The following is a 60,948-nucleotide window of genomic DNA, read 5'->3' as shown; positions in this document are numbered from 1 at the left end:
AGCCGATAGCTCGGATGACCAGAGCAGAGAAGCTCTGGAAGACCAGAGCAGAGCAGCTCGGAGGCACGTACGTCAGCGCGGCCCTACCCAACAGCCTCGACTGCCCAGCGCTGCCCTGAGGCACGCGCAACAGCATAGCCCTACGGCGCATGTCGCACCCTATCATTGTAGTGGATAAAATTCGTATAAGCCAAAACTATACGACCCAACGGGCCAGCCCGGTAAAGCGATCCATACCACGTTCATAGCATAAGGTCCAAAGTAGGCCCATATGCGGGAAATACGTAAACCCACTAGGAAAAATGCCTAAACTCAACAGTTACTTGGTGACTAGGTCAGACGAGAGTCACGGAAGATCGTTTCGTAAGAAATCGGAACCACTAGGGTTTCAAGGAGCATTCTAGCAAACCCTAACCCTAGTCGCCTCCATGCAGGCCCCGTGACCTATATATATACTAATTCACTAACGCAATCAGGCCATCAGCAATTACTCGTATTCATTCTTGCACTCACACACGGTCTCTCACTCTCGTTATCTCCCGCTCTCCCCGCTCTTCCGTTCCGCCTCCACGCTCACAACTCTCAAGGGTCCCGATCGCTTGACTAGCCGCGCTAGCCCAGACGTCCGTCGTCCCCTATTTCACATCGCTCATTGGCTATAATTCAACTTCTGGGACACCCCGATCTTCCGGATACATGACTTATTACTGTCTTCTCTTTACCATTTATTTATTTTCGTTACGTTACTTACGCTTAATACTTCTATCAGTTCACTGACTTGAGCGTCGGAGGCCCTTCCATCGACACCCCCACCGGTGCTCTTCGGAGGGCTCTAACGTTGCTTGTGGTTTCAGGTAGCTAGTGCCCGTCGATCCAGACGTGACTGACGTCACTTTCGTAATTGTCAGATTCACTCCCTACAATGCTTCTCTATGATTCTATTCTTGTAATTCTACTGGTGAGATAGAAAAAAAGAGAGGAAAGAAAAGTTTGTTCTTAAGAGCTGAGAGTTGAGATTAAGCTTGAAGCTCTTGTACTGTAACGTTCCATTCTCCGATTTGCATTAATAGAATTTGGCTGCTCTTCTCTGTAGGTGTAGGTATTAACACTGAACCACATAATCAGTAACACCCCCATCCCTTGCGAATAGGAGATGCTACCCAAAATATTCATTTATTTGATTTCTCTAATATTAATTTAAGTATAGGATATAAAGAAAAATAGGAAAAGAATTCCCTTTTTGATAATATAGTAATCTAATAAATATTACTATTAAAATTAGTAATACTTAACCAATGAGTTATTAAAATATACTATATGTGTAATAGAAAAATTATCAAAATTTTATTTCTCTTTTCCAATATAAAAAATATGTAACGGAAGCTGTAAAACTACAATAATAATCCTGCCAAAACACTATATATATATATATATATATATATATATATATATATATATATCAAAGGAAACGGAAGCTGTAAGTTATATAAACGACATTCAATAATAACTTTATCTAAGCATCATATTTATATATATAAAAAGATGGAGTACATACAAAACCATCAAGTTTAAAAGTATAATTAACGTGTTCGAGGCACAGCTCGTAACTACACATACGGTAAACAAAATATATATATATATTCGGTCACAACCGTCATCAAAATGCATGATCATAAACCAATATATATAAAGTCTCGACCCACCAAAATTGGAAGAGGCTAAGTTGGTTAGTAGCAAGATATATTTACCAAAAACAACAACATATAATACTTCATCATATAATAGAACGGGAGAATGTGGAGCTCCATGTCTGCCGTCTTGCCATCAACTCCTTAACCTGAAAAGAATCATAAATAATAGGGTATGAGTGTGCAAGCACACTCAGTGGGGTAAACACTGCAAGCAGTTATAACCAATTGTGTAATGAATCATAACATGTTGAACTCTTATATTTTTCACTTAGCTGACATCTTGTGAGACTAGTCTCGGTCCCTTGTGGACCTGACCCCTTGTGGGCCGTTCAGCTCTTTGATCCCTTGTGGATCCGACCCCTTGTGGGTCCCATTAGTTCATATGAATGACGCACGACACAACAATGATTATAACCATGTAACAACTACGCTTACAGATAAAAGTAAACCCCACCTTAAGTGATTGAATTCAAACCTCTTCAAGCTTGCTTCGGTTGTCCTCCTCGAGCCTTGGATGCACCGCTCCTAGCACTTGAAACACTTTAAACTTAGTTTCATTACAAGCACTTATTCTTGAATAAGCTCTCATTTCTTTAAACAATATTTTTAATCTCTCTTGAATATATTCTTGATAATTCTACAATACACTTGAAGCCGAAGACCATATTTGAACATTTTATGAATCTACAAATTATAAATTCATAGTTTCAATTACTAGTATAAATTATACTAATCAAACTTCATTATAATCGTATAATTTAATTATATAATATACCAAGTTTAGATCACCATAATCTTTATAATTTATTTCAATTCTTGGCTAATAATATTAAAAGCAAATGTCTTGATTATCTATTTATGTGTTCAAGGTGAAACAATCATCAAAAATCTAATTCAAATTCCCAAATAAAAAATTAAAATAAGCATAACATATTAAAACTCATATTCGACACGTATGGAGCTACATCTCGACGTCTATTCCGGCCAATTCGACCTTAGATCTCAAGAAGAAAACCTATGATTAGAACTTCTACGACATGAGCTACAAAACTCCTAAACTTATTCTCCCTCACGGCATCGATTTGACGCCGGAAGGTCGACTCAAACTCGCGCGGAAACCTTCGCGCACAGACCCGACACCCTGACTTGATTGGCTCATAACTCCCTCGTCCGGTGTCGGATTGACGATCCGAAGGTACTGTTGGAAAGCCAACGACGATAGCTTTCTAATGGTACCTATATTGATGGGGTTTGATGAAAGAAAACAGATGAAAAACGGTCTGCAAGGTACGATCCTGCTGCTGTCAAAAACAGGGGAAAATAAAACACAGCAAAACACATGCCGGCAGCCACCACGCCGCCGGAACTACTGTTCCGGTAATCCCTCCTCCTCACTCACACACAACAGACTTCATCCCACCAATATCTACTCAAGACCTTTAGCCATCGATTAAGAAGAACAAGAATGGAAGAGAAGTGCAAAACCCTTTCAAATTCAACAAGCAAAAATCGAGGAAACAAGAATTAGGAGAAATTACCTTGATGGTTGCAGTAAATCGATGAGTGGTGAAGATGGAGAGAAGAGAAAAGACGCAGGGGAGAGAAGATAGGGAAATTACCAAACCATAAGCATATCCTTATATATATACATGGATTATCTATTAAAAAATCTAACTTATACAATAAAAATCTAACACTTTATAAATATTTTAATGCTATTTGCTAATAAAATCTTAGATATTTTTATCAATAGCAATTCTAGAATATTCAAGTTTATTCATTAATATTATATGACTTATTACAAAAATCCTTAACATTTTAATATTAAATCAATTCTAGAATATTCCATTTACTTATACCCCCTTTTTTTTTATAAACAATTTACATATTAATATCTAACATATTCTAGAGTTTTCATGTATTTTATTTTACTAATCTTACTCTTTAAGATTTATTTATAAGTAATTTTAATTTTGCTAGGGCGGATCCTCGCTCTAAGTCGGACAACCTGTACAACATTTAAAATCAAATCCGTTAGTTTTAATAACGTCATAAAATATTAACTTAAACATAAACATCTCTAATATATTGTAATTAAATTATAAATAAATTAAAAAGGTTCGGGGTATTACACCCTACCACCCTTAAAAATAATTTCGTCCTCGAAATTAACCTTGCAAGTCTTTAATGTGAGGATATCGCGCTAAAAGGTCGTCTTCTTTCTCCCACGTTGCTTCTTCTGGTCCGTGCCTACTCCATTGGACTTTTACTAATGGTACTAATCTATTTCTTAAGGTATGAACCTTTCGATCTAAGATGGCAACAGGCGTTTCTTCATAGGTTAAGTCAGGAGAAATTTGGAGACTCCCACGAGAAATGATGTGGCTTGGGTCAGAAACGTATTTCCTAAGCATCGACACGTGGAATACGTTATGTACGCCTGCTAGGTCTGGGGGTAAAGCTAAGCGATAAGCTACGCCCCCTATCTTTTCAAGTATTTCAAACGGTCCTACGTATCGAGGTTGTAACTTTCCCTTTTTGCCGAATCTAATGACTCCTTTCATCGGTGCTATCTTCAAGAATACTTTGTCTCCAACCTCGAAATGCATGTCTTTTCGTTTTGCATCGGCGTAAGACTTTTGACGATCTTGGGCTATCTTGATTCTTTCTCTAATTTTTGCAATTACTCCAACTGTTCTTTCAATGATCTCGGGTCCCAAAATTCGTCTTTCTCCGACTTCATCCCAGTGAATCGGTGATCGACATCTTCTTCCATAAAGAGCTTCAAATGGCGGCATCCCGATTGTAGCTTGGTGGCTATTATTGTACGCGAACTCGACCAATGGTAAGTGTTTCTCCCAACTTCCTCCCAAGTCAAGCGCACAAGCACGAAGCATATCTTCTAAGATTTGGATAGTTCGTTCCGATTGTCCGTCCGACTGAGGATGATAGGCCGTGCTGAAATTTAACTTGGTGCCTAAGGCTGATTGAAGGCTCCTCCAAAACTTAGAAGTGAATCTTGTATCTCGATCTGACACTATTGACACTGGTACTCCATGTAGCCTTACTATCTCATCAATGTAGAGTTGCGCCAATTGATCCATGCTATAAGGTCATCTTTACAGGAAGAAAGTGGGCTGATTTCGTCAACGTATCAATAATAACCCAAATTGCATGATGGCCTTTCACTGTGCGAGGTAATCCAACCACAAAGTCCATAGCAATTTTCTCCCATTTCCACTCGGGAATCTCGAGCGGGTTTAGTAATCCAGAGGGGCGTTGGTGTTCAGCTTTTACCTGTTGGCAAGTGATACATCTTTCTACAAAGCTCCCAATGGATCTCTTCATGTTTCGCCACCAAAAGATCGTTTTCAAATCCTTGTACATCTTGGTTCCACCTGGATGCACGGAGTATGGAGTATTGTGTGCTTCCTCAAGTATCTCCCGTCTGAGCTCTTCATTATTTGGCACGCACAATCTTCCTTCGTAAACGAGTGTTCCGTCCTCTGTGACTGCGAATCCTTGGATGGTACCTTCGAGTGCTCTCGTCTTTATTTTGCACAAAAATTGATCATCTTTTTGCGCCTCTCGAATTCGATCTCTTAGCATTGGACAGGACGACAAGTGCAGCTATAACTCCTGATGTGGTGTTCGGCGGTTGCACCACTTCCAAATTAAGCATCTCGAATTCTCTAATAAGCTTCTTCTCGCTAGTAGGTAATGTGGCAAGATAACTTTTTCAACTTAACGCATCAGCAACCACGTTCGCCTTTCCAGGGTGATAGTGGATTGTGCAGTCGTAATCTTTAACTAACTCTAACCACCTTCTTTGGCGGAGGTTTAACTCCTTTTGAGTGAAGAAATATTTGAGGCTTCTTGTGGTCAGTGTAAATTTCGCACTTGCTGCCATAGAGATAATGACGCCATATTTTCAATGCGTGCACAACTGCTGCGAGCTCGAGGTCGTGAGTCGGGTACTTCTCTTCGTGAGGCTTCAACTGCCTTGATGCGTATGCCACGACCTTACCATGTTGCATCAATACACATCCGAGCCCTTGCTTTGAAGCATCCGTATAGATAACAAAGCCTTCAGCACCATCGGGTACTGTCAAAACTGGGGCTGATATTAAGCGTTGTTTAAGCTCTTGGAAACTCTTCTCGCATTGGTCACTCCATTGGAACTTTTCATTCTTCCGCGTTAGCTTTGTTAACGGACCGGCAATTCTCGAAAATCCCTCTATGAATCGCCGATAGTACCCAGCCATTCCAAGGAAGCTCCTGATCTCTTTCACGTTGGTTGGCGTCTTCCAATTACTTACTGCTTCAACTTTGGACGGATCTACTTCTATCCCTTTCGGTGTAATCACGTGTCCGAGAAAAGCTACTCGTTCCAACCAAAATTCACATTTTTGAAATTTCGCATACAACTTTTCTTTCCTCAAAGTCTCCAAGACGATCTTCAGATGCTCCGCGTGTTGCTCCTTGTCTCTCGAGTATACAAGGATGTCGTCAATAAAAATGATCACAAATTGATCAAGGTAGGAATGGAAGACGCGGTTCATTAAATCCATGAAGACGCCAGGTGCATTGGAGAGTCCGAAAGGCACGACTGTAAACTCAAAGTGGCCGTATCTCGTCCTAAACTGCGGTCTTGGAAACGTCGCTCTCTTTGATTTTGAGTTGGTGATATCCCGATCTCAAGTCGATCTTCGAGAACACGCCCGCTCCTTTCAATTGGTCGAATAAATCTTCGATTCGGGGCAACGGATATTTATTCTTAATCGTTAGCCTATTGAGTTCGCGATAATCTACGCACATTCTTAAAGTCCCGTCCTTCTTCTTCACGAATAATACTGGAGCACCCCAAGGAGATACACTCGGTCGAATGAATCCCTTGTTAAGCAATTCTTGTAGCTGAACTTTAAGTTCTTGTAATTCTTTAGGTGCCATCCTATAGGGTGCCTTCGAGATTGGAGTTGCTCCTGGTACTAAGTCGATGATGAACTCGATTTGTCGGTCTGGAGGAATCCCTGGTAACTCATCAGGAAATACATCGGCATACTCTCTTACTATAGGCACTTCAGAAACCTTACTTTCGTTGGGTAGTGTTGTGGTCATACTAACTAGGTACCCTTGACAATCTTTCTTTCTTAGCATCTTGATTGCCTTCATCGCGGTTATAATCCTTGGATGAGCTTTTGTTCGAGCACCATAAAAGATGAGCTTCGGTTCTCTAGGGCGTTGAATCTCCACCTTTCGCTCACGACATCTAATTGTTGCATTATTCTTTCCCATCCAATCCATGCCTAAGATTATATCGAAATCTCGCATTTCTAGGACGTGAAGATCGGCCTCAAGCTCTTTCCCGTTTATGTCTATCTTTATACCCTTCGCTATCTTGTCGCTCCTAATAATTTTTCCCGAAGGAATGCTAACCTCCTAGATGCGTCGCTATTATCGTAGGAGACTATACTAATCTTCGAACAAAATTTCGTAGATATGAAGGAATGGGTAGCTCCCGAATCAAATAGCACCAAAGCAGGAATATTTGAGACTTGAAGTATACCTGACATAGGTGTCTGCACCGTCCTCGGGATCGGGGTCTCCTTCATGTCATGGCAAAGACTCGGGGCTTCACTTTCTTCATAGGCTCTTGAATATTCTTTTGCGTCTCCTTCTTGTTCTTTGGACAGTTATATGACATGTGTCCTGGATCGCCGCAGGAGTAGCAGACGTTCTTCCCACGCCAACACTCGCCTATGTGGAATTTATTACACTTTGGGCATTGAGACTTCTCATTGCTTGATTTGGATGATGCAGATCCTGTTGAAGAACCACGTGTTGGTTGCCATTTCTTGTTTGTTGGAGCATTTTTCCCTTTTCCAAAATCTTCCCATTTTCTCTTTCCGAATGAGTCACGGTATTGTTGATCTTTGATCTCGAGTTGCAAGCCATTGGAGACTGCTTGAGCTCGGTCGATAACTTCTCTATAAGTTGGCAATCTCAAGGCGGATATTATTCCACAAATTTCAGGTCGTAAGCCTTGCTCGAACCGACGCGCTTTCTTCACATCCGTGTCGACTAGGTATGGTGCATATCGAGACAATTTGTTGAATTTTCTCTCATAGTCGACTAGCGTCATATTTCCTTGCTTGAGATTGAGGAACTCGGTCTCCTTTTGTGTTATGTAGGATTGAGGAAAATAGCGATCCATTATCAGCTCCTTGAAGTCCTTCCAAACCAAAGCTTGGCGTTGTTCAAGTGTCAACGTTCGAGCATGAGATTCCCACCAGTGGCTTGCTTCTTCGGCCAATTAATAGATCGCACACGAGACTTTTTGCTCTTCACTACAGCCCATAAGCTCAAATATTCGTTCGAGCTCACGAATCCATTCTTCCGTGTCTTCAGGCCCTTCGGTTCCCTTAAATCTTGGTGGACCCATCCTTCGAAACTGTTCAATAATTTCAAAATTCCTTACTCGAGGTTGTCCAGCATTCATGCCACCATCTTGTTGTTGCTGCATAAAGCCTTGGAGAGCTAGTAGAAATTGAGCAAAATCAACCCCATTGTTATTCACAGGTGGGGCTCGCTGCTCATCTTCCGGAGCGCGTCGCGGGGGCATTATCCTTTAACTAAATCAAGATGTTAAGAACCTAAAGTCAATGTCCTAACGGTTATATTTCGAGGACTAATTCTATTAGAGCATAAATCTATGTAATATAAATCAATCAAGATCATTGAGGAAACTTCTATTTCTTTATTTAAAAACTTATTCTATCAAACTTTATCATTGATGTGTCGGAAAATTCAAATCATAGCCAGTAATCGTATCAACTAAACATTAAAATCATTCTTTGTCCCTTGTGGACACACATATTCTTTCACATTATTCAAATTGATACGATCAAGCTTTCAATTTTTTTTTTCGACACGATCATTTCATACTCACTACCATAATTTTAAGCAAAATAAAATTATTTAATAAATACATATTACCTTGGAGTCGGCATAGAGCAGCAGCCACGAACCACATTCTCCACATTCTCTCCCGATTCGAAGCATGTCACAACAACTCATATATTACTAATAATTATATTTCATATGCAAGTCTACAGGAACGTAGACCTGCTCTGATACCACAATGTAACACCCCCATCCCTTGCGAATAGGAGATGCTACCCAAAATATTCATTTATTTGATTTCTCTAATATTAATTTAAGTATAGGATATAAAGAGAAATAGGAAAAGAATTCCCTTTTTGATAATATAGTAATCAAATAAATATTACTATTAAAATTAGTAATACTTAACCAATGAGTTATTAAAATATACTATATGTGTAATAGAAAAATTATCAAAATTTTATTTCTCTTTTCCAATATAAAAAATATGTAACGGAAGCTGTAAAACTACAATAATAATCCTGCCAAAACACTATATATATATATATATATATATATATTTCAAAGGAAACGGAAGATGTAAGTTATATAAACGACATTCAATAATAACTTTATCTAAGCATCATATTTATATATATAAAAAGATGGAGTACATACAAAACCATCAAGTTTAAAAGTATAATTAACGTGTTCGAGGCACAGCTCGTAACTACACATACGGTAAACAAAATATATATATATATTCGGTCACAAGCCGCCATCAAAATGCATGATCATAAACCAATATATATAAAGTCTCGACCCACCAAAATTGGAAGAGGCTAAGTTGGTTAGTAGCAAGATATATTTACCAAAAACAACAACATATAATACTTCATCATATAATAGAACGGGAGAATGTGGAGCTCCATGTCTGCCGTCTTGCCAGTCAACTCCTTAACCTGAAAAGAATCATAAATAATAGGGTATGAGTGTGCAAGCACACTCAGTGGGGTAAACACTGCAAGCAGTTATAACCAATTGTGTAATGAATCATAACATGTTGAACTCTTATATTTTTCACTTAGCTGACATCTTGTGAGACTAGTCTCGGTCCCTTGTGGACCTGACCCCTTGTGGGCCGTTCAGCTCTTTGATCCCTTGTGGATCCGACCCCTTGTGGGTCCCATTAGTTCATATGAATGACGCACAACACAACAATGATTATAACCATGTAACAACTACGCTTACAGATAAAAGTAAACCCCACCTTAAGTGATTGAATTCAAACCTCTTCAAGCTTGCTTCGGTTGTCCTCCTCGAGCCTTGGATGCGCCGCTCCTAGCACTTGAAACACTTTAAACTTAGTTTCATTACAAGCACTTATTCTTGAATAAGCTCTCATTTCTTTAAACAATATTTTTAATCTCTCTTGAATATATTCTTGATAATTCTACAATACACTTGAAGCCGAAGACCATATTTGAACATTTTATGAATCTACAAATTATAAATTCATAGTTTCAATTACTAGTATAAATTATACTAATCAAACTTCATTATAATCATATAATTTAATTATATAATATACCAAGTTTAGATCACCATAATCTTTATAATTTATTTCAATTCTTGGCTAATAATATTAAAAGCAAATGTCTTGATTACCTATTTATGTGTTCAAGGTGAAACAATCATCAAAATCTAATTCAAATTCCCAAATAAAAATTAAAATAAGCATAACATATTAAAACTCATATTCGACACATATGGAGCTACATCTCGACGTCTATTCCGGCCAATTCGACCTTAGATTTCAAGAAGAAAACCTATGATTAGAACGTCTACGACATGAGCTACAAAACCCCTAAACTTATTCTCCCTCACGGCATCGATTTGACGCCGGAAGGTCGACTCAAACTCGCGCGGAAACCTTCGCGCACAGACCCGACACCCTGACTTGATTGGCTCATAACTCTCCTCGTCCGGTGTCGGATTGACGATCCGAAGGTACCGTTGGAAAGCCAACGACGATAGCTTTCCTAATGGTACCTATATTGATGGGGTTTGATGACAGAAAACAGATGAAAAACGGTCTGCAAGGTACGATCCTGCTGCTGTCAAAAACAGGGGAAAAATAAAACACAGCAAAACACATGCCGGCAGCCACCACGCCGCCGGAACTACTGTTCCGGTAATCCCTCCTCCTCACTCACACACAACAGACTTCATCCCACCAATATCTACTCAAGACCTTTAGCCATCGATTAAGAAGAACAAGAATGGAAGAGAAGTGCAAAACCCTTTCAAATTCAACAAGCAAAAATCGAGGAAACAAGAATTAGGAGAAATTACCTTGATGGTTGCAGTAAATCGATGAGTGGTGAAGATGGAGAGAAGAGAAAAGACGCAGGGGAGAGAAGATAGGGAAATTACCAAACCATAAGCATATCCTTATATATATACATGGATTATCTATTAAAAAATCTAACTTATACAATAAAAATCTAACACTTTATAAATATTTTAATGCTATTTGCTAATAAAATCTTAGATATTTTTATCAATAGCAATTCTAGAATATTCAAGTTTATTCATTAATATTATATGACTTATTACAAAAATCCTTAACATTTTAATATTAAATCAATTCTAGAATATTCCATTTACTTATACCCCCTTTTTTTTTATAAACAATTTACATATTAATATCTAACATATTCTAGAGTTTTCATGTATTTTATTTTACTAATCTTACTCTTTAAGATTTATTTATAAGTAATTTTAATTTTGCTAGGGCGGATCCTCGCTCTAAGTCGGACAACCTGTACAACATTTTAAAATCAAATCCGTTAGTTTTAATAACGTCATAAAATATTTAACTTAAACATAAACATCTCTAATATATTGTAATTAAATTATAAATAAATTAAAAAGGTTCGGGGTATTACACCCTACCACCCTTAAAAATAATTTCGTCCTCGAAATTAACCTTGCAAGTCTTTAAAGTGAGGATATCGCGCTAAAAGGTCGTCTTCTTTCTCCCACGTTGCTTCTTCTGGTCCGTGCCTACTCCATTGGACTTTTACTAATGGTACTAATCTATTTCTTAAGGTATGAACCTTTCGATCTAAGATGGCAACAGGCGTTTCTTCATAGGTTAAGTCAGGAGAAATTTGGAGACTCCCACGAGAAATGATGTGGCTTGGGTCAGAAACGTATTTCCTAAGCATCGACACGTGGAATACGTTATGTACGCCTGCTAGGTCTGGGGGTAAAGCTAAGCGATATCTTTTCAAGTATTTCAAATGGTCCTACGTATCGAGGTTGTAACTTTCCCTTTTTGCCGAATCTAATGACTCCTTTCATCGGTGCTATCTTCAAGAATACTTTGTCTCCAACCTCGAAATGCACGTCTTTTCGTTTTGCATCGGCGTAAGACTTTTGACGATCTTGGGCTATCTTGATTCTTTCTCTAATTTTTGCAATTACTCCAACTGTTCTTTCAATGATCTCGGGTCCCAAAATTCGTCTTTCTCCGACTTCATCCCAGTGAATCGGTGATCGACATCTTCTTCCATAAAGAGCTTCAAATGGCGGCATCCCAATTGTAGCTTGGTGGCTATTATTGTACGCGAACTCGACCAATGGTAAGTGTTTCTCCCAACTTCCTCCCAAGTCAAGCGCACAAGCACGAAGCATATCTTCTAAGATTTGGATAGTTCGTTCCGATTGTCCGTCCGACTGAGGATGATAGGCCGTGCTGAAATTTAACTTGGTGCCTAAGGCTGATTGAAGGCTCCTCCAAAACTTAGAAGTGAATCTTGTATCTCGATCTGACACTATTGACACTGGTACTCCATGTAGCCTTACTATCTCATCAATGTAGAGTTGCGCCAATTGATCCATGCTATAGGTCATCTTTACAGGAAGAAAGTGGGCTGATTTCGTCAACGTATCAATAATAACCCAAATTGCATGATGGCCTTTCACTGTGCGAGGTAATCCAACCACAAAGTCCATAGCAATTTTCTCCCATTTCCACTCGGGAATCTCGAGCGGGTTTAGTAATCCAGAGGGGCGTTGGTGTTCAGCTTTTACCTGTTGGCAAGTGATACATTTTTCTACAAAGCTCCCAATGGATCTCTTCATGTTTCGCCACCAAAAGATCGTTTTCAAATCCTTGTACATCTTGGTTCCACCTGGATGCACGGAGTATGGAGTATTGTGTGCTTCCTCAAGTATCTCCCGTCTGAGCTCTTCATTATTTGGCACGCACAATCTTCCTTCGTAAACGAGTGTTCCGTCCTCTGTGACTGCGATCCTTGGATGGTACCTTCGAGTGCTCTCGTCTTTATTTTGCACAAAAATTGATCATCTTTTTGCGCCTCTCGAATTCGATCTCTTAGCATTGGACGGACGACAAGTGCAGCTATAACTCCTGATGTGGTGTTCGGCGGTTGCACCACTTCCAAATTAAGCATCTCGAATTCTCTAATAAGCTTCTTCTCGCTAGTAGGTAATGTGGCAAGATAACTTTTTCAACTTAACGCATCAGCAACCACGTTCGCCTTTCCAGGGTGATAGTGGATTGTGCAGTCGTAATCTTTAACTAACTCTAACCACCTTCTTTGGCGGAGGTTTAACTCCTTTTGAGTGAAGAAATATTTGAGGCTCTTGTGGTCAGTGTAAATTTCGCACTTGCTGCCATAGAGATAATGACGCCATATTTTCAATGCGTGCACAACTGCTGCGAGCTCGAGGTCGTGAGTCGGGTACTTCTCTTCGTGAGGCTTCAACTGCCTTGATGCGTATGCCACGACCTTACCATGTTGCATCAATACACATCCGAGCCCTTGCTTTGAAGCATCCGTATAGATAACAAAGCCTTCAGCACCATCGGGTACTGTCAAAACTGGGGCTGATATTAGGCGTTGTTTAAGCTCTTGGAAACTCTTCTCGCATTGGTCACTCCATTGGAACTTTTCATTCTTCCGCGTTAGCTTTGTTAACGGACCGGCAATTCTCGAAAATCCCTCTATGAATCGCCGATAGTACCCAGCCATTCCAAGGAAGCTCCTGATCTCTTTCACGTTGGTTGGCGTCTTCCAATTACTTACTGCTTCAACTTTGGACGGATCTACTTCTATCCCTTTCGGTGTAATCACGTGTCCGAGAAAAGCTACTCGTTCCAACCAAAATTCACATTTTTGAAATTTCGCATACAACTTTTCTTTCCTCAAAGTCTCCAAGACGATCTTCAGATGCTCCGCGTGTTGCTCCTTGTCTCTCGAGTATACAAGGATGTCGTCAATAAAAATGATCACAAATTGATCAAGGTAGGAATGGAAGACGCGGTTCATTAAATCCATGAAGACGCCAGGTGCATTGGAGAGTCCGAAAGGCACGACTGTAAACTCAAAGTGGCCGTATCTCGTCCTAAACGCGGTCTTGGAAACGTCGCTCTCTTTGATTTTGAGTTGGTGATATCCCAATCTCAAGTCGATCTTCGAGAACACGCCCGCTCCTTTCAATTGGTCGAATAAATCTTCGATTCGGGGCAACGGATATTTATTCTTAATCGTTAGCCTATTGAGTTCGCGATAATCTACGCACATTCTTAAAGTCCCGTCCTTCTTCTTCACGAATAATACTGGAGCACCCCAAGGAGATACACTCGGTCGAATGAATCCCTTGTTAAGCAATTCTTGTAGCTGAACTTTAAGTTCTTGTAATTCTTTAGGTCCCATCCTATAGGGTGCCTTCGAGATTGGAGTTGCTCCTGGTACTAAGTCGATGGTGAACTCGATTTGTCGGTCTGGAGGAATCCCTGGTAACTCATCAGGAAATACATCGGCATACTCTCTTACTATAGGCACTTCAGAAACCTTACTTTCGTTGGGTAGTGTTGTGGTCATACTAACTAGGTACCCTTGACAATCTTTCTTTCTTAGCATCTTGATTGCCTTCATCGCGGTTATAATCCTTGGATGAGCTTTTGTTCGAGCACCATAAAAGATGAGCTTCGGTTCTCTAGGGCGTTGAATCTCCACCTTTCGCTCACGACATCTAATTGTTGCATTATTCTTTCCCATCCAATCCATGCCTAAGATTATATCGAAATCTCGCATTTCTAGGACGTGAAGATCGGCCTCAAGCTCTTTCCCGTTTATGTCTATCTTTATACCCTTCGCTATCTTGTCGCTCCTAATAATTTTTCCCGAAGGAATGCTAACCTCCAGTGCGTCGCTATTATCGTAGGAGACTATACTAATCTTCGAACAAAATTTCGTAGATATGAAGGAATGGGTAGCTCCCGAATCAAATAGCACCAAAGCAGGAATATTTGAGACTTGAAGTATACCTGACATGGTGTCTGCACCGTCCTCGGGATCGGGGTCTCCTTCTGTCATGGCAAAGACTCGGGGCTTCACTTTCTTCATAGGCTCTTGAATATTCTTTTGCGTCTCCTTCTTGTTCTTTGGACAGTTATATGACATGTGTCCTGGATCGCCGCAGGAGTAGCAGACGTTCTTCCCACGCCAACACTCGCCTATGTGGAATTTATTACACTTTGGGCATTGAGACTTCTCATTGCTTGATTTGGATGATGCAGATCCTGTTGAAGAACCACGTGTTGGTTGCCATTTCTTGTTTGTTGGAGCATTTTTCCCTTTTCCAAAATCTTCCCATTTTCTATTTCCGAATGAGTCACGGTATTGTTGATCTTTGATCTCTAGTTGCAAGCCATTGGAGACTGCTTGAGCTCGGTCGATAACTTCTCTATAAGTTGGCAATCTCAAGGCGGATATTATTCCACAAATTTCAGGTCGTAAGCCTTGCTCGAACCGACGCGCTTTCTTCACATCCGTGTCGACTAGGTATGGTGCATATCGAGACAATTTGTTGAATTTTCTCTCATAGTCGACTAGCGTCATATTTCCTTGCTTGAGATTGAGGAACTCGGTCTCCTTTTGTGTTATGTAGGATTGAGGAAAATAGCGATCCATTATCAGCTCCTTGAAGTCCTTCCAAACCAAAGCTTGGCGTTGTTCAAGTGTCAACGTTCGAGCATGAGATTCCCACCAGTGGCTTGCTTCTTCGGCCAATTAATAGATCGCACACGAGACTTTTTGCTCTTCACTACAGCCCATAAGCTCAAATATTCGTTCGAGCTCACGAATCCATTCTTCCGTGTCTTCAGGCCCTTCGGTTCCCTTAAATCTTGGTGGACCCATCCTTCGAAACTGTTCAATAATTTCAAAATTCCTTACTCGAGGTTGTCCAGCATTCATGCCACCATCTTGTTGTTGCTGCATAAAGCCTTGGAGAGCTAGTAGAAATTGAGCAAAATCAACCCCATTGTTATTCACAGGTGGGGCTCGCTGCTCATCTTCCGGAGCGCGTCGCGGGGGCATTATCCTTTAACTAAATCAAGATGTTAAGAACCTAAAGTCAATGTCCTAACGGTTATATTTCGAGGACTAATTCTATTAGAGCATAAATCTATGTAATATAAATCAATCAAGATCATTGAGGAAACTTCTATTTCTTTATTTAAAAACTTATTCTATCAAACTTTATCATTGATGTGTCGGAAAATTCAAATCATAGCCAGTAATCGTATCAACTAAACATTAAAATCATTCTTTGTCCCTTGTGGACACACATATTCTTTCACATTATTCAAATTGATACGATCAAGCTTTCAATTTTTTTTTTTCGACACGATCATTTCAAACTCATACCATAATTTTAAGCAAAATAAAATTATTTAATAAATACATATTACCTTGGAGTCGGCATAGAGCAGCAGCCACGAACCACATTCTCCACATTCTCTCCCGATTCGAAGCATGTCACAACAACTCATATATTACTAATAATTATATTTCAGATGCAAGTCTACAGGAACGTAGACCTGCTCTGATACCACAATGTAACGCCCCCATCCCTTGCGAATAGGAGATGCTACCCAAAATATTCATTTATTTGATTTCTCTAATATTAATTTAAGTATAGGCTATAAAGAGAAATAGGAAAAGAATTCCCTTTTTTGATTAATATAGTAATCTAATAAATATTACTATTAAAAGTAAGTAATACTTAACCAATGAGTTATTAAAATATACTATATGTGTAATAGAAAAATTATCAAAATTTTATTTCTCTTTTCCAATATAAAAAATATGTAACGGAAGCTGTAAAACTACAATAATAATTCCTGCCAAAACACTATATATATATATATATATATATATATATATATATTCAAAGGCAACGGAAGCTGTAAGTTATATAAACGACATTCAATAATAACTTTATCTAAGCATCATATTTATATATATAAAAAGATGGAGTACATACAAAACCATCAAGTTTAAAAGTATAATTAACGTGTTCGAGGCACAGCTCGTAACTACACATACGGTAAACAAAATATATATATATATTCGGTCACAACCGTCATCAAAATGCATGATCATAAACCAATATATATAAAGTCTCGACCCACCAAAATTGGAAGAGGCTAAGTTGGTTAGTAGCAAGATATATTTACCAAAAACAACAACATATAATACTTCATCATATAATAGAACGGGAGAATGTGGAGCTCCATGTCTGCCGTCTTGCCATCAACTCCTTAACCTGAAAAGAATCATAAATAATAGGGTATGAGTGTGCAAGCACACTCAGTGGGGTAAACACTGCAAGCAGTTATAACCAATTGTGTAATGAATCATAACATGTTGAACTCTTATATTTTTCACTTAGCTGACATCTTGTGAGACTAGTCTCGGTCCCTTGTGGACCTGACCCCTTGTGGGCCGTTCAGCTCTTTGATCCCTTGTGGATCCGACCCCTTGTGGGTCCCATTAGTTCATATGAATGACGCACGACACAACAATGATTATAACCATGTAACAACTACGCTTACAGATAAAAGTAAACCCCACCTTAAGTGATTGAATTCAAACCTCTTCAAGCTTGCTTCGGTTGTCCTCCTCGAGCCTTGGATGCACCGCTCCTAGCACTTGAAACACTTTAAACTTAGTTTCATTACAAGCACTTATTCTTGAATAAGCTCTCATTTCTTTAAACAATATTTTTAATCTCTCTTGAATATATTCTTGATAATTCTACAATACACTTGAAGCCGAAGACCATATTTGAACATTTTATGAATCTACAAATTATAAATTCATAGTTTCAATTACTAGTATAAATTATACTAATCAAACTTCATTATAATCGTATAATTTAATTATATAATATACCAAGTTTAGATCACCATAATCTTTATAATTTATTTCAATTCTTGGCTAATAATATTAAAAGCAAATGTCTTGATTATCTATTTATGTGTTCAAGGTGAAACAATCATCAAAAATCTAATTCAAATTCCCAAATAAAAAATTAAAATAAGCATAACATATTAAAACTCATATTCGACACGTATGGAGCTACATCTCGACGTCTATTCCGGCCAATTCGACCTTAGATCTCAAGAAGAAAACCTATGATTAGAACTTCTACGACATGAGCTACAAAACTCCTAAACTTATTCTCCCTCACGGCATCGATTTGACGCCGGAAGGTCGACTCAAACTCGCGCGGAAACCTTCGCGCACAGACCCGACACCCTGACTTGATTGGCTCATAACTCCCTCGTCCGGTGTCGGATTGACGATCCGAAGGTACTGTTGGAAAGCCAACGACGATAGCTTTCTAATGGTACCTATATTGATGGGGTTTGATGAAAGAAAACAGATGAAAAACGGTCTGCAAGGTACGATCCTGCTGCTGTCAAAAACAGGGGAAAAATAAAACACAGCAAAACACATGCCGGCAGCCACCACGCCGCCGGAACTACTGTTCCGGTAATCCCTCCTCCTCACTCACACACAACAGACTTCATCCCACCAATATCTACTCAAGACCTTTAGCCATCGATTAAGAAGAACAAGAATGGAAGAGAAGTGCAAAACCCTTTCAAATTCAACAAGCAAAAATCGAGGAAACAAGAATTAGGAGAAATTACCTTGATGGCTGCAGTAAATCGATGAGTGGTGAAGATGGAGAGAAGAGAAAAGACGCAGGGGAGAGAAGATAGGGAAATTACCAAACCATAAGCATATCCTTATATATATACATGGATTATCTATTAAAAAATCTAACTTATACAATAAAAATCTAACACTTTATAAATATTTTAATGCTATTTGCTAATAAAATCTTAGATATTTTTATCAATAGCAATTCTAGAATATTCAAGTTTATTCATTAATATTATATGACTTATTACAAAAATCCTTAATATTTTAATATTAAATAAATTCTAGAATATTCCATTTACTTATACCCCCTTTTTTTTTATAAACAATTTACATATTAATATCTAACATATTCTAGAGTTTTCATGTATTTTATTTTACTAATCTTACTCTTTAAGATTTATTTATAAGTAATTTTAATTTTGCTAGGGCGGATCCTCGCTCTAAGTCGGACAACATGTACAACATTTTAAAATCAAATCCGTTAGTTTTAATAACGTCATAAAATATTTAACTTAAACATAAACATCTCTAATATATTGTAATTAAATTATAAATAAATTAAAAAGGTTCGGGGTATTACAATCTTGCTCGAGTTTTTTATTTTGAGTTTTATCATTCTTCAATTGTTGATTGAAATCTACAATTGGTGCCGTCTACCGGAATCGAATTCACGACGTTTCTGCTGATTCTCTGCGACGAGGATCTGAGGGCGATCTGCATTTATTTTGCAGAGGAGTTTTCTTTTGGTTCAAGAAAATGAAGTGATCAACTCAGTGAAGGATGAATCCATCCAAGTTTGAGATGGAGAAGTTTAATGGTAAAAATGATTTTTCCTTCTGGAAAATCAAGATGCATGCGATCTTGATACATCAAGGACTTCTTGAAGCCATTTCTGGAGAAGAAAAAATGAAGATGAAGGAGGAATCGAGTTCGAGCACAAAGCTGAGCAAAGAGGAGATTGATCAAAGGGCGCACAATGTGATAATTCTTTGCCTTGGCGACAAGGTTCTTCGCGAAGTTGCGAAGGAAACAACCACATCAGCAGTATGGAAGAAGCTAGAGTCATTATACATGACGAAATCCCTTGCCAACAGACTATACATGAAGCAGCATTTGTATTCCATGAAGGAAATAGCTAGAGTCAAAATGCCCATTCGAGCTAAAGAGCTTCAGAAAACTAATGAAGGAAAGAAGGAGACGTTTTCTGAAAGTCTCAACATCAAGAAGTATAAAGAAAAGGGCAAGAAGGCTAATGATGATTATCAAAAGAAAGCCAAAATAAAGGAAAATGATTATGGTACCAAGGATGATCGAAAGTGTTTTGAATGTGGAAAGCCTGGGCACTGAAAAACAACTGTTTCATTTGGAAAAAGAAGCAAAATGAATCAAAGGGTGCCACAAACACAGCTGGCAACATTCAAGAAACAGAATAAGCATAGGTGCTTAACATCATGCAAAAGGGTCCTCAAAATGGCTGGATATTGGATTCAGCCTGCACCTTCCATATGTGCCCAAAGAAGAGCTTATTCAGCCAACTGGAATTGGGAGAACAAGGGTCGGTATTGCTGGGAAATAACCAAGTATGTCATGTTAAAGGCATAGGGAGTATCAAGTTCAAATTGTATGATAGTTGTATTAGAACTATAACTGATATCAGATACATCTCTAATATTAAGAGAAATCTTATATCACTTAGTTTATTGGAGAAAAAAGGGTTGTTGTTGGGGATCTGATGATGGACAATTGCTTGTCAAGAAAGATGGAAAATTAATCATGAGAGCTCATAGAAAGCATAGCTTGTATTATCTAGATGCTGAAGTATTGGTGGGAGAATCTGATTCAGGAATTAAAAATGACTCTATGGCATGGCACACAAGGCTGGGACATATTGGAGAGAAGGGGCTAAAGGAGTTAGCAAAGAAGCAGATCATACCAGCCCCAGCAGACTTGAAATTGGATCACTGTGAGGTTTGTCAACTGGGAAAGGGAACTAAACTTCCCTATCCCAAAGGGAAGCATATATCAAAGTCTCCACTTGATTATGCTCATGTTGATTTGTGGGGTCCCTCAAGCACTGCTACTATGGAAGGGACAAAGTATTTTCTCTCCATAATAAATGACTACAGTAGAAAGGTGTGGGCATATATCTTGAAACAAAAATCAGACACTTTCACTTGTTTCAGGAATTGGTGTGTAGAAATGAAAAATCAAAAGGGAAGGAAGCTGAAATGTTTAAGAACTGACAATGGATTAGAATTTTTGTTACAAGAGTTTGATAAATATTGCAAGAAGAAGGGCATCAAGAGACATAAGAATGTTCCAGCTAACCCACAGCAAAATGGGGTAGTGGAAAGAATGAACATGACTCTCTTAGAAAGAATGAGATGCATGCTTATTAGCTCAGGATTGCTAGAAAAATTCTGGGGAGAAGCTGTCTCAACCACAACTTATTTGGTGAACAAATGTCCTTCTTCTGCAGTGGAATTTAATACTCCAAATGAGCTCTGGAGTGAGCATATTTCAGATTATTCTCTGCTGAAACCTTTTGGATGCTTAGCTTATGTTCACATCAAACAGAACAAGCTAGCTCAAAGAGCACTGAGATGCATTATGCTTGGATACCCAGTGGAGTTAAAGGGTATAGACTTTGGTGCATTGAGCCTGGAGAAAACAAGATCATAGTGAGCAGCGATGTAGTTTTCAAGGAGGATATTATGCCACTTAACAAAGAAATAGTGCTTTTGCAGAATCAGAAAGAAGCTCAAATAGAAGCAAAGGAAAAGGAGACAGGAGTTAAGGTGGAGCTCCAGGAAGATCAACAAATCTCACCAACAAGTTCACAAGAAGATGAACTGCAGATTGAAGATAATGATGAGCTAAATGACTATTTGCTTGCTAGAGATAGATAGAGAAGAGAGATAAAGCCTCCAAGCAGATTTGGGAATGCAGATATGATTGCATATGCCTTCAACATAGCAGAAGATCTTGAGTATCAAGAGCCCAACACCTATAAAGAAGTTATGAATAACAAAGATAGAGATAGTTGGGAGAAGGCTATGAAGGAAGAGCTGGATTCACTATCAAGAAATCAAACTAGGGTACTAGTTGATAGGCCCGCACATCAAAAACCTGTTGGATGTAAGTGGATCTTCAAAAGAAAGTTTGAGATGGTGAATGAACAAGAGCAGATTAGGTTTAAGGCTAGACTTGTAGCCCAATGATACATATAGAAGGAGGGGATAGATTTCAATGAAATCTTTTCTCCTGTGGTGAAGAATTGTTCCATAAGACTACTGCTATCACTAGTAACTCAGCAGGATATGTTCTTAGAGCAATTGGATGTCAAGACTGCTTTTCTGAATGGAAGCCTAAAGGAAACAATTTTTATGGAACAACTTGAAGGGCTATATTGTACCAAAGCAGGAAGGGAAAGTTTGTTTACTTAAAAGATCATTATATGGTCTAAAACAAAGTTCAAGGAAATGGTACATAAGATTTGATGAATTCATGCTGAGTTCATGATTTCAAAGGTCAAGACATGACAACTGTGTGTATTTGAAAAAGGATGGGAAGAAGACTATATATCTACTTTTATATGTAGATAACATGTTGATAGCAAGCAAGAGTATGAAGGAAATACAGATACTGAAGGAACAACTAAAATCAGTGTTTGAAATGAAGGAGTTGGGCTGTGTAAGGAGGATTATTGAGATGGATATTATTAGAAATCAGAGCAAATGAAAGTTGTGTCTTATTCAAAGTGATTATGTAATTTGAAGGTCATAAAGAAGTTCAAAATGCATGAAGCAAAGTCTCTGGTCATACCTATTTCACAGCAGATTAAGATCAATACAACTCAATGTCCAAATACTGATGCAGAGAAGAAGGAGATGTATAATGTGCCTTATTCAAATGCAGTGGGCAGTGTGATGTATACGATGATATGCACTAAGCCTGATCTTGCCTATGCTACCAGTGTGTTGAGTAGATTCATGTCTAATCCAGGAAAGACACATTGAGAAACACTTAAATGTGTTTTGAGATACATAAGATGAACTTATGAGTGTGGTTTGGTGTTTGAAAAACTACAAGATTACAAAGACAATCCACTGTTGGGCTATGTGGATGCAGATTATGCTGCAAATATTTATTGCAGGAGGAACCAAATAGGATACATTTTCACTTTATATGAAACAACTATTAGCTGGAAATCAATGCTACAATCTGTGGTGGCATTATCAACCACAGAAGCTGAGTTCATGGCCTATGACAGAGACTGTGAAAGAAGGAATTTGGCTGAGAGGTATACTTTCTGATTTTGGAATTTTTCAAAAGAAGGTTGAGATATTCTGTGACAATCAGAGTGCTTTACATCTTGCTAAACATCAAGTTTTTCATGAGCGTTCAAAACATATAGATGTGAGGTATCATTTTGTAAGGGATCTTGTGAATAAAGGTTTGGTGGAGATGTTGAAAGTTCCAACTGAGGATAATACTGCAGATGTTTTGACAAAAGCATTCACTAAAGTCAAGTTCAAACATTGTTTCAATATGGAGAATGTACTGTGAAGGCTGTATGTTTGAGAAGAGTAGTTGAGCAGCTTCTATCTATCAAGGTAGAGATTGTAATATGATGATAGTATATAAGCTGTTGAGGTCCTCTGATGAAGCTTGAGAAGATGAAGGACTAACTTGCAAATTCTGAGTTAGTTAGTTAGTAGGTTTAAAAAGCTTTTCAGCTTATAATCTCGGTCGTTCATCAAGTTCAGAGAGAGATCCAAGAAAGCTGCATATATACGCATTGTATATCTCCCAAAAGAGGATGATGCTTCTCTATGATTCTATTCTTGTAATTCTACTAGTGAGATAGAAAGAAAGAGGGGAGAGAAAAGTTTGTTCTTGAGAGCTGAGAGTTGAGATTAAGCTTGAAGCTCTTGTACTGTAATGTTCCATTCTCCGATTTGCATTAATAGAATTTGGCTGCTCTTCTCCGTGGATGTAGGTATTAACGCTGAACCACGTAAATCATCTTGCTCGAGTTTTTATTTTGAGTTTTATTATTCTTCAATTGTTGATTGAAATCTACAAAATGAATATAATATTATTATCATATAGTATATATTAAACACTAGATGAGATGAAAGTTAACATATATGTTAGCAAACTTCCCACAACAACACAAACTCTCCCAAGTACATATAGTTTACCAAACTTAATAATATGATAAAGAAAAGCATAAATAATCATTCAAAAGTGGGCATGCCATTTGATCATAATCTTAATATCTATTAGCTAATTCTTATACGATGGTGGTTTTAGTAAAATAATATTTGAATTTGATCGAATTAAGTCAAATCCTATCATGTTTTTTCTTGGTTAAATTATTCGTCCCCTTAAAACAAAAGGAAAAAAAGAATTGTAGATTTTAATTATTTGAGAGCGGCTTCGAAAGTAACCCAATAAAATTTTAATAATGCTTCATTTGGACCTTGCAATTGGACCCCACTATACTCCTTTTATTTAAAGAAAATAGTAAAAATAATACTTTATCAGTCCTCATAAACTGTATTCAATTTGCCATTTTCGTTCGTCCTTATAAAATGTATCCAGTCTATTTTAGTAAGTTTTCCACTTACAATAAGGTGAGACCCTTACTTCACTCACAACATATTCAATTACTTTATTAAAATCCGTGTCATTTACAAACTGAATATTTTTTTATAAGGACGGAGGGAGTAATAAATTTACAAAATTTTGCGCTAAATTATTTATTTACACGACTGCAAACAATACAAGAACACATAAATGTCTAGATCATCATCTCATCTTCAAATGTTTTAGATAATCTATTATACATATTTCATCACACATAATATTATGGGCACATATATCAAGCACCATAAAATATACTAATATTCAATAAGTTATAAAACCCCTGATTTTACTCATGGCACAACTGATCACCCTAGAACTCATAGCTACATTATTGATGAAATATTCTCTAATTTTCACACTCAAACAAACAAACCTCATGAGTCCAATGCTAACAACCCCATAAAAAAGCCCCCATTGCAAATTTTCTCTTATGATCAACATCTCCATTCACATGGAGCCCGTACTCGCTTAGTAAACAGTCGAGTTTCCACTCTGGCATAACTTCGTACTCCGCTCGAGTGTATCTTGGATAGTGCAACGGCATTTGAAAAGCACACCGGTCTCTCGCCATGTGCCCGTTCGGACGACGGGTACCGGTGGTGGCGCCGCCTCCAAGATTAGTAGGTGGAAGGGATTCGATCCCTCCTCTACTCATTTTATTTTCTTTCTATGTTTTAGCTATATATGTTATCACCCTTTTGGGAAAGAAGAGTGATCATTTTGGACCTATTTATAGTCCACTAACAATGTAGAGGTAGGTAGAGGAAATTAATGTAGATGTTCTTTAAATAGTTAATTAAATTTTCGATAAGAATTATAGTGTTGTCAATTTTTGTATTGGCCCTTCGTTGACCCTAAACGTCATTTTACGTGCATGAAACATAGGTTGGGAGAGGCAATTCATTTCGATCACAAATGGAAACAAATTCTAGAACTTTCCTAACAAATACAAATATACACTATATTTTAAGGTGTATTGCTTTCTCAAGTTATTATATTTCATCTTATAGTTTGTTTTAAGCTTAAAAGCATTAAATTTTACAAGTTCTTCAATTTTCCTACAATTTTGAATTTCTCCCAATGCAAGAAGGATGATTGGAAGACTTTAAAGTCCAATGAGAATTTGAAGTTTCTGTGAAAAGATCAGAAAAACTTGTCTCAAGCGTGGATGATTTTAACGATTTGAAGATTTAATTAAGATTTAATACATTTAATTAAAATTTACACGATTTTGTGGAGAATATTCATCACTTAACATGATTGAAAATTAAGTATAAAAAATTGTTTTTGTTATTGGTCAAAAAAATAGCTGGAAAATTGTAATCATCGGAATTAATAATCAAATTAGCCGTTATTAGCAGAAAGAAATGGTTAAAACTTGTTAGCTAAGATGAATTGTTCAATGCATCTGTCGCTTCGTGTGTGGAATTTTTCGATACATGTGAGGAATTTGCATACTAATTGAATTGTTCGAATGCATCGGTCATGTCATCTATATTATACTCCCTCCCTCCCACTTCAATTGACACTTTTACTTTGGACACGGAGATTAAGAATAAAGGGTTGAGTGTGTAAAGTGGGTGAGGGCCATTTGTTTAATGTGTGTAGAGAAGGTAGGGACCACATGCTATTTTTGAAAAGTGCCAATTGAAGTGGGACAAACAAAAAAGGCAAGTGTGCCAATTGAAGTGGGACGGAGGGAGTAATAGATATATATATTTCATCTGATATATGATCAATATATTGATTACTCTATTACTCAAAAGTTGGTTCCATATTATTTGAGATTAAATTGTCACAAATTAATTTTATCATAGAAGGAAAGTCGAGACTCGTATGACATAAGTAATCGTACGTGATACTGTTTCGAGACTAGATACTAGATTGTGTCTATCCAACAGAACAACTTATCATTAGATTAAGGGGGTGTATTCGTTCGGGATTTTAATAGACTACATACTTTTAAAATCTGGATGTATTCGTTTAAGACTTTTAAAAGTCTATGAAAATCTGGGTGTATTCGTTCAAGACTTTTAAAACTCTATGAAAATCTGTGTATATTTAAAAATCTATGAATTTTAACATTGGACTGATTTCCATTGATTTCATTCAAAAAATACACATGAACAAATTCGAGCTCGAACCACGAGAATTCGAAAATCTTGAAATGACAGCACTGGCTGGGATCCAGTGGCCGCGGATAGCAGGTAGAAGAAGCCAGCGGGGCTCCCAGCGGTCGCTGGAGCCCAGCGATCGCTGGGCGCTGGGTCCAGCGCTCACTTGAGCCAATGGATGCTGGGATTTTTGATTTCAAATCCGTAAAAATCACGTCAAATTCATGATAAAATCCGTCCAAAATCTGTGTAGATTCCTATTAGAATTCCAAAATACACGAAAGAATCTGTGTGAAATCCATAGACTTTTAAAATCCTTGGATTTTAAAAATCTACAAAATTCCTAAACGAATACACCCTCCTAACTAATCGTATCAACCGAACACTATCTCAAAGGTTATGTGTAAAATGATATAACGGATCAAATATCTAAATTCAAGTCTATATTTAGGAGACATAAATGTTTGAGCCATAAAATATGATTGATAAAATAATTCAATTTAATCAAATGTGTGCTTTACACGATTCGACTTGTGATGAATAACTCAAACCGCACTCTAATCATTCAATTGTGCTACTATTAGAGTTTCTTATCTCGATAGTGGGGCACATACTCAGAAATTGTGGACTAAAGGATTTTTTATTGGGCAAATTGGCAAGAATAAAAGTAATAAATAAAGATAGGTGACCCTTTGTAAATATTGTCCACAGATGTTAGTAGAATAGGAGAGGGCAATAACTATGGACAGCCAATAGAATTGGTGCAAATTATTTGATGAGAGTGCCCTTGAATGTAAGGCATATATGTGTACTTGCTTCTTTATAATTATAAGTATTCAACAAAATTAAGCACCACACAATCTGTGGAGGCCATTCATAATGCAGCAGCAATTTGCAGTGGAGTTAGTTGTACCTGGCAGTCCTCACATGGTGGCACAGCTCTTGTTGTCTGTGGTTGTGGCCGCCCCCACCGGTGGTGGCGTTTGCCGGAGAAATTACTCTCTCACACACACACACAGATTTGTATAACAACTACCAAATGTTCCAAAGTAGTATAGAACAAGATTAGGTGTGGCTGCAACACCGATATAGGCTTGGAACGAACGATCTTAAATGGTTCGACTACTTGAGTCTAGAAACCACACGACGCCTATAAAGCTGAACTCAGACAGCAAGAACTTTCACATCCATATACTCAACAAGATTTTCATATTTTCATACAACTAACTAACTAACTCACTCTTGTAAGAATCCTTTGGTGATTTTGTCTTAGTTCCATGTTTCTACACTTCGTGATTCTACATCTTCCAGCTTCCGAGGATTGGGAAAATATTCCTTGAAAAAGAATGGACTGAGGCTCACTTGAAGTTGGGCTCTAGGAAGATGTTCTTCGATCAATAGAAACTTCGTCTAGACTTTCAGGTGATGCTTTTGGCGTCAGATACATGTGCAGTGACATCATGCAGATAATGGTTCCCAAAACGAGCTGCACGCTAACAGTTAAAATACATAATATTCTAAAATGCGTTGATTATGTAAGACGAAAGTGGGGAAGCAAAAGATTTGAAGAAAATCAGAGAATGTACAACTCACCTGAAGAGTTGGCTTGAAATGGAAAATGTACATGGCCATATACACGTGTTCTTTTTCATCAAGAATTCAGTGTAAACACCAGCCAATGCAGAGACACGAGCAGATAATACATAATACATTCAGCGTGTATCCTTTGAATTGGAGATGAGAAGAGCGACTCACGAGAAGTTTCTCCACAACCTTTGACCTGTGTTAACATCACATAAAAAACTCAGATTACAAGAACCAGAATTGCATATTGGCATAGACTAGTTATATTAACATGAAACCCTACAAATTTTGCTACGAGCGAGGACAATGATCATACAACTCCCAATAACAAGAGCTTGCGTGTTACTATAATCAGGTATAGCTTTGATTATTCTACGAGTCCTCACAACCAAGCATCGCCATCCAACTCTCAAAAGTTCAACCAATGTTCATTTTAGAGAGAAGTCTTCGATCATAATATGAAAATCCGAACCACCACCACCACCTTATACCCTTAATGGAGTACATTTTTTAAGGTTCATGATGAGTCACATTTGTCATTGTTGTTCACATTAAAGTAGAAGAGTAAGTAAAATCCAGCTGGACCTGGCTTGTCGTTGTTCCAATAGCCAATAGAACGATAGCCATCCACAGCGAATTAGAAAGCTTCTTCCTCAAAAAGTCTGCTAATTGTAGAGCATAAACATCTACACAAGAGAAAGCTTATGTAATGCTCCCCATTAAATGAAGCAAAGCCTTCAGATATTCAGAGTTATAGTTACTGATAAGTGAAGGTGTCGACATACGTCAATGTAGCAAACTGCACATTGTTGTGAATGAGGTATATGACTCACGAAATTGAATACAATCGAACACTTCTCCACTCAGTTGCGAGTTTAGGAGGAGGAGACGTCTGGCATTCTCTCCACAGCATCATACTAGACACAATTAGCTGCATCCAAACAGAAACTTGATACTAGCTAATGAAATTGCAGGAATCTCATGTGATTAACATTCTTTCCTTATACAAAAACAATTTAAGCACTGAAACTCACACATAAACACAGATACCCCTTCTGTTTCAACAAAATTTTCTGATCTTCCATTTCATAAATTGCTGTTAACCTTCCTCCCACCACCACCCACCAACCAAAAGAAAACAAACATAATATTATCAAAAATCAAGACATATAGTTATGTCCTAACCCCAATTAGATTAGCTCACTCCAATGCTATACCCATCAGCATACTTTTCTTTCACTTTATCAACACGAAATATCACATATAATGAAGACAAGTTTAAAGCTAGCAGAAATAACCCTACATTTTCAAAATCAATGTATTTACCACTGCAAATTCAACCAAAACGAACATACCCACATTCCAAAATCACATTTTGGGGGCAATTATGAAACGATACTACAAGCAAATCAAGTCCGTTGGGATCAAGTATTTCAAAATTTGAGCTGTAATCGGTGAGGGAGAGTAAACCTGAGATCTTCTTCTTCTCCCCTTCACACTGTACTCAGTTTTCCCACACTGAATAATTCCTCCATTTACATCTTTTTCTTATTGTCAATGTTTTTCAAATTAGTAATTTTGATTTCGTCTCTGATACGAAATTCATAGTGATAGCGAATTGAAAGAGGAGAAAAAAAAATCAATAAAATAATTTATTGTTTTTTTTTTTTTACTTGGGGGAGTTGGGGAGGGGGAACAGTGGGGTTTAAATCTGGTACTTCACTGTTCACACACAGGAGGTCGCATCGCTTGGTGTCCCCTTGGAGATTGATAATGTATCTTATCAACACCTAATTCTAAGTTACGAGTTTTACCTAGTGTTTGAGCGTAAAAGTTGAGAGAAATAGCTGAATTGCTGAGAGAATAAGTTTGCTGTTGTATTAGTGAAGAGCATGTAGTTTACACAAGGGGAATGCATGGTGTATTTATAGAGTACAATAGAAGGGCAAAATAGTAATTTCATCTCTGAAAAATGCTCTCCGCGTGGTCAGGGGCATAGTAGTAATTTTGCCCGTAGACGGGCGATTCCTCTGCTCTGGCGCTTCCCGGGTAAAACGGTCGCTCATACCGCTGCCTATCTTGCGTGATAAGTCATTCCTCTGTCTTTGGTGATTCCTCTGACTTAGTCTATTCCTCTGGCGGAATCCATTCCTCTGGCGAAGTCCATTCCTCTAACCGTAGTGATTCCTCTGTTCTGTATATATTACTCCTCATCAGGGACATAAAAAATAATTCATTGTTAAGATAATAAAAAAATTAAGGAACTTATTAGATTTAGGGATCCTATGAAATAAAAAACAAAAATACAAAAAAATGTATAAAAACTTAATAAAATAAAATTAATTACCTAATACTAGTGATGTGTATAATAGTTTTATGTTGTTTTGACAAATAAATTCACGAATTATTTTGAACTTGTTATTTTAACATATTAATGAAGTATGGCGAATTAACCATCTTTATAATTTTTGTAATTTCGTCCCTTTGATTTTTTTTTCGGTCGCTGAAATGCTGAATTGGAGCTTACGTATATATTAGTAAAGACGACGTCGTTTTTATGAGGCCTAGACCACATCGTTTCGTATAATTTCAATTATAACGAAAATATATCTTGTATATCTGCACCCTAGTTTTCAGTTATTTAATAGTGGTGTTATATTTAGAGTGGTATTACATATATATCATGCCAAGAGTATAAGATTAGGATAATGTTTTGTTCTTTCCATCTTAACCCCAAAATACATAATACCACATGAAATCGAACTCAATGCTAAAATTATCACATTTATCTATGAGGTCATATATATTGGAAGTAATAACAAAGAACCGACTAATTATGAAATATATGATCTTGTACAACTAGTCAAGAAACAAATTTATACGTACAAATTAAATTATGATTAAACCTTCTACGACTACAACTAGGAAACCTAAGAAGCCATGCATGCTTTAGATGTCCTCTTATTTAAGAAGAGAATACACACAACACACATTATTATACTTAGATAAATTGCAATGAAATTCATCGATTGGTTTACTCTTGGGCTGATCATAGCAGTGAGCCTTGTTTTTATTGTGGCATCTATTTGTTGTTGCTATTATTTAGAGACGAGTTGTATCGAGTTCCTAATTCCAAGTGCGCCGCCGGGAAAGCAGCGGCGCAAGGCAGCCCTCGCCCATATGGTATTCGATACCTACACCGGGGAGGAAGGACTGGGCGGCGGCTGCACCATCTGTCTCTGCGAGTATGCTGCCGGCGAGCGTCGCGCAACCATCTCCGACTGCAACCACCGTTTTCACGCTCTTTGTATCGAGACGTGGTTCCAACACAAGTGCACTTGCCCTCTGTGCCGCCATGATCTTGTTTAAATCTATGCAATGGATTTATTCATTTTTATATATGTGCAATTCTTGATATTTGAAATTAAAGATTTTAGATTCGAGTTCACTGTCGCACAAATCTTTAAATTTAATTGTTTGTTGATCCAAAGAAGAAAAAGTAAAAATATGGAATATGATTGTTTTAGTGGTCAAATATATTTCAAATTGTCACTATTTTATCAATTTTATTTTGACTTTTTTCAATTCTGACCAATTATTATCTATATTATGGAAAAATCTCTATCATCCGACAAAGCTTTTAGTGTATGAAACTTGAGTATGATTGACACAAATTTGACGTACGTAGCTTGAGTTTATACGAGATAATCCTCTTAAGTTAGGTACTAAAAAAAAATAGTCGAATGATAAATTAATTTGCATAAATTTTTCGTAGTTTCAAAATCTAAAATTTGGAATAAAATTGATAATACGATGATGGTTTGAGACAATGAAATAGTTATAGCAAAAAACAGAGCTTGCAATTGAAATAACTATAATATTTTTATATTGGAGACATGGATTTCTTCTTATCGCATAAAAAAAGAAGTGATATTTTGTCCAGTACTCGAATTTTATGAATTAGATACTTTGATAGATAAATTTATCATGAGAAAATAAAAGATAAAAAAATTATGTCTTTATATATTTCATTTTTTTTTCTATAGTGAATAAATCTTTTCCTACCGTGAATAATTCTTCAATTTACATCTTTCTCTTATTGTAATTCTTTTTTAAATTAGTAATTTTGATATCGTCTCTGATAAGAAATTCATATGCGATAGCGAATTGAAAGAGAGAAAATAAAGTTATTAAAATAAGATGTGGTCTTGGTTATATCCGAGTGTACCGTACAATCAAGTTATACCTTCATTTTAACTTTGACCAGCACCCTGATTTGAACCCATATTGGTCAACCCGGTTGTACGGTACACCTGGGTGTATCCAAGATTTTGTGTTAAAAAATAATATTATAAAAATTAACGGACTTGTTATATTTAAGGATCCTATGAAATTGGGCTGAAATTTTCGTGGCCAAACCAGCCCATGGACATGGGATGGGATCAACACCATACAAAATTAAACTTATTATCTAACTAAAATCATAATAATTATCCCTTCAAAAAAAATATCATAATAATTATGTGACATATGCGAGAATAATATATGTAAGACGCAATTAGAACAATAGAAAAAAAAAATTAAAGAATTAATTTTCTAAAATAAAACAACTTTTATTGTAATTTTTAATTTTTACAAGACTTTTAAAATGCTGATATTATTACACCACTATTTAACTCTTTTTGCAATTACGAGTTTCCTATTTTTTTTCTCCATAAAATTTTGTCTAACTGTACTCCTAAAAGTTAAAACGTCGTTATAATGAGGAAAGCAATGTACAATAATTTTATTACCATGTATAACCGCAAATATTTAATAATGGTGTTATATATATAGTGGTATTAAATAGAGTTTAATTTTTTGGGACACTATTTTAAGGTAATTTACAAAATTAGGTCATTTTTTTGAACTTATATAAATAGATTAATTATTTTAAGTTCGACATATGTAACCATGTTTTGATCCAATTATGTTACTCCATTTCACACTTAAGATGGGCTCAAATCTAACTCACGAAAAAATGAACCGGACCCAATTGGTCCAATTCTGCAAACTCGAAAAAAGATTGATTTATGTTTACAAATCGCCCTAACTAAAATAATGGGACCGAAAAAAAAAATCATCCTAACCCCAAAATATATATAATACCCTAAATCGAACTCAATGCTAAAATTACGAATGAGGTCATATTGGAATTAGTTAACAAAGAATCAATTAGTCACGATTTAGGATTTTACCAAGTCGAATTAATTAAATTTGTGATTGACCTTGTGCAACTAGGAAACCTAATCCTCAACGAAAAGGATTAATCAATATAAAGCCATGCATGCTTTAGATATCTCCTCTTATTTAAGAAAAAGAACACGCACAACACACACTACTTACATAAATTGCAATGGAATTCTTCATCAAATGGTTTGCTGTAGGGGTTTTGATAGGAGCTGCAGTGTATCTCGTTTCTATTATGCTAGCTATTTGCTTTTGCTGTTTTTCAGACAGGAGTTGCATCGACATCCTATTTCCGAAGGCGGCCCCCGCTCCTATGGTGTTCGATACAGTCACCGGCAACGAAGGAGCGGACGACGGCGGCTGCGCCATCTGCCTCAGCGAGTACGCCGCCGGCGAGCGGCGCGCCACCATCTCCGAATGCAACCACCGGTTCCACGCTCTTTGTATCGAGACATGGTTCCAACACAAGTGCACTTGCCCTCTATGTCGTCACGATCTTGTTTGAATCTTGTTCTATTCAAAGTTGACTCGAATATCCGCCCTATTGATTAGAGGGGGATCGTCTTACTAATAGATTTTGTTTGAAGTTTTAAATGTACAAAATCCATTCATTCATATCGATCTCTTTCTAACGAAACATAACATTCTGGTTGAATCTTTTTTTTTTTTCTATATATAGGAGAAGTTCAAATAGAAACGATTTTTTTTGGAGTGTAATTAATTGCATAGCGAATGCAGTAATTTTACACATCAGTACAGTGTTCTTAGTTCTCATTTTAAATTATGATTTTCACTATGATCAACTCCTATATATATATACCTCGTTAGAGAATTATTTCTGTTCGTCAAAATAGGTTGTGGTACAAAAACCACAATCACACATATATAATTACACACAATGAAATAGTTATAGCTAGAAATAGAGCTTGCAATCGACATGACAATATATTTTTCTATATTCGAGACATGAATTTCTCCTAGTCACAAAAAATAAAATAAAAATAAAAATAAATAGGATTGAGATTGCGAGAAAAGTGGGCTATTCTACCTTATGCAAAACAAACCATTATAGAACCAAACATGTTGCGGAATTGTTGGGAGTCAAAAAAACCTTTGGAAAAAAAAACAGAATTCCAAGAATTTCTTTTTCCAACTCAAATCCATCCAAGAGAAAAACCAAAAAATTTCTCTTGGATCCATCTTTTCACAATTTGATATCAAAATTCCTGCATGCAAATTCATCACATCTCATGTTGATCGCATGAAATAAGATCCTCCCTTCTTGCAACAACCTCGAATCCCAATTTAATCTCATTTCTCTCAACAAAAAATGGAGCAATTCAGACAAATAGGAGAAGTTGTGGGAAGCTTGAATGCATTAATGGTTTTTCAAGACAACCTGTGGAATGAGAGGCAGTGCTCTCTACTGGTAGACATGCTGGCCTCCGGCTACACGACGATAGCGGAGATGATGAAAAATAACCTGAAATTCAAGGAGAAGAACGCGAAATGGAAGATCTTGGAGCATCCATTGAAGGAGCTCATGAAGGTGTACAAGGAAGGGGAATCCTACATCAAGATGTGCCTAGAGAGTAAGGATTTCTGGGTTAAATCCATCACATTGTACAACAACTCCGACTGCGTGGAGCTCCACATACACAACCTCCTCTACTGCCTCCCTGCAGCCGTGGAGGCCATTGAAATGGCTGGCCAGATTGCTGGCAGCGATCAAGATGATATGCAGAGGAAGAAAACCGTCTACGCCTTCAAATACCACAAGGGCTTGAAGGATCCTCGGATCTTCCAGTTGATGTTCGGACACCAATACCTAGTCTCCCCTGCTTTCTGCACTAGGATGGAATCTGTCTGGGACGAAGACCGGCTCTTCCTGCTCAAGAAAATTAGAGAGGGTGGGCGTGGTGGGCACCACCACCTCCTCCGCAATGTCCTGGAGCAGAGCAACGTGTTGTTGCCTAGCACCACGCTGCTAAACTCCAAGGACTACAAGGTGAGGAGGAGGTTGGGGAGTGGGAAGCAGTTCAAGGAGATCCAGTGGCTAGGCGAGAGCTTCGTACTTCGACAATTTCGTGGGGAGGAGAAAGAAGCCCTGCAGAGAGAGGTCGCCGCGGATTTAAGCCTCTCCCATCCAAACATCATGCACTCTCTATTTGGCTTCTATGATGAGGATAAGAAGGAGTGTTACTTGCTTATGGAGTTGATGCAGAAAGATCTGTCTAGTTATGTCAAGGAGCCCAAGAAACGTGTCGCATTGTCTATCCCCGTGGCAGTCGACCTCATGCTGCAGATAGCCAGAGGGATGGAGTATCTCCACGCGAGAAAAATCCCTCATGGAGACCTCAACCCCTCCAACATTTTCATCAAGCCGAGGCCTAATGGCGCTGAGGGGTACCTCCATGCCAAGGTCTCAGGTTTTGGGTTGGATTCTTACATCCGGAGCCTCACTCAGAGCACTCCCACGGATGTAGGCCAGCCGGCCTATATCTGGTATGCACCGGAGGTTTTAGGCCAGGAAACGGAGGGGAGCACGGCTAGGTATTCCGAGAAGTCGGATGTGTACAGTTTTGGGATGGTTTGTTTTGAGATGTTGACAGGGAAGGTCCCTTTCGAGGATGCTCATCTTCAAGGGGAGAAGATGAGCAGGAACATTAGGGCCGGGGAGAGGCCATTATTCCCGTTCCATACGCCTAAGTTCTTGGCCAACGTGATCAAGCGATGCTGGCATGGTGAGCCGACTCAGAGGCCTAGCTTCTCGTCCATATGCAGGATGATGCGGTATACCAAGCATTTCTTGGCGATGAACCCCGACTATGGACAGCAGGAGGCGACGCCGCTGCCTCCCTTGGACTTCAGCGACGTGGAGACGGCCTTCATGGCGAGGTGTGCGGCGGATAAGGATAAGATGCCGGTGGTGTCACAGATACCGTACCAAATGTTTGCTTATAGGGTTGTGGAGAGAGAGAGAGCGAGTGCTAGCCAGAGGGAGACCTCAGAGTCCGGTAGCGATGGGGGGGCATCAACCGGGGGTGAGGAGGCGGCCGCCTTGGCCACGGTGGATGATTCGTGGGCCACGTTGACGGAGAGGAGGATGAGATCACTGCCGTCCATTGAGACTGTGGCTAAGAAACTCTCACCATCAAGCAAGTCTTTGTCTTTGGATATCAAGAAGAAGTCAGGTTTGAATTGATATACTAAACCTATCCCTAGAAATTATAATACTTACTCCCTCTATCCACGATAAGTGTGGTCTTTCTATTTTAAAGTATATAAATAATATAATATCGAGTGTGTTTTGTGATAGGGACGCCCAAGGGGAGGATGGTGAGGCCGCCACACACGCCGTTAGGGCGGCCGGCGAGGATGAATTCTGAGAGCAAGCTAATTACGGCGGCGAGTCCAAGGACGAGAAGGCGGTCGGGTACCTTGTTCGGATTCTGAGTTGTCTTAGTACGGCGGATCATCGGAAGCCGATTACTTTGCACAGGTTTAGGAAGGCAAATCTGTTTTCGTACAATATCAACATAGTTGTGATGTTTCTGTAACTCAAGTTTTGAGGATGTTTTGGTACTAATTCACTTAAACACCTCATGTTTGCCAGCTCCTCTCCATTGCTCCATGTTGCAGTAAAAATCAAACTACAAAGAAATATGAATGGAAACGAAAACATACAATCTTCTTATGTATGCATCAAATTTTGATTTCAATTGCAATTTCAGTGTTCATAATTTCAATTAGCAAAACAAATGGTTAATCACAAGCGCAGTCAAGAGAAATTCAAACAAGAAATCATTTACTAACATTTTTTTTCAAAATATAGTAATTCCAAAAAGTAGGCAAGTTTATACATGAACATAGCGAATGCCATGTACAAACATACTCCTACTCACTCACTCACTCACTCAGTTATCAAGCAAACCTAAGCAGCTATTATTATGACATTATTCTTATTATTTGCTAATATTACTACTATGAGGCATGATGGCAAAACCTATAAGCAGAAGATGTAGTGGTCGCTTCTCATCGCGAAAGAGAAACGTATTACATCAAATTCTTATCCTCGTCCAGCGAACAAAAATCATACCGGAAATGAATAAAAATATGAGTTGTATTTGCTGCATCAGTAAGATATTCTAATCTGTACCCTCATTAACTCTTTCACTTGTTCATATGTCACAAACGCGATGGTTATTGATGGGACGACCTGAACAGAGACGGAAAGTGTGCATTGGGCGAAACAACTCACTATTGCTAAGTTCTATTTCTCTAAGAAAAAACAGAAATCATTTCCATGGTGGTGGTCGGATTGAGAAATGCAACTAAATGTGGCACTTGCTTCCCACAATAGGAGCACCAAACACCATTACCATGCAGCACTAAGAGATTGGTACTTTATGTCTCTAAAGTGTTATAATGATAATTGCAACTAGAAAAGTGCCAACAACTATACCATCAAAGTAAAAAATGAAACCAAAGGCATCTATCTTAGCCACGTGATTATAAAAAACCTCATAAAAATATTAAACTAAAAGTAGACTAACCTTAACTGAATTGGGGACCAATCCTTTGTATAATGCTTAGAAGCCCTCGTGTCTAACAATTTTCATGAAAGCATCAACCATGCCAGTGTATTCGAGGGAAGCCTTGCTTCTCCCATCACCAGTGACAATTGAAGCAGCATTACTCCACCCCACCATCTGCATTCTTCGGTGAATGACATCAAGGGGGTAAGCAACAGTTTGTCCAACTGTGCCTACTATCCCACATGCAAGCCTTGTAACTACACTCAATTCATTATCTTCAACGAGACCAAATGTCTTAGATTTAATCAACCAATCTTTGAGAGATTCATAAACAACAAAGTTAAGACCCACATATGGTACCTACAAAGAAGTTGCAAAACCAGCAACATCAGAATGGCCCATAACGATAATATTCCCTCCAAAAATAGATAAATCCTTTTGAAAGGATAATGAATCATATACCAAATCAGCGAGTTAAGATGTTGGAAAATTATTCACGAATAACAACAGTTAAGAGGATTCAGTTTGTATGGATTAACAATCCCCATGGAAATTAATAAATCAATTGAAGCTAAAACTTGTAAGGACTTTCTAAGATCACTAGATAAATACAAAACTAATCGAGCTAGAAACAATGATTCAAGTAAATTCCTGATTCTTTCAGGTGTATCAATGCCCTTAAGGAAAGTGGCAATTTTACTTCTTAAGAAAGAGATGCTTCACCTGTATCATTTTCAATACGTCATGGTTTTTCATCTTAATAGCCAAATTACATGAGTCAAGCGTAAAACACATTTTGTTCCCCTGAAAATTTAGAATGCAAAGTCCAAAGCCGTGGACACTGAAAACAATCTATCGAGCACAGAACAATCTTGAGTGTGTCCTAACTATTGTTCCAATCAAAGATCTCATAAAACCTTTACTTCTTCATTTCATCACAAATGGACAGAAGAAAATGATTGAAATCTTCAGCAGTCTATTACCATGAGTCCTAAAGTATCTAGTATTCAAGAACTTACAACTCCAATGACAAATGAAAGCCAGCCCTTATACAGAACACGAAAGCCTTCCTCTCGAAGCACGGTTGATAAAGCATGAACCATTCCTCTATACTGATGAGGGGACTTATCTATCTGTATAAGAGAAGAAACAAACACATACCTGATTATTAATACAATAAAAAGCTTCCAAAAAGAAAGATCATTGGAAAAGGACCTGCATTACTTGTACAGTAAGTCTGCCTCGAACCATGTCCATTGGGTATGTAGCAGACATAACAATTATCCCAGCACATGCACCCGCTTCCAGACGTCCCGTATTGGCTTGGCTTCTTCCTCCATCAAGATGTGATGCACGCATAATGAAGGGCTGATTCCATTGATGTCCGCCAATGTCCATCCTATTGCCTCTTTGTATTGCCCAATAACATCATTCACCATGTCCTTCTCTTCAATGGTCAATTCTGAACTGATGATCACGGGCAAGGTGCCTCCTGTCCCAAGATAAATGTACTTGAGATGTTTCGGTAGTGGTTTCAGCTCCAGCTTGGGTGCCTTCTGGAGAGATGGCAACAACCTATCTTCGGACTTTAAAATGGGCAAGTTGTCTGGCAACGAACGACTTGGTCCTTCTTGACTCTTGAGATACATCAACGTGTGAAATATCTCCTCGTGGGCATTCCGTAATATTCTCTTGGAGAATGAGATCCAACGAATCCTGCATTCCTATGATGGGCAAGATGTCCTCCACCATATCAATGTGCTCCACAATCTCGGTATCCATGGGGTGTGCCATAGCTTGAATAATATTAAACTTTACTTTCTCCCCATCAAACTTACATGTTAACGTACCCGAATCACAGTCAATACGAGTACGGGCAGTCTTCATGAACGGCCTCCCAAGAAGAATGATTGATGTCCTGCTTGATGCCTTGCCCATGTCAAGCACATCAAAGTCAGCTGGAAATATGAGGTTTTTCACCTTGACCAGAACGTCCTCCAGAATACCTATGGGATAAACTTGAGATCTATCCGCCAATTGTATCACGACACGTGTGGCTTTTAGTGGCCCCAAATTCAACTCCTTAAATAATGCCAAGGGCATGACATTAATCGATTATCCCAAATCCAGCATGGCTCGATCAATCCTCCCATTTCCAATCATGCAAGGGATTACGAACATCCATGGGTCTCCACACTTCTTGGGCATGTTCCCTCTTCAGTATGGCTGAAACATTTCTCCATTAAAGAATCGGGCATTCTCATCATGCTTTACCTTTTTAGTGGTGACCTCTTTCAAGAACTTTGCCCACTTGGGCATGTAGCGAATGGCTGAAAGGAGTGGTAGATTCACCTCCATTTTTTTGAAAATTCGGAACATCTCCATCCAATCCACCTCCTTCCGGTTCTTGACCAATCTCCCTGGGAAATGAGGTTTCACTACAAGAAAAACAGGTTCTTGTGACGATATTCTGAGTGACGACAAAAATTTTGTCACTACAAACGTCTGTATTGTGACACCAATTTTTGTCGTCACAAATATGTGTAGCAGTGATAAATTTTATTGTTGTCAGTAGTTATTGTCACTATATGTTAGTGACGACCATAAATTTATCACTATAAATATATATGTAGAGACAATACATGTTGTCGTCACAAAAATGTGTAACAGTGACACAATTTTTTTTTGTCAGTATTTATCGTCACTACATGTCAGTGACGATCGTGTCGTTGTCACTGCAAACATGTATGTTGTGAGACTTATTTTTTTTTGTCACAAAAAACTATAATAGTGACAAGTTCTGTTGTTGTCAATTTTTTTTGTCACTAAAAGTTAGTGACGATCTTATTTGTGTCACTATAACCATAGTGACAATTATTTGTCGCGTCACAATAAAATAAATTAGTGATAAAATATATTATTGTCAATATTTACCATGACTATATATCAGTGACGATTATGGTGTTGTCACTAAACATATATATATATATATATAGGGAGAGGTTCAAATAAGAACCACTAATAAAATAAGAACAGAGAACCATTTTAAGCCATTCGATCATCAAGATCTACGGTGGATGCATCATCTTGGTGGATGGATGCAGATGCTGGGTTCGAATCCTGAAGGGAGCAAAAAAATTATTTTTTTTGGATGCATTAAATTTAATAGCGGATGCAGTAATTTTATTGGTTCTTATGTTCTCACGATAATTGTGGTTCTCACTATAACCGCACCCTATATATATATATATATATATATATAGTGACAATATTTTCGTACGACACAAAAACTATATATTAGTGACACGTTTTTTTGTTGTCAAAATTTATCGTCACTGTATGTTTGTGACAATTTTTTTTTGTCACTCCAAACATCTCTATATTATAATAATATTTTTCGTCACAAATAATAGATAACATTGACAAATTTTATTGTCATTAATATATATACGTGTCACTATATGTCAGTGACACTTTAAATTTTTCACTATGAAGATGTATACAGTTCATGTCCCCCTCTTTTTAATAAGTATAGGGGAATAAAAGTTAGCGTATAAAATGATAGAGTAATAAAATATTTAAAATAATGTGATTCGTTGAAACGAGTTTAATTTCAAACAATATTGATGTTAAATATATTAATTTAATAACTTAACTATAATTACTCATTAGTCTAACGAAAATATTTATGGTATTGAAGTCTTAGGCTCCGAGTTGCAATGATTCTTAAAAATAAAATACTTATAATAATTTAAAAGGTTGATGCTTACATATAGTTTGATAAGTCATGTAAAGTCACTGAAATCAGTCCACGTAAAAAGAATATAAATTAAAATTTTAAAATTAATCAGTATCAAAATCATCTTCACTTTCATGTACATTATCTCCTTGAGTGTTACTAGCATCATCTTCATCACCATCATCATCGTCGTCATCATCATCTTCTTCTTCTAGATGTGCTTCATATTCTTCAGTGTACTCTTTTCTCGGTGTAACTGTAGATGTGGCGATAGTTGATACTGGGATTTCATTTCTACACCATTGGATGGAACCATCATGATGCTGAATTAAGTCAACTGTAGACTGTAATTCATTCTGCTGATAAGACTCATTAGACGTGATACATTCATTATCCTTATTCTCAACCACATTCCATAAACTTCGAGCTTGTGCTGGGATAACGACTTTCCAATCATTGCCCAATTTGATGTCATTAACATAATACACTTGTTCTGCCTGAGTTGCCAACACATATGGTTCACTAGTCTTCCATGGCTTTGACATATTCACACTTGTGTAATTGTATTTGTCCTTCTGTACTGCTTTACCTTCAAACCAATCACAGTGAAATAATGTCACTTGATGATTCCCCAAATAGTCCACTTGAACTATGTCTACCAGCACACCATAGTATTCTTGTAATCTAGAATCGTCGTCACCAACTTTCATAACCACACCATAATTTTGGGTTCGCTTGTTCAAATCATGACGTCTTGTATGGTATCGCAATCCATTCACTATACATCCATCATAGTGAGTTACTCTTTCATCAGGGCCATATGATAAGTACATTAGATTCTCATGAAACCGATTACTTTCTTCAGTCGAAGCCGATATGATCTAATAGAGAATTAGATTAGATAAGAAATCGAAATAAAGGTTGAAAAAGAAAGTTAACATGATCACTCTAAAATAGAACTCGAATTTGAAGAAGATAGAATGATCACACTGAAAATTTAATTATCTCAATAGTTGATAAAAAATTACTAATGATGAATTTCAACAACAAAATTTTTTTTACTAGTAATGAAACAACACGCTTTAAATTTTCTACATCTTATAAAAGAATATTGCTAAATTAGTGTGATCACGTTTTTTTCTAAATGAAGCTTCTGCCTCAATTTTGCAATTGGAAATCGAGCTTCTAGACATAAGCATGATCACGCTTAAAATTTTCAATGGCTTATAAAAGAATACTGTTAAATTAGTGTGATCACGCAGTTTCTTAAATAAGTTGTTGCCTCACAATTCGAGTTTTTAGAAATAAACATGATCACACTCAAAAATGAAAATTTATAAAACTTACCCGTTGTTCAAACCATTTTGTAAAAGATTTATCATGTGCCCTTTCCACGTTTGTACATCCATTTTTTGCCAGTTCCTCCTTATGCTCACTATATAAATGCATTTCAATCAATGTGTGATTTAAGAGCGAGTAGTATTTTTAATTTAATCTAACACTTAATGATATTGAATATATATAATTTACTACCTTAAAAGATTCACGCTCTATTTTAGAAAGATGAAACCCTACGCCGCCCCCAAAGCTCTCTTCCGTTGATCTTGTCGCCGGGGGCCGTAATCTCGCCTGAAGTTTCTTCTCATGGAGTTTCCCTCGCATCGTGATTTTCCTGTCGTCTCGAATAACTTCTCTCGATCGTCGCCAACTAATGAACCGTTGGTGGATCCGTTGGCTCGTAACGAAAACTCGGGGAGTCGGAAGGCTACTCCAACCATCTCTTCGAAAAAGGCTGTCATGACAGACCATTCAGATCCTGGTAATAAACCCTCTCCGCCAATAAACCCTAATACGGCTAGGGTTTCCTACTCTTCGAAACTCAAGGACGCTGCTGCCAAGCCTCCTGACGTCTTAGCAAATGACTTTTGCTCTCTCCATCCGATTAAGAAAAACAACATTCTCACGTTTGACATTCCAGATGACCTTTACCAAGAACAACTAAAGAGTTTTAAATTTGCGCTTCATGCAAGGCTCATTTTGCAAAAAAAGGGATTCCCCAAGGGCTGCGAAGGATATTCAAACGAAACTTCAATCCATCTGGAACATCTCTGACCCCTGGCAGGTGATACCTATTGGTAAGGGTTTTTTTACACTAAAATTCTCTGGGGAAAGAGATCTGGCGCTGGCTAAATCAAAAGCTTTCTGGAAGTTAAGGATTGGAATTTTCAAAATTCGAGAATGGACACCTCTCTTCAATCCCTACAAGGAATCTGCTGCGTTATCACAAGTGTGGATGCGGATTTATTATCTACCTCATGAGATATGGCATCCGGAGATTATATCGGGAGTAGCACGATCGGTTGGATCGGCGATCAAAATTGATGGCTCGACCTTTCTAGGATCGGTGGGCCACTTTGCTAGGGTTCTTATAGAGATTGATATGACGAAGGAAATTATATACTCTCTAAAAGTGAATCGGGGTTCGACCTCCTTTGATATTGAATTTGTTTATGAAAATCTCCCGTACTTCTGTGGGGTTTGCAGAAAAGTGGGTCACTCTTCAAACAAATGCAAGAACAATAAGGATAAAAAAGAGAATCAGGCTTTGGAAGAAAAGCACAAGGATCTTGCTGGGAAGGAGAATAAGAACACTGTCGTGACAGAACGGAATAAGGAGAATAAGGCAAGTGGGAAGACATGGCAGAGTGCAAAGGCTCCAGAAGTTTCAACAAAAAATTCTTTCGAAGTTCTTGAGGTGTTGGAGTCGGAGAATACTACCCTGGAAGACAAGCAAAAGGAAGATGCTCCCGGTAAAAAAGTGTTTCAGGAAGTGCAAGCTAAGGATGTTGGTACCTCCGTTGGAGTGGACAATGAACAACAAGACTTGGTTGAGGGTCTGGTAACCAGCGATGATGATGAAGAAGAACAGCCACCGCCAAAATTGAATACTGGGAAGGATATGACAGAATCCCAATTTGTGGACGCTGTCAACAACCTTGTTAATGAAGAGATGGAATGGGTCAAAGAGAAAGAAAAAATATCTGCAACAAAAAAGATTGAAGCTTCAAAGTTTCAAGCGTAGATGGATACGGCTATCGGTAAAACTACGAAGCAGGCCCCCATTAAAAGAGTTCTGCATTCTACTGCTAAACACGTTCCCATAGGCAAGGAATTTACCAAGAATAAGAAGACTAAAGCTGTTGAATCTAGTAAGAGTCGGACTAAGCAGGAGTCGAGCAAGCGTGGGATCGATATCGTTAATGAACAGTTGAGCTTGGCTCATGCAGCAGGGAGAAATCCTCGGGATTTTGTGATTGACTCCTCCAATAGCCCACAAATTCGCACTATGTCAAATGTTGCTAATCAAAGTTGGGCTGATGAAGTCGAGAATGAGGACTTTTCCTCAGCAACGGACTTCAGTATTCAATGAATATTTTTTCTTGGAATGTTAGGGGCTCAATGAGGAAACTCGACGAGCCCTCCATGACCATTGTAAGAGATTTCACCCTATTCTTATGGGCATTTATGAACCTAAGAATGATTTTTCCAAAACTTTCGGCAAGGACGAAGCCCGAATATCTGGGTTTGTGCGGCGCCGCATGTTACTGTCTCTTTGGCTTTCTCTTCTAGCCAAACTATTATTGTGGATTGCTCTTGGAATAACCTTTCATTCCGGGCTGCTTTTATTCATGGAGATAACTCGCCTACTGAACGTCGACTTCTGTGGATTGATTTGTTGAATCATATTGTGGAGAAAACAGTTTTTATCGGAGATTTTAATGAGTTAAAGGGGCCCATGAAAGAAAGAGCACTTGTCTGCCAAACGGTACTTCGTGTAAGGAGTTTGGTGATTTTATTGCGGCTTCGGGGCTGAATGAATCTAACACTACGGGGCTCTTTTTTACGTGGTGTGGAAGACGTAATTTGCCATCTCATGTCGAATCGATTCTGGACCGTGGTTTATTCTCCTCTGATTTCGCGAATTTGTGGGACTCTCTTAATACTCATGTTCTGCTGAGGTTTTCTTCTGACCATTCGCCTCTTATTTTCCAATGTATGGAGAGAGCTGCTGTGAAACGTATGCCCTTTAAATTCCTTAATATGTGGCTGGTTCATCAAGACTTTCGAGAGTTTGTGAAAACTTCATGGCATGCGGATATAAGCATTACTTGCCCTCTTCTGAAGGTTATGGTGAAACTGAAAAGGCTGAGATCGAGTCTTAAAGGTTGGAATAAAGAGGTTTTTGGCCATGTGGATGTGGATATTAATCAGCTTCAGATCGATTTGGAAAGGACTCAGAAACGTATCTTGGCTGAAGGTTACTCGGACGCTCTCTTTGATGAAGAAGTAGAGCTTCAAGCTCGTTTGAGCACGAGGCTGCTACGCAAAGACTTGTTACTGAAACAGAAGAGTAGGATCCGTTGGTTAAATGACGGGGACAGAAACACGAGTTTCTTCCATAACTCGCTCAAAGCTCGAAGAAAGCAGCTTCATATTCCGCAGTTAAATATTGATGGGACGGATTCTTTTGATCAAGAGGAGATTGTTGCGCATATCGTTCGTTATTTTTCCAATTTATTTGCTGATTCGGCTGTTAATACTGTCACGCCTGATGATGTGAGGAACTTGGTGAATAGTTCGGTTTCTCAGGTGCAAAATACTCATCTCACTAGCATCCCGATGGATGGGGAAATTAAGGCTGCGGTCTTCGACTTAGGAGGTGATAGTGCAGCCGGCCCTGATGGCTTCACTGGAGTCTTCTTTCAACATTGCTGGGAGATCATCAAAGCGGATATTTGTTTGGCTGTTAGAACGTTCTTCAACAGGAACTATCTACCTCATGGCATTAACTCCAACACGTTGATTCTTATACCTAAAAAGGAGGTGGTCGAAACTGTGGCGGACTTACGACCTATTGTCTTATCTAATTTCTTCTTTAAAATAATCTCTAAAATTCTGGCAACTAGACTCAGTTCTGTGGCGGCCGAGTGTGTTTCGCCGAATCAATTTGGGTTTATCCGTGGTCGCTTGATTCATGACTGCATTATGCTTGGCTCGGAAGGCATTAATTGCATGAATCGTTCGTGCAAAGGCAGGAATATGGCTTGTAAAGTGGACATTAAAAAGGCCTTTGATACGCTGAGCTGGCGTTTTATTCTGTGCGCTATGGAGGTGATGGGTTTTGATCAACGTTTTCTGGACTGGATTTCTACTATCTTTGTGTTTGCCCGCCTCTCTATCTTGTACAACGGACAACTCTTTAGTTATTTCGCCTGCTCTCGTGGGGTGAGACAGGGTGACCCGCTTTCGCATATTATTTTCGGCATCGCTGAAGATGTTCTGAGCTGTATGTTTATAAAGGCGGTTGAAGATAGTTGTCTGACGCCGATGAACATGTGTCGTGCCAGCCATTTCCCTACTCATTTGTTATACGCTGATGACATTCTCTTGTTTTGCAAGGCTACTACTAAGAATGCTCGGACTATTCGCAGCATTTTACAGCGGTATGGGGAGCTTTCGAGACAAATATGCAGCCAGGAAAAATCGCATATTTATTACGCCAAAGGAGTTCCTTTAAGTTATCAAAGACAGATTGGAAGGATTCTTCATTTCCGTGTGGAACAGCTGCCTATGAATTATTTGGGAGACCCTCTGTTTGTTGGAAGACCTAAGGCTATTCATCTTGCTGCTATAAAGGATAGGCTTATTAGCAAATTCTCTCGTTCGAAAGGCTCTCAACTCTCTATTGCGGGGCGAATTTGCCTCGTCCGTTCGGTCATTCAGAGCTCTCTCGTGCATACGATGATGCTCTATAAATGGCCTAGCTCTCTTATCAAGGAGTTGGATAGGTCCTGCAGAAATTTCATTTGGATGGGGAATATTAACAAAAAACCGTTTTGTGCAGTTAGTTGGGAGCGTGTTTGTGCGATTAAGGAGGAAGGAGGTCTTAGGATTCGTTCGTTTCATATGATGAATGAGTCCTTTCTTATGAAGCTTGCCTGGAAGGTGATTGTGGGATGCCAATTTGGGTTTGATACGATGAGAAGCCGCTACCTGAATGACGTGGGTAGGCCACGGTCGGATTTCTTAACTTCGTCGATTTGGGTTGGAATTAGACGTCTCATACCTGACCTCATCGAAGACTCCTACTGTCTGCTTGGAAAAGGCTCTACTGTGTACTTCTGGCATGACGACTGGCTCGGTTACACTATTGCGGATAAGATTAATTTGCCAAGTTTTATGCGCTCAAGATTAAATCAAACGGTGGCAAACTATTTCTATGACGGAGTTTGGCACTTCTCTCAAGAGTTTATTGAAGAATTCCCCTACATTGTTTGTGATATTTTACTCTTACCGATCGGTGAGGATGAGGATGTCAGATTATGGAAACCGTCTGTGCATGGGGACGTTACGTCTGCCCAGGCTTTTGTTTCAAAATGTCACCGTTTCCCTAGTGTTTCTTGGGGTCGTTGGCTGTGGGAAGATTACATCCATGTTCGTCGGTCCATCACTTGTTGGAGAGTTATTCTAAACCGTCTGCCAACGCGAGATAAACTCATTCGACAAGGTCTGGTTTCACCCAATTATTGTTCCCTTTGTTTCCACGAAGCAGAAGATCTGAGTCATATTTTTTGGTCGTGCGACAAAGTTCAACCTGTCTGGACAGAGTTTCTGAGTTGGTTCAATCAGTTGGAGGGGAGACACTGTGTTGACATTCATAGCTTCCTCATTTTTTCTTGGTCGATAAAGTGGAGCTCGCAAATTAGTATTCTCTGGAAACTTGGAGTTGTTTCGGTGATCTGGGCGATTTGGAATGCGCGTAATAAAAGTCACTTTGATGGTGTTTATTTTTAGAGCCGTGCTATCCTTAGCTTTATCAAGTCGATGTTCTTAGAGGTGGATACCTCTTTTTCCAAGCTAGGTTGTATTGATAACACTTGGGCTGACTATTTAATTATTCGAAAGTTGGGTGTTAAAGTACATCAACGGCCGCCGCCGGAGTTCACTTCGGTTTATTGGTCGCCGCCTGCGTTTGCTTGGATTAAAGCAAATACGGACGGTTCGGCGGTTGGGACGCCAGGTCGTATTTGTGCAGGGGGAGTTTTCAGAGATTGGCGAGGTTTTGTAAGGGGATGTTTCCATGTGGAAGGAGGTACGGGTATGCTTTTGAGGCGGAACTTTTAGGAATTATTACTGCTATTGATTTTTCTCATCACTGCGGCTGGTCCAAGATTTGGTTTGAAGCGGACTCTGCCTATGTGGTTAACACTCTGTCGACTAAATCAAGCAAAGTGCCTTGGCGTTTCCAAGCTATGTGGAGAAGAGCCCTTTCGTTGCTTGATCATATGGAATTTAGAATAACTCATATTTTTAGAGAAGGAAATGTTCATGCTGACATTATGGCCAGTCCTCATACTCCTGAGGGACGTTGGACTAACAATATTCAGCTTATTCATGATGCCGTCACTCGGGATTTGTCTGTGCATAGCTATGTGCGTCAAAGATAATGTGCTTGTATTCTTGGGTGGGGACTTTCGCCAAACACTTGGCGGATTGGCCTATGTGGATCTGTTTTGGAGTTGGGTGGAGGTTTTTTCCGATCATGATTGGTGCTCTTTGCTGAATTTACGAGAACTCATGGTCTCTGTTTGGGATAAGGGCGAGTATTGGCAATCGAATGGTTTCTGCTTTGGTTTTAATCTTACTGACATTTCTTCGAACATCTGGTGGCCGTGTAGTTGCTGCGTTGGGAGAGCTATTATTTTAGGTGCAGGGGTTGGACGTCATGCGGACTGGAGGCGATGGAGTTTTGTTGGGGTGTTTAGGAGGTCTGGAGAGGGAGGGCATAAGGAAGTTTTGCGGCGACGGCGTATAACCGACCGCATTACTCTGCATGCTTTTTGGGGGCCTTCCGATTGGTCTCGCTATTTGCGGATGGTGGATAGGCAGAGGGAAGGTTGGTGGCGACGGCATATAACCGGCCCAACAACTTTCCGGCTTGCTTATTGGGAGAGGATCTTGCAATCTCAGTTTAGGCGACAGAATCTCACCAGCCTAAACTGGACCTTCTCTTCATTTGCTGATTCTCCTTGGCTCCTTCTTTACTGGGACTTAGGTTCGTGGGAATGCTTATGGCGACGGAGTTTAACCGGCTATATTCCTCCCGTTTCTGTTGTTGAGCATTGGGCGACGGCGCATCACCGGCCTCTTGCTTTTTCTGTTTGTTCATTTCGGTGGTCAGTTCGCGACGGCGTATCACCGGCCTTCTGGCTACGTATTGTTGTTTGCTCTTGTTCTGTTTTCCTGAGCCGGGATGGTTTGGGGACGATGGTTAGGCCAGAGTTCCTGAAACCTTCTCTTCCGCTCTTCTTACTTTTCTTTTTTCTAGACGGGTACTCTTTTTCCCTCTTACGGTTTTTCTCATGGGGTTTTTCGTAGGAGGGTTTTAATGAGACCCGGCCCTTAGAATGCGTCTCTGTGCTTTCAATGGTTTAGTTTTCGCTTTCTCGTTTTTCCTTTTTTTCCTTCCTTTATAAATTTGCATTTTAATAATATAATTTACTACCTTATAAATTCCAACACTTCATCGCAATTCTTCAAAATATAAGTGTGCATCTGCTTCAATATAAGTTGTGTTGTGCTGAATCTTTGCTCTTTTCATAGTTACGTTCTTCTTTGTTGAATTGTGTTTCAATATCCTTCATATGCATTGAGCAAAACGTCATGCATTCTTAATAAAAGGTATATTAATTAAATTTGTACTTCAAACCAAAATTTTAAAATAAAAAGTTATCTTCTTAATATATTATGAAATTTAGAGTTGTGTAATACAATTTTGTATGAATGACTTAGAAAGAATAATTAAATTGAATAAGATATATTTTACTTAAAATGGAAGATAAAATTTTAAATCATATGATGCTATTCCTAAAACTATAAAATATAATTAACCTTTGATATTAATTATGTACAATATTTTCACCATCCAATATTTTAAAACTAATAATTAAATAAACTTATAAATAGACAAATATAATACTCTGGTCAACAATAAACTATTTAATCATATTAAAGTATTAATCCGACTCAATGAAATCATCAACTACATAGAATTTATGTGAGTCGTGACATCTCATTCAAATTCACTACCATTATGTCAATACTAAAAGTGTAATGCTTAGCGATTATGATTAGACTCTTGAAATTGATAGGTCGAATATTGAAGTACTTATTGATTTAATTAATAAACAAAATAATATTTTCCAAGTTAGGGGCACCCAAAAGAAACTTATAAATGACATCATCACATGAAATCGTGAAGGTTAATTCATTCAATAACTCTATTGAATAACTACCCTTTAATATAGCTAATTTTTTTAAATGGTATGTCGGTTACTCATTTAACTGGTAACATAATATAGTTCGGACTTGAGTGCGGATAACATAAATGCTCAATTTCGAGTACGGATAATTGAATTTTGGTTACGTTATCTCTTACCCGACCAGTTCATCACCCCTATCAATTGCCTAAAACAAAGCACCAAAACTTTATCAATATCACCACTAATAGCAATTTTTTTATTTATTAATAACATTAATATATATATATATATATATATGTATATGTAATTAATTTGTTAGGTCTTGAGAGTCTCGAATAGGTGTATGGGGGGGGGGGGAATACAGCTATGGGCTATTTTTCAATCAATCCTCAATCAGAGGGATCTCAGTCAGAGATCAAAACGAAACTTTGCATGCAAACAAAGACGCCTATTTTACTGAAATCAGTTTTGACCAAACAGGGTTGACGACTGATACTGAATGCTCTTCAGTAAAGAGTTATCAGTTAAGTTGCTGGAACTGAACTGATGCAAGTAAGGGCTTCAGTCGAGTTTGCTAAAACAGAGACGATAACACTCTTCCTGACTATCAGAAGATAGATCAGTCAGACTGATATCGTACACAGCGGAAATAAAACTTAGTTTCGAAATAGCCTCGGTGGAGCAAGTTGTTGGTTATGGTTTCTCTTTGCAGTTAGTCAGTGTTCAGTTTTATCAATTGAAATAACACAAGTAAGAATGTAAAACTGAAAGGTGTAAACAACACAGAGACTTTTACGTGGTTCGGAAAAATCCTTTCCTACATCCACGGTTGGTTGATCAGACCAACAATCCACTCCGCAAGTGCTTAACAGGTGCACTGCAAACCAAACCGTGTGTTTGCCGGGTGCACACAACCGTACAGTGAAGAAAACCCTTCTCCAGTACCCACGCTTCACTCGCGTCAGATTTCCCTTGCTTAACACAACCCGTGTTAAGACTCTCAGAGTCAGAAAACCCTTTTGACCTCTGAATCACTCAAAACACTCTTATGGGGGGAGGTTTGAACGAGTGCCAACTATACTTACAAAGAACAAGTTCTTTGAAGCAAGTTTGACCTTTGGCTTCTGGGTAAACAGATATATGCCTAAGGTCTAAGAGAATGTGTGTAATCAGCAGTGACTGATTTTGGCTTTGGAATTCTCTTCTTCGATTCAAGCTTTGGGGAGTTTAAGCTTAAGGCTGAGTAGCAATTTCGGCAGAGCTTCAGCTTATGTTGTTGAATCGGTGAAGGTTGAAGTGATCCTCGAGCGCTATTTGTAGGAGAACTCTTGAATAGATCCGTTGGCGTAAATCGTCCTCAAGATTTCTTCCGTTGGAGAGCAATTCGAATTTAGGCTGAGGCTTCAATCTTCGAGGTTCCTTGTCTGGGTGGAAACGGCTCTCTTTGATGGACAGGAGATGTGACGTCTCTGAAAAGTAACCACCAGATAGGAATGACCTCTGCAGAGATAAGATCCTGAGATCTCTGCATTTAATGCGGCTGTACTTTGTGAGTACGTGGCTTCCTCTGAACGTTGGAAGATCAGTCCTAGGAGGAATGTTCAACTGATACTTGACTTTAGTATCAGTCCTTTGCGCGCATTAAGTAATCAGTCTTCAACTGATTCTTCAACTGATACTTCAGTTGGTATCTGCAGTCTTCAGTCTTCAGTCCTTCGTTCTTCAGTCTTCAGTCTTCGACACCGCAAGCTAAACTAGAAACGAACTCTAACACTTGAGTTCAAAACAATTCTAGTCTATTACAATTAAGTCCTATGATTTTTGGTATCATCAAAACAAGGGTTAGGATATTCCACAAGGTTCCCAACATAATTCCTTTAAACAATTTCAATATTTAAATTAATTAACCAACTTAATTTAGTGTCAATCAATAAATTTTGAATTTTAATTATAATAATGTATGTAGATGTAAAACTAGCACACATCTTATAGTAATAATTACGTATTTGAAGATATAATATTAAATTTTCTCACACAATTCATAATGTTAGAATTTAGAATTTGATTTTGGCAAATTTATTTTCCCAGCAAAAGTATTGCAACTGTAAATTCATTTTTTTTGTTAGCAAAAACAATTATTATTTCGTTACCCATTTGTAATTATTATTTTATTAAAATCAAAATTTAAGACTAAACTTTATATTAATTAAATATAAATAATTCATCAATTTTTTTTAATTATAAAACTATAACCAATAAATATTCTAAATTTTATTATTGAAAGTGTCATCAATTTATAATCGTGTATCACACGGAAGGATGTACTAGTTAAATTGATCTTAATAATATCACTAAAATTAAGTAAGATGATATGTCATATAAAATTCATTTTATTTTTTAAATATGTATTTTAAGTTTTGGAAACTCTAATCCTGAACAAATTAAAAAGTCAGTATTGTAAAATATACCGCGTCTGAAATTTTTGAGAGCCAATACCAAAAATAATTAAATTTAGGGCGTCTGAAATTTTTGAGCGGCAATCCCCAAAAAAAATTGAATTCGTTACCGCCAACACTCAATTACATGTTCTGATATATATCACACACGTTCTCAACAAACCCTTATTTCTTCTCCATCATTTTTTTTACAGCCGCCAGTTATTCACTTCGGTTCTTCTTCTTCTTCTCTACTTTATTTCTTCACCAGCGAAGCTCTTTCTTTTTCTACTCGATCGGTTTCTCTTTATTTTCTACTATTCTGCCATCAACATGAGTTATTCTGCCACAGGAAGTCATCGCATTCTCGCAATAAACAACATCGGTTTGTATTATTTTTTATGTTCTTATTTTCATGTGTGATCACGTGAAATTCACAGTTTTCTTTTTTCTTCAGCAATGGACGAAACTTTTGAAGATCAGGAAGAAGAACAGATAATAACACCAGGAAACGATGGTTATAATGTTTCATATATTTTCAGATATTCTTTGCTTAATTTACTTACATAATTTCTCATATTTGTTTATATGTTGTAGGTTCTACCAAGCGAAAAGTTCGGAGAGTTACAAAAGGTTTGTCGGTCCAAAAAAAGAGACAATCTTCTAAAAAATTAGATGTCGTGATCCATCCTACAAGAAATCGTATTATGGGTGACAATGCAAAAGATTTCAAGACGGAAGCATGTGTGATTGTGAAACAATATGCACATGTTCAATACAAACGTTGGAAGGATATTCCAATGAACATTAAGAGAAAAATATTATCTGGAATGAAGGTATATTCTATACATGCATATATCGTTTTCTTTTTCATTCTCTTTGATATATTTAAAATGATAAAATTCTTCAATTTATTACAGCAAAAGTTTAATTTGGCTGACGATGTTAAAGTTACACAAGTAGTGTTCCAACAACTCAACCGTCAATACAGGAGTTATCGACATAAATTACACCTACACTACCTTCAGAACAAAGGCAAAAGCAACAATCCTCCAAATGGAGTTAATCTTGAGGATTGGAAAACATGTATTGAATATTTTGAGAGCCATGCGTTTAAGGTAATACACTCTCTTCATTTGTTGTATTTATATTTGATTGGGTATGCTGATAACTTTGGTGTAAACTGGAATAACAATTTCATTTATTGGATTTATGTTTGGTTGAGTATGATGATAACTTTGGTATGAACTGAAATAACAAATATTGGTTCAATAGTTTGTACTCATAATTTGTGGTCTCATTGGTGCATGAGAAGTCTATGTTTAGGATTCTATGGCTTATATATATATATATATATATATATATATATATATATATATATATATATACAGAGAGAGAGAGAGAAATTTCTTCAAGTATCAATCTGATAGAAAAAGGCATGTTCACGCCTGTGTTGCAATTTTCTAGTTTGTTTGATAATTTGGTTGTTGTTTTTTTTGGAAAAAGCAATTTTATGTAGAAAAACTAATTATGATATAAGCGTGATCAAGTCATTCTATATATGATCAAGTCATTCAAGTCATTCTGTATGTAAGCGTGATTAATTCTTGATAGTCATGTAGAAAAACTAATTATCATATAAGTGTGATCACGTCTTTCTGTATATGTCATTCAAAATACTACTAATTATCATAAAAATGTGATCACGTCATTCTGTAAATTTTCTTCAAAATTTCAGTATGTATACAGTGAGTGATTGATTGTTGAAATGATAGTTCAGAAATGAACGTAATCACGCCTTTTCATAAATTGTCTTCTTATGCTTAGTATTGTTCCTTTGTAGAAAATCAGTGATAGGAATAGAGAGAATAGTAAAAAGTTGAAGATGAATCATGCATGTGGAACAAAATCCATTGCACAATTTTGCTACGAAGAGGTACATTAATTTACATGCTTTTATATTTTAAATGCTTTAAAATTCTTGTCATATTAACTAACTTATATATTAGCGTGACAATGAAACTGGAGAGGAGCCTAGTCGCACAACTGCATGGAGATTGAGCCGTTATAGTAATGTGAAAAAGGAATGGATCGACGAAGCCTCAAAGGACGTTTATGTGAGTGAATAGTTAATTATTGTGTGTATTTATTTATTTATTTATGAAAATTATACATATACTAATATAAATTTAATTGATCAGGACAAGCTTATGAAGTTGCAAACTGAAAACATTGAAGATGAGGAGGGTCCAATGTCAGAAGATGAAGCTTTTGTCAAGGTTCTTGGGGAGGAAAAATCGAGTCGACTTCGTGGATGTGGAGATGGATTGAAGCCACCATCAAAAAGAGGAGAGAGGATTAATCTTGATTTGCAAAAGGAGAATGAAGAGCTGAAGAAAAAGAATGAAGAGTTGGCCTCTCGATTTGAGTCTTTAGAAGCTCAAATTAGCAATCACCAAGTGAATCTACAATCTCAAGTAGAAGAACTTTTGAGAGCTCAACTCCCTGCTATCATCCAAGGCATAAATCAAAGTCAAGTTCCACATTCTAATTAGTGAAATATTAGTTGATTAAATTTATCTTTTATTTATTAGAAAGACATGATTTTATGCTATTTGATATATATGCTTCTTCCTCAATTTTACAATTTCTTATTGACTTTTTAGAGATAAGCATGATCATGCTTAAAATTTCCAGCAATACTGATAAATTAACGTGATCACATATTTACTTGAATAAGCTTCGCATCAATTTTGCAATTCGATTATGTTGTTCTTATAGATAAACGTGATCACGTTGTTTTTTAAATAAGCTTCTACATCAAATTCAGAATTCATTTTTTAGAAATAATTGTGATCACGCCCCTTCTGTTAAAAAAAGCTTCTAATATTAAAATAATACATATAATGACGACGTCAAGAGCATTAGTGACAAATCATTTATTGTTATTACACTATTATTGTGACCACTTTTCAATATTTTTTTTGTTGCTAAATGATTAAGATTTTGTGACAATAATTATAGTGATAATAATATATGTCACTAAAATTAACAACTATAGTGGCCAAACAAACTAATTTTAGTGATGCAATAGATGTGTCACAATAAATCTTAATTTTTGTGACAACAATTTTAATTTTTTTGTGACAATGATTATAGGTGACTATTAAATAAAATTTCAGTGACAAAAATCAATTGTAACTATATGTCGAAAAATTTAGTGACGCTTATGCTTTTTCGTCTCTATAATCATATATGTATAGTGACGAGTATAACATGTGACTAAATGATTACGTTTTAATGACGATAAAAGCATGCGACTATATGCTGGTTTATATAGTGACGGTAAAAAACATGTAACTAAATGAGAAAATTATGGTGACGATAAATACATTGTGACTATTGGCTGGACAATTTAGTGACGTTTGTATCGTGTCACTAAATTACATAATTATAGTGACAACAATATCATGTCACTGCAAATAGAAACTATTGTGACAAACTTCAAACGTGGTTACAAATTTCAAAATATAGTGACAAAAATAAAATCATCACAATTTAATCATATTCAGTGGCAACATCATCCATGACAATAAATAGATTTGCAGTGACAATATTTTGTCGTTGTCACTGTAGCTTTTAGCGACGGTTGATATAGCTGCGACTTACCGACGATCACAAAAATTGTCACTAAGATGCTTTAGTGACGACTTGGCACATGTAGTGACAAAAATTGTCTCCACTAAAAGCCTTTTTTTTGTAGTGTTTGATCTTGGGCGAATTGGGCTTTACGTACTTCGACTCATCTTCTTCATCTCCTCCAGCTTCATGTTCTTCATCTTGCCCTTCTTTGTCTTCAACTCCTCCATCTTCCAAACTCTCCATCGTTTGGTCCTTTTCCCTTTCATCTCTCGTAGTCCAGATGTCATACTGTATTTTCGCTGCATTCTCGGCTACTGCTTCTCCCTTCCTGGTCAGGATATCATCCTCTGATGACATAAATACTTTCTCGAGTAATGGCTTCCCACTTCATAGAGTAGCTGCATTCACTTGGGCCTCATGTACTTCTACCTTCGGTGGTAGTTCTCCTTGTCTATGTTGCATCTGGGCCACTGCAGTGTTCAAATGGGCAAGCTGTGCATTGATATTCTGAAAATTGCCCCTTTTATCTCCACTCTAAACCTTTCGGAATCTTACAAAATCTTGTTCTGCTCTTGTTGGTACCTGGCAAGTGGCAAGATTCTGGGTGTTTTGAGTAGTTTCACGCAATATGGATTGCACCATATAGGTCAAGGAGGGTCCTTTGTTCTGGTGTTGGTGTTGTGGCTGTCCTGCCCCCTGATGGTTGTTATTATTCCACCTGAAATTCTCACGATTCCTTCATCCTGGGTTGTAGGTTTGGGAATTAGGATTATAATTTTTATTTCCATTGTTACCTCATCCATGGTATCCTCCTATGACATTCACTTATTCTTCATAAAGAGTTGGACACTGGTCAGTGGCATGAGTAACAGCCATGCAAATGCCACATTCTCGAACATCCACCTTATTTTCCTTCGTGGTCAAGGTAGTTGTCAGCTGCTTAAGAAACATCTTGATCTCATCGATATATCTATTTTGCTATGGGACTGGCTGACTAACTTGCCTTGTGATATCTCCTCATTCATCTCTTAATTTCTCTGTCATCTCGGCGAACAACTTGAATGCATCGCTCGGGATTTTGTTTCAAGATAGATCTTCCACACGCGGCATTAAGCCACGTTCTCTCATGAGCACGTAATCTCGTAGTAAAGTATTGAATCAAATCATGGTCCTAAAATGTTGAGGGCATTTATTTAGTAGTCTCTTGAAACGTTCCCAGTAGTCATGGAATGTCGCCGCTTTGCTTATTTTAATGTTACTGATCATTTTTCTCATATTCTGGACTCGTGCGGTTGAGAAGTACTTCTCATGGAACTTCTGTTGCAGTTGTGCCCAAGTTGTAATGCTGCCAGCTGGCAGTGTATACAACCACTCTCTTGCCCCTTCATGCAGTGAAAAGGGAAATGATAATAGTCTTACATACTCTCCCATGTTCCTTGCATTCCGGACCGTGCCACATACCATCTTGAAGTCTTGGAGATGTCTCTGGGGATCCTCTCCCGGGCAGCCACTGAACTTGGGCAAGATCTGAATGAAGGAATGCTTCAACTCTCAGTTTCTTTCTATCGGGGGTAAAGTGATGTTCATCGGGAATACCATCTCTTGCAGTGTTCTTTCTTGATCTCCCATCTCGTCTTCCTCTGGATCCAGAAGACTGAGTTGATGTTCGGGCGGATTGTCCTCTCGAACTGGGCTCGCCGGTCAGCCTTCGTCCTCTAGAACTCCTCCGTCCAGGATAGCTTTGTACACTTGTTTCGCCTTCTTGTCTAGTCTTTTCCTTGCCCTTAAAGTTCTTTCGATCTCATGATCAAACCAAAGTGCTTTGTTTTCTCTTGCAGGGTTAGGAACGAACATACACCAAAACAACAAAACAAGTGAAATAGAGACTCTACTGGAACCGCAACTCACCGGCAACGGCGCCAATTTGACGCGATCGTACTTTGAATTTTAAGCGAAGCTATCGTTTTGGTCAACGCACAAATAAATTTATAACCTTGCCCAAGACAGTAGTAGTGCCTAATGGTAATAAAAGGTCGATCCATCAGAGAGTTGGTGCAGCTTGTCTCTTGTCACGAACAAAAATACGAAAATGGTGGGGTGGACTATCGTTCTGGTCAAGAGACACCTTTCGGGACTAAACTCAACTTGACTCGAAATAATAAAAATAAACTGAAAACAATAAACAGAAATATCATAGATAAAAGGCAATCTGGTCAAGACGTTGAATATGTGGATAATCTCTTACACTCGCTCCTTGGTCAAGATATTCATTACACTATTGTGTCTACTGGTTATAACTTACCAATGGCCTGTGCCCACATTCTCACGTGTCACGTGCACTTCCATCATCTAAGAAAATATATCCTTAAATGAGTTTAAGGCATGGGACACCCAATACCGTTAAACCATCCCGACCTAACCATGCAATAGGACACCTCAGAGCATACAATTAAACCAAGAAACATTTAGCCCTTAGATAGACCCGATATTGAACTTAGGCAGACCTTAGTCTATTTCAATCTCCCGTGCCTGTGAATACTCTCAAGACGCACAATAATCGTACACACCTTATAATCTTGATTTATTGGTGATCTAAGTCTACTCAATTAATTAATGACATGTTAACTAATCAAGTCGATTTAGACACTTGGCTATAGTGCCCAGCACTTCGGGAACACAACATGCAATTACTTAAGCACACAATTAGACCTCACGAGTTTATAAGTTCATATCCACATCATCTATGCCTTGTCTAGATTTATAAACTTAGCTAAACATAATATAAATTGTGAAAACAAAAGATCAACAAGACATGATAAGTAAATAAACTTACGATTAAAGGAAAATAAGGCTGGATGCTACACTGCCAGCAAAAAGAATAAACTATCGTCTTGTCCAAACCGGGACTTTAATATAAAATGCAGAAAATGTAAAGATTGTTTTTGGTACTAGCCTCCCTACTTTCTTGCACTACAAAAGTCGACACCGAAAATGAGATGGGAATATGTATTTATAAGATTCCAGGCATGGGCCAAAGGCCAACACGCAGCTAGGGTTTTGGAGATTTTAACTCCGGTTGGAATGTTCTTCTTCTTGCCGAGATAGAGTCCACAGGTGTAAGGACTCTTCCTTTGATAAACTCCACCCTTTTGAACCGTGCATATCTTCAGGCTTTCATCCATATCCGCTCAGCGCATGGAAAAGAAATATTCATGTGCATCTTCTTCTGCACCGGATCTACCACATCAGCATCTAACCCTGGACACCTGGTCGTGATGGATTTCTTCCCTGTTCACCATTCATGCCCTAGGTACCTCTTGTGGTGGTGCTGGTCTCCGAGCGTAAGTCATGTGTTAGGTCCGGAGGGTCTCGAATAGGTGCATGGGGGGGGAATACACCTATAGGCTATTTTTCCTCAAAAAAACTAGAGAGGGATCTCAAGATAGAGATCAAAATGAAACTTTACACGCAAACTTAGACACCTGTTAACTGAAAGGAGATTTGACCAAACAGGGTTGACGACTGATAATGAAATACTCTTCAGTAAAGAGTTATCAGTTAAGTCACTGGAACTTAACTGATGCACGTTAAGGTTTCAGTCGAGTTTGCTAAAACAGAGTTGTTACAAGTCTTCCTGACTATCAGAGGATAGATCAGTCAGACTGATAACATACGCAGCGGAAATAACTTTGTTTCGAAATAGCCTTTGTTGAGCACGTTGTTAGTCTTAGGTTTCTCTTTGCATTTAATCAGTATTCAGTTTATCAATTGAACGAGCACAAGTAAGAATGTAAAACTGAAAGCTGTAAATAACACAGAGATTTTTACGTGGTTCGGAAAACAATTCCTACATCCACGGATGGTTGATCAGACGAACAACTTTACTCCACAAGTGCTTTTACTGGTGCACTGCAAACCTATCTGTGTGCTTAGCTGGGTGCACACAACCGATTCAACTGAAGATCCAATCTTCAGTACCAACACTTCACTCGCGTTGGATTTTCCACTCCTAGCACGAACCTGCACTAGGATCTCACGGAGTCAGAGTACCTTCCTGA

General features: G+C 38.0%; 4 protein-coding genes, 3 long non-coding RNA genes and 1 pseudogene across 14 annotated transcripts; 3 read left to right on the top strand and 5 right to left on the bottom strand.

Moving 5' to 3' along the window:
• Positions 1-1,512: 1,512 nt before the first annotated feature.
• LOC130998921 (uncharacterized) lies at positions 1,513-3,198 on the bottom strand. Its single transcript, XR_009093343.1, has 2 exons — positions 2,146-3,198; positions 1,513-1,837 (listed from the first exon to the last, which is right to left on the bottom strand). It is a non-coding gene; the product is annotated as an uncharacterized LOC130998921 (long non-coding RNA).
• Positions 3,199-7,299: 4,101 nt separating this feature from the next.
• Positions 7,300-8,313, bottom strand: LOC130998636 (uncharacterized). The gene is made up of 2 exons (XM_057924050.1): positions 8,026-8,313; positions 7,300-7,923 (listed from the first exon to the last, which is right to left on the bottom strand). The coding sequence occupies exons 1-2, from the start codon at positions 8,311-8,313 to the stop codon at positions 7,300-7,302; spliced, it is 912 nt and encodes a 303-aa protein (XP_057780033.1).
• A 1,228-nt stretch (positions 8,314-9,541) lies between these two features.
• Positions 9,542-18,980, bottom strand: LOC130998920 (uncharacterized). Of its 2 annotated transcripts, none has more exons than XR_009093341.1 (3): positions 18,616-18,980; positions 17,531-17,607; positions 9,542-9,914 (listed from the first exon to the last, which is right to left on the bottom strand). It is a non-coding gene; the product is annotated as an uncharacterized LOC130998920 (long non-coding RNA). The 2 variants fall into 2 exon arrangements; XR_009093342.1 differs by having other exon boundaries at positions 17,531-17,601.
• Positions 18,981-27,171: 8,191 nt separating this feature from the next.
• Positions 27,172-29,623, bottom strand: LOC130998918 (uncharacterized). 7 transcript variants are annotated; one of them, XR_009093338.1, is made up of 5 exons: positions 29,340-29,618; positions 28,818-28,915; positions 28,570-28,670; positions 27,994-28,180; positions 27,172-27,893 (listed from the first exon to the last, which is right to left on the bottom strand). It is a non-coding gene; the product is annotated as an uncharacterized LOC130998918 (long non-coding RNA). The 7 variants fall into 7 exon arrangements; XR_009093339.1 differs by having other exon boundaries at positions 29,455-29,618; XR_009093335.1 differs by having other exon boundaries at positions 28,770-28,915; positions 29,340-29,617.
• Positions 29,624-33,379: 3,756 nt separating this feature from the next.
• Positions 33,380-33,718, top strand: LOC130998635 (putative RING-H2 finger protein ATL69). Its single transcript, XM_057924048.1, has one exon. It carries the CDS (start codon positions 33,380-33,382, stop codon positions 33,716-33,718), a length of 339 nt encoding a protein of 112 aa, XP_057780031.1.
• Positions 33,719-34,296: 578 nt separating this feature from the next.
• LOC130998917 (light-sensor Protein kinase-like) lies at positions 34,297-36,828 on the top strand. Its single transcript, XM_057924353.1, has 2 exons — positions 34,297-36,407; positions 36,533-36,828. Exons 1-2 carry the CDS (start codon positions 34,544-34,546, stop codon positions 36,667-36,669), a joined length of 2,001 nt encoding a protein of 666 aa, XP_057780336.1. The 5' UTR covers positions 34,297-34,543; the 3' UTR covers positions 36,670-36,828.
• A 520-nt stretch (positions 36,829-37,348) lies between these two features.
• On the bottom strand, positions 37,349-39,149 carry LOC130998634 (mitochondrial adenine nucleotide transporter ADNT1-like; annotated as a pseudogene).
• A 6,397-nt stretch (positions 39,150-45,546) lies between these two features.
• Positions 45,547-48,345, top strand: LOC130998633 (uncharacterized). Its single transcript, XM_057924046.1, has one exon. The coding sequence runs from the start codon at positions 45,547-45,549 to the stop codon at positions 48,343-48,345; it is 2,799 nt and encodes a 932-aa protein (XP_057780029.1).
• Positions 48,346-60,948: the final 12,603 nt, after the last annotated feature.

Source organism: Salvia miltiorrhiza, chromosome 8, assembly GCF_028751815.1.
Source record: "Salvia miltiorrhiza cultivar Shanhuang (shh) chromosome 8, IMPLAD_Smil_shh, whole genome shotgun sequence".
In the NCBI taxonomy this organism is placed as follows: domain Eukaryota; kingdom Viridiplantae; phylum Streptophyta; class Magnoliopsida; order Lamiales; family Lamiaceae; genus Salvia; species Salvia miltiorrhiza.
The sequence above is the reverse complement of the archived record's forward strand: the minus strand, read 5'-3'. Positions and strand labels throughout refer to the sequence as shown.

What these genes read in the sequence shown, in the direction of transcription:
- LOC130998635 (XM_057924048.1), top strand. Translation starts at nt 33,380, where the DNA reads ATGGAATTCTTCATCAAATGGTTTGCTGTAGGGGTTTTGATAGGAGCT.
- LOC130998917 (XM_057924353.1), top strand. Translation starts at nt 34,544, where the DNA reads ATGGAGCAATTCAGACAAATAGGAGAAGTTGTGGGAAGCTTGAATGCA. An exon ending in GGATATCAAGAAGAAGTCAG is followed by an intron (nt 36,408 to 36,532) that starts GTTTGAATTGAT and finishes GTTTTGTGATAG; the next exon opens with GGACGCCCAAGGGGAGGATG.
- LOC130998636 (XM_057924050.1), bottom strand. Translation starts at nt 8,313, where the DNA reads ATGCCCCCGCGACGCGCTCCGGAAGATGAGCAGCGAGCCCCACCTGTG. An exon ending in GCTGTAGTGAAGAGCAAAAA is followed by an intron (nt 7,924 to 8,025) that starts GTCTCGTGTGCG and finishes TTGGTTTGGAAG; the next exon opens with GACTTCAAGGAGCTGATAAT.
- LOC130998633 (XM_057924046.1), top strand. Translation starts at nt 45,547, where the DNA reads ATGGAGAGAGCTGCTGTGAAACGTATGCCCTTTAAATTCCTTAATATG.